Raw genomic sequence first — 67,987 nt, forward strand, 5'->3', positions numbered from 1 at the left:
TAGAAAATATTTGACCTGTAATGGTGTAACTCTTGGTGTGACTACTGATAGTACACAAAGGTGTGGTGAAGTTATTCATCAGGACACGTTCAGTGGCAGAATAATAGGTGCCACATTTTTCTTATGCAATAATATCTTGCGTAAAAAGTCCTCTTTCTTCTTAATTTTTGTTTGTGATTTTCAATGTCTCCAGATGAACTCATGCTCACTGGGTGTGTGCAGCTGTGCGTGTTTTAATATTGTCTGAAATTTATGGTAGATTTGGTCACAAATTGACCATTGCATATGGAAAAAATTAGTTCTAGTCAAAGGCATTTAAAATATGTCATGAACTGACTGAGTAACTTTTCTGTCAGTATAGCGTGCTTAAATGCCTCATCACTGAGTCTAAACTGGCTTTGACCTTGGAAGCCATTTAGCAGCAGCAGCATCAGCAGCAGATTGTGTCTTTGGTTGCCACTGCAACTGGTGTGCTAAACCCATGTGAAGGTGGAATCCATTTTCCACTTCAAAAGCAGTGTGCTTTCATCTGGAGAGTAGCTGTTGGAATTCCTCTAAGGCTCTTCATCCTGATTTTAAAAAGATCCCACAGAGACCGGTTTCAGGCCTCTCACTCCCAGACAAATCCTAAGTGTCTGTTTCAGTTGGCTGACTGCTCTGCAGTTCTTTTATAAACTCCCCGACTGTGCTAACATTTGGCACTATAGATGTATGAAATGCTGAATCAGCAACTTGAATGTTTGTTGCTGGGTTGCAGTTAAGCTACATTACGACAGAAACATATGAAGTAACTGTAATTTGTGAAAAGAGCACAGAATCACTGAATATGAGCACTTCTAGAAGTGCTTCTGCAAGCTGGAAGTAGCTCTCCTTGTGTCCAAATTTAGTATCAGATTTAAATGAGACCTTTCTGGTGGAATGTGATCTAAATCAGGAAATGGACACTCACAAGCTAATGGCTGATCATTTGTAATCCAGTGCCTATGACATTAAGAAGTATCAAAAAGACTTTGTTCACGCTCCTAAAAATAAAACAGCTAAGCACAATTCTAGCATAAGACTCAGCTATATCCTATTTTTCCAGCAACGGCTGGTCTCATCGTAGGAGGAGAGTTTACACTGAGCACAGTGATAATGAGCACTCCTCAGGCGCCAGTCCCTCTAAAGGCGGTTCCCTCAGACTAACCTCAACATCTATGTCATCTGATCTCAGTGAAAAGAATCCTCTTCATGGGGCTTAGAGCACAGAAGCCTAAGCATGGACGCTTACATACTACACTAACAAGCACATCCAAAGAACACTCATGGATATATGCACAAATATAATCACGAGGTACTCTGAACACACAGTTTGAAAGATCCTGTTTGGTGCCGTTCCATCCATCTATCCATCCAGCCATCCATCCATCTTCTTCCGCTTATCTGGGGCCAGGTCGCAAGGGGCAGCAGTCTAAGCGGAGGCGCAAGACCTCCCTCTCCCCAGCCAGCCTTGTCCAGCTTATCCAGGGGAACATCAAGGCGTTCCCAGGCCATCCGAGAGATATAATCTCTCCAGCGTGTCCTTGGTCTGCCCCAGGGCCTCCTCCCGGTGGGACATGCCCGGAACACCTCACCCTGGTGCTGTTGATAAAGAAAAACGTTCCCAAACCATCTTCATCCTCTTTCCAAGTGGATTAGGACTTGTTTTTCCCCCTTCTTGGATAAATCACTTGGGAATAATGACAGTTCCCCTCCGATCAAGGTCAACATACTGACATACAACATACAACATACTGAACATGTGGTGTAGTCTACTCCTGCCTGCCCTTGTTAAAACAATGGATTTAATTCAGAACAAGTCTTATTCAGTGGGCTTTTGTTTTACAGGTCTCACAAATAATGATCACATTCTTTAATCTCACCTTGACTGACTAACAGGGCCTCTAATGTACAATACTTATATTGTGAGATGCTGAGTATGGTTGATGTCGTACACAAAACTTTGTAAAGTCTTGATATGCAGAATGCATTTCTCAGAGCAATTGGAAAGGTTTTCTTCATTTCAAACAAAAGCCAATGCAACAAATGGACAGAAAACATTTAGTCAAATTTAAATAGACCCATTTAAACAAAAACACACATTGAATTTTTCATTATATTAACTGTTCTACAAGAGAAACAACCAAACACTAGTGTATTCATTTATTGGGACCCAATTGAACTTGATTTCTCTACTCTCTCTCCAGATGTTTGGCTGCGGTTCTGTCGCCCAGTTGGTGTTGAGCGGTGGTTCCCATGGTATGTTCCTTACTGTCAACTTTGCCTTCGGCTTTGCTGCTACGTTAGGCATCTTGGTCTGTGGCCAAATATCAGGTAAGCAAACTGATTTATTGATGTTTATGTTATGTAACATGTATTTAGAGCTTTTTTTGTTTTACTTTAGGCAAGGCTGTGATTTTGTGTGATTATGGACTGTACACACTGACATAATGTCAACATCTGCATTTGCAGGCGGCCATCTCAACCCAGCAGTAACTTTTGCCTTGTGTCTGCTTGGAAGAGAGCGCTGGAGAAAGTTTCCCATGTACTTCCTCTTTCAGACAATTGGTGCTTTTTTTGGTGCTGCTATTATTTTTGGCATGTACTATGGTAAGTGAAGACTTCTAGTGATGAGTCAGAATTATCTTATTATATAATTATTAGATAAATATACAATATATATCTTATTATTTAAGCAGCAACAACAGTAATAATTAAAAAAAAACCCACATGAACCATCTTATTATTTGGATCTTATTAGATGCCCTGTGGGACCATCCTGCAAGTTTTAATGTGACTGGACCTGACGCCACAGCCGGCATCTTTGCTACTTATCCTGGAAACCATCTCACCCTTGTCAACGGTTTCTTTGATCAGGTAGTCTTTTGAAATGCAAACTGGTTTTATACACAAATTTTAAGAACAGAATATAGATGGGATTCCCTCTTACATTTCATTTTTACCACACAGATTATTGGCACAGCAGCACTGATAGTTTGCATTCTGGCCATTGTGGATCCTCACAACAACCCCATCCCCCAAGGGCTGGAGGCCTTCACTGTGGGATTTGTGGTTCTGGTCATTGGATTGTCTATGGGCTTTAATTCTGGCTATGCAGTGAATCCTGCCAGAGACCTCGGACCACGTCTTTTCACCGCTATAGCTGGTTGGGGGAGTGAGGTTTTCACGTAAGTGGACAGAGTTTAACTACTTTTCCTTCACATTGCCTTTACAGTGATCCCTACTAACACTTACTAACTCTTATTCTGTCTCTGTCCAGGGTTAGACAAGGCTGGTTCCTGGTCCCTGTTTTTGCTCCATTCCTTGGTACCTTCATTGGTGTAATGATATACCAGCTGATGGTTGGTTTCCACATGGAAGGGGAAGTACGTGACAGGAAAGAGAGCACAGAGCAGGAGACTGTCCGACTCACCAATGTGACTTCCAAAGACAACTCCAAAGAGGCTGTGAAAGAAAGAAATGAGTGTTAGTCCGTTAGAGAAATGTCACTTAAAAAACATGCACTTGTAACTACATAGTATCCCACCCTCACTTACTTCCTGACACAACTATTGTTCTCAAACAATTGTTTCTGTTGGGACTTCTCCCCAGATAGATGTCAGATTACCTTCTGTACAGTTGCATGTTTATGTGTCATAGTTTAGAGACTGACTGTGTGAATTGAAATATGAATTCAGAAGCAAAGAATTACATTAATTCTTTTATGACATGAACTTTCAGATTAGTATCTATAACACCAGACTTAACAGTATTGTATGCTTTACACCAATTTAATTTTAGATAATCTTTTTATGGAGTTTTACATACTTTATATTCTGTATATACTTAGTTAGATTAAAATATTTTAAAAAATCCTGTTCTGTGCTTTTCTCAGCCCATTTCAGTGGGATATTAAAACAATCAAACATAAGCATGTTCAAACATTTGTCTATCTTGTCTATATAATGAAAGTAGTACATTTCACTTAATGTAGGCGCCACTCAGTGACATTATCATACCTGTGCAAACTGTTGACTCTGTTATCTTGTGTAGAGAGATTGTGGCGAGGGTTATAGGGCTATAATCTTTCTACCCTTTACAAAGACAATCTTGAAGCAACTAAATCTGCTTCTTTCTTGTATCCACACATGTTTCATTTTTGACCAAATTTTCTAAATAAATGTTATTTAAAGATATTAAATTCCATTTCCATGCTTGAAACTAGTGTGAAAAAAAGTCTTATTTCATAGAAACATATTGCCTACGTTCATCGGTGTCTATTGATGGGTGTTTTTTTTTTTATATCCTTTTGGTCCTTTACTAGGTGCCATACTGGACAGTGGCTCTTCAATTTTGTATGTAGGTTGAGGGGAAATGCTTTTGAATGATTGCAGTAAAGTTCTCCTTTTTGTTTTTGCATAACGTAAGTGTGGTTCATGTTACTCTCCTGATATTCCTTTTTCCTGTTTGTCAGAAGTGCTTCTCATTTCTGAAAGTGACTGTACTCTTACATGAGATAAAAAGTACAAAACATTGTCATAAAAATAAGCTAAAGTCTTCTTTAAATGACACATAAAGGTTCACTTCTCAGACAGACTAGCTTGCACCTATCCCCTTCTGACAAACTAAATACATATCTTACAATAATGAACAAGTGTGGGAGCAAGGTATAAAAGAGTAATTCAGTACTTTGCCAACAACGCCACCTTTGGAATTTCACCCAAAGAAATAAGTACTAACTCCAGTAAGGTACACAGGTTTGTTCCACTAACATGAGGCAGGAGATGTAATTTCACAATTAAAAGTTATAATTCGTTACTCAAAGGAAACTTTTTTTAAAACTCTACACATTCAACCATAACTGGAATGGGGGTTGGTGTTCAGGACTGAGGATGGTCAACTTGACGGGGAGACGATTTCAACAAATAAAAAAGATAAATAGATCACCCCAGACACTTGTGAGCATGCACTCAACTGCGAAGAGAATCTGGCACCAACCACACACACAGCACATAATAACAGTCAGCTGGGAAACCCTCCACCACCTTCAGCTCTCAGCTTGGATGCAAAAGGGACAAAATCAGCAGGGTTATACACAAAAAAGGATAAATTATACGTTAAACTTAATATTAACAAAATCCTTTCACAATTTACCTAACAACCGTTCCTTAACAAAAACTACAAAAGTTAAACAATACTTGATAAAATAAAAACAATTCAAAATGAACCCCACCTCAGACACACAACCCATATACCTTAAAATATTTAAGGCCCGGATTAGGGAATCAAACTCAGTCGCTGCTCAACCAGCAGAATTTGTGCTTTTTCTGCCTTTAGGATTGTATTTTCTGTCTTCACACACTAAGGTTAATTATGGAGTTCCACAGGGTTCAGTGCTAGGACCAGTTCTGTTTACATTATACATGCTTCCCTTAGGCAGTATCATTAGAAGGCATAGAATACATTTTCACTGCTATGCAGTTTACACCCAACTTTATCTTACAATGAAGCCAGATAACACACACCAATTAGTTAAACTGCAGGAATGTCTTAAAGACATAAAGACCTGGATGAACTCAGATTTTCTGCTTCTTAATTCAGATAAAACTGAGGTTATTGTACTTGGCCCTGAAAATCTTAGAAATATGGTATCTAACCAGATTCGTACTCTGGATGGCATTACCTTGTCCTCCAGTAACACTGTGAGGAATCTTGGAGTCATTTTTGACCAAGACATGTCCTTCAATGCACATATTAAACAAATATGTAGGCCTGCTGTCTTCTATTTATGCAATATCTCTAGAATTAGAAATATCCTGTCTCAGTGTGATGCTGAAAAACTGGTTTATTTATTACTTCTAGGTTGGACTACTGTAATTCATTATTATCAGGATGTCCTAAAAACTCCCTGAAAAGCCTTCAGTTAATTCAAAATGCAGCAAGAGTACTGACAGTGACTAGAAAGAGTACTGGGAATCTTGTTAAAGTTGAGGGTCGCATGGATTCCAGTTGATATCAGCAGATTCTTGAGAACAATGTTCAAGAATCAGTGACAAAGTTGAAGTTGAGCCATGGCTGGATATTTCAACAAGACAATAACCCTAAACACTGCTCAAAATCTACTAAGGCATTCATGCAGAGGAACAAGTACAATGTTCTGTAATGGCCATCTCAGTCCCCAGACCTGAATATTATTGAAAATCTATGGTGTGACTTAAAGCAGGCTATCCATGAAGCAATCAAACCTGTCAAATCGTTACACTTCTCAAATATCATTGTGTTCATCTGCTATATGATATATTTAAATGAAATTGCTGATCCAAACAACCAATGATTTATGAAGGAAAATCATGAAAATTATCAAGGGTGCTCATACTTTTGCAATAACACTGCACAAGGTCTTAAATAATCATGCCCCATCTTATCTTAATTACCTTATAGTACCACATAACCCCATTAGAGCACTTTGCTCTTTAGTTAGGGCTGGATCAGGTGACCCTGAATCCTCCTTTAGTTATGCTGCAATAGGTGTAGGCTGCTAGGGGATGCCCGTGATGCATTGAATTTTCTTTTTCAGTCACCTTTCTCACTCACTATGTCGTAGCAGACCTCTCTGCATTGAATCATACTTGTTATTAATCTCTGGCTCCCTTCCACAGCATGTCTTTATCCTGTTTTCCTTCTCTCACCCCAACCAGTCGTGGCAGATGGCCGCCCCTCCATGAGCCTGGTTCTGCCGGAAGTTTCCTGTTAAAAGGGAGTTTTTCCTTCCTGAAAATAGCCTATATTTTCAAATGGATAGGTTTATACCTTTTTCTTTTTTCTGTCTTGATGACAAATGTTAACATCTGAATTTTACTGAGTCGGCCTGTTTTTTTTTTTTGGTTTTTTTTCTGCATTAGCTGGCTTCACAGTTGGAAATAACTATTATGACATCTTGATGCATTCTCAATCATCCAGGAAAATAAATCTCCAAAAGTTGATTCTGTTCATCTGGACGTAGCGTTTTCTGGGAGAAACGTTTCGTCACTCATCCAAGTGACTTCTTCAGTCTCAGCTGACTGCAGGTTTCCCCAATCTTATAAACAGTACATTTGCATAATGACTGAAATCAGCCCACTGAAGGAACAATGGGCTGTGAGGTCAGTTCCTTAATCATAATTATGCAAATTCTCATGACCATTGATCAACAACCACTGACCAAAACCCACTGATCAAAGACCACTGATCAATGGCCATGGGTACCATTCACAGAGAGTTGGGGAATGGCTGCAATCACAGCATTGTAAGATGGCGAAAGATGTACCCTTAGGCCCCCTCCTCGATTCAGAGATGGTCTTTCCCTTTTCACGTAAATGGCCTTCTTGACTCCACGCTCAAACCAGCGTTCTTCCCTGTCCAGGATGTGTACATCCTCATCCTTGAAAGAGTGTCCACTGGCCTGTAGGTGTAAATAGACTGCAGAGTCCTGGCCTGATGAGGTAGCTCTTCTGTGTTGTGCCATCCGCTTTGCCAGAGGTTGTTTGGTTTCCCCGATGTATAAATCCTGGCAATCCTCCTGGCACTTAACAGCGTACACTATGTTACTCTGTTTGTGTCGGGGGACCCGATCCTTGGGGTGGACCAATTTTTGGCGCAGCGTGTTTTGGGGTTTAAAAGCCACAGAGACCCGGTGTTTCGAAAAAATGCGTCTCAACTGTTCTGATACTCCTGACACATATGGGATCACTACAGGTTTTCGCTTGGGCAGCGGTTGTCCTTCTCTCCTGGATCGGCTGGAGCTTTCTTTAGGTGCCTTTCCAGCTTTGACAAAAGTCCAGCTGGGATAACCACATTTACTCAGGGCCTTTTTGATGTGCTGTTCTTCTGCTTCCCTGGCCGCTGTGTCAGTGGGGATGGTGTTCGCTCTGTGTTGTAGCGTGCTGATGACACCCAGTTTGTGCTCCAGTGGATGATGAGAGTCAAACCTTAGATACTGATCTGTATGTGTAGGTTTAAGGTACACGTCAGCTTTTAGATGTCCCCCATTACTGATGGAAATCTCACAGTCTAAGAAGGCTAACCTGCCACTTTTCATATCCTCCCTGGGGAATTTGATGTGTCGTGTCTATTATGACAACAGCCGTTATCAGCTTTCTTATGTTGCTTTTTCTGTTTCAGACACTCTTTGTGCTCATAGGGTGCCTTTCATGCATCACATGACTCTTCTTCAACACAAACTAATCCCTATGAGGGCAATCTACACCAGAGACTTTGATCAAATGGAGATAAAAATGTACACTACAGGCCCCAATTTTTTCCAGGTATTTATTACAATTCAACTTGTTTAAGTCCGGTGAATAGCTTGAAATGGTACAAAGGGAAGTGGTGAACTGCCAGAGGTTAAAAAAAAGGTAACGTTTAAAGTGAAAAATTCTGTACATGTCCAAACTATACAAAAGCCCTTTTACAGGGAACACAAAATGGGTTAACAATTTAAAGCCGTTCACCAGCAATGGTTGATCGAGCCTTGAAAGCTGGCGCTACTAATTCCTACAGGTGTTCCAACTTTTCTGGATTACTTACAACCCCCTCTTGTCTGCACATAAGCAGTGTTGGAACAGACTGTGGTACCATACCCTTGTGAGCATCAGGTGAACAGTATTGTATTGCAGGAAAGAGGGAAGAGAGACACGCCATCATAACACTTAAAAATGTAGGTCTTTCCTAAAGAGAAACTGCCAAATTCAAGGTGTCAGTACAATTTCCTTCACCATCAAAGGCACTCAGAAACTGGTCCAAACTCTGACAGGAAGCCACAACTGATAATACAAAGCCACAACTGAATCAGAGGACACGTTTCTGAGAGTGAACAGCTTACGTGATAGGTGGCTCATAGGGCAACACTTTCAAGCACAGTTTATAGTGGTCATAGTAAACAAGTCTCAGTTTCAACTGTGAAGAGAAGACTTTAAGTTGCAGGTTTGACAGAACAAGTGTGATGGTTTGGGTTGTTTTGCTGGATTCAGGGTCATTGACTTGTACAGAGTCAGAGGCACCCTGAACCAAAACGGCTACTGCAGCATTCGGCATTGCCATGCAATACCCTCTGGTATGCACCTACTTGGTCAGAGGTTTATCCTAAAGCAAGATAATGACCCAAAGTCCAAGCTAAGCCAGAATTACCTCAGGAAAAGAGAACAAGATGGTAAGTTTGAAAAGATGGAGTGTCTAGCACAGTCTCCAGACTCAAACCCCATCGAGCTGGTTTAGGATGAAACGGACAGAAGAGTGAAAGAAAAGAAACATACAAGTGCTACACATTTATGGGAACTTCTGCAACTCATGTCGGAAGAACTTTCTGAAGAATATTTGATTTCTATTGTAGAACAAAAGCCACGGGTCTGTTCAGCTGTTATATCTGCCAAAGGTGGCTACTTTGATCTGTCAAAGGTTTAGAACACATTTTGGTCTATAAATTGATTCAGCAATTTCTTTTTTAACTCCAGTTGCTTATTTGTATCATGCTTTCATTAGAGACATTAATCTACAGAATTTTCAATAAATAAAAAACTGGAAAAATTGGGGTGCTCTAAAACCTTTGACTGGTAGTGTATTTACAACATAAACAAAGTAAAAGTAAAGTCTAACTGTGACAAAAAGATGAGATTAATCCAGCAGAAAATCATTAATCTAGTGATCTAGGAAACACTGGTAAAATAAACATTGCAATTTTATTATTATAACACTAAGTGCGCTCTCAATGCTGCCCTTTCTTCTTAAAATGATAGCTGGACATCATAGCTCTGAAAAAAATGAAAACATTTAAACATTAAATGTTACCGTCCCTTAGATTTGAATAGGTGCTCGTAAGTTTTTCTAGTTGCCACAATTCTTAGCAGTGGATACAAATCAAGTATAAAAACTTTTATACATCTTCAGCGTCACCAAATGAATCCAAGCAAAAGATCACGTTTATTTGTCCATGAAAAAAAAAAACTTGCTTTTACTGGCCATAAAAATGCTGCTTGTTCTAGCAGGTCCTCTACCTTACAAGAAATTCTGGAGTAATCATAGAGGTGAGACACATAAGCTTTTAGTATTACATCTACCGCCAGTGAAAGCTCAAGTTAAAGAAGGAACCCTCCTACCCAAAACAGAATGTTTTCATGCTAAAACAATATAATACTTTCAATATAACATTTCACATACCAAGTATATTCATTCATTATTACATGGTTTGGTACCGAATGTACCTATTGAATCCCCATTATATCCTTTAAGCCACACTATTTGCTCATGCCGGAGTTTTATCAAAGCATTTGCAGCTGGCTAGACTTACCAGCTAGACAACATTTTTTTTCACAGGAAAGATGAAATACAGATATCAGAGACATTGACAAATGCACAGATGTTTTAACCTAATATCATAATGTCTGTCAGTATGGATTAAAGCAAAGAAGAAGTAAACAAAGAAAGAACACTATATGAATTCCCTGGGTAAGTTCAAAGAACTTGCACTCTATGTTTGAGCAATAAAAATGTTTTCACACATGAACAGACACTTATGGTCTTTTTTGCTATGTGTACTATGGAACATGTTGGTACCATGTGCAGGCCATGTGTGATAAATACTATATAGCCTAAAGCTCCAGAGGTTAGAGTACTTCAATACTTTGGCCAAGGCTAACCTGTGATTCAGTGATTTATTTCTCCACATGATCATCAACAACAGAATATTTAAAGGCTATGGAAAATGCAATAACCCAGATACCTAAAATGCAGCACAAAGCACATTTAAAACTCAGTAGTATTTCAGTGTGTAATCTTAAAATATTTGAAGCCTTGTGTTTTGCCTGTAAATCACAATTAGTATCAAAGTGAACAATGTGTGTGTGTAGTGTGTCTATGTACTTGGAATATTCAGTTTTAAATCTGCAAAAAATGTTGGGATGATGTGTAAAATGCAAATAGAAATAAAATGCAATGATTCACAAATATCATACAACCATGAATTAGTCACAATAAAACACAGAAAGCAAATTTATGTTTAAAATGTTTACATTTATATTAAATGAGACATTTTACTATTCAATTCGAAAATATTAGCTCCTTTGTAACTTAATGGGAACAGCCTGTCTCAGAAAAGTTGGGATGGGGGTAAAAAAAAAAAAAGACTAGATAAGTAAATGGTACTAAATAGAAATATCTGGAGAGAGAATTTGCAACTAACTAGGATAACTGGCAAGAGGTCAGTAGCAAGACAAGGCGGAGGTTCTAAAAAAAATAATGTTCCAACATGGAAAAATTCTGACAAGTTTTAGTTCATTATCTACTGTAAATAATATCAAAAGTTACCAAGAATATGAGAAATCTAAATCAATACATGATCTTCCGTCCCTCAGATTGTATTGCATCAAAAACAGGCATGGTGCTGTCACGATAATCACTACATGGGTTTAGGATCAATTGCAGAAATCACACAGTTTGCCAAACATAAATTCAGGTTAAAGGTCTGTCATTCAAAGAAGAAACCACATGTGAACATTTCTTTATAGCTGTTTCTGTTCCTTCCTTCTAATCGTCTCCTATTTTTTTAATCATAGACAGGTGTGAACTGAAATGGGGAACTGCTGTGGACAGTATTGAAACACTGTCCAACACAGCTGATTCAAATTGCTAAATTACCTCCTCAACATGTTTTGGAGTTCTCCAGAGGCTTGGTAATAAACTAAGTATTTGATTCAGGTGTGTTGACCAGCCCTGGAGTTCCCCACCCCTGCTCTAATGGCTCATTAGTATTTATATAATCTGCTTTTTTTAAAATGTGCACTGGTGTCATAAATTGTTGCGTCATCTTTTTTTTACTGTCTGATGTGATATAATCAATATGGGATGAAAAGTAAATGGTTTTATGTTCCACCAATCATCTATTGTTTATCCAAAGCCAGGTACCATAAATCCTGTATTGTGTTAAATATTGCAACCGTTTTGATGGTGCTCTGTTTTTTCAACCAGCACTAACAAATACAATTATGTTACATTGCAGAAGTTTGAAGAGCTCCATTGCTTCAAAACAACCAAGTAAAAAAGGAATTATATAATAAAAACCTGTGAAAGCTGGTAATCCTCCAGGTACTGAAAGTGCTGACTAACTCTCTCACACACCTCTTTTTCATGCACATGTCACCACCAGCCACCACCTATAAGACATGACTTTGCACACAGGCGGTGATACATTTTCCATTGTTTTCTTTCAGTACTCGGGCAGACTGGATTTAAAATGACAATCACTCGGTGTCAACACTTTCACTAAAAGATGTTTGAAGGTGTGCACATGAGCCATGCTGAATTAAGGGTGTATCTATAGGTCAGTGTAGCCAGACAATGTTATTACAATCATTTCTACACTATGTCAGTAAATGACCTGAAATAAATTGTGAATCTGAAATCATTACTTCATCCTCTCACATGCTTTTATTTCAAGTCCACATATTTTGTTTTTGAATTATTTTTAATGCAAGAAACTTGTGGTTTTACTGTTGCCAGTGATTGATTACCTAGCGACAATCCCTTTTAGATAAATGCAATCATATTACAAAAACCTGGACAGATTTACCTGTGACCTGTTTTAGGGTGAGGCTCAGATACGAAAATAATTTTTTGAGTCTTTCTGGTGTAGCAATACATAGAAGTCATGCCAGCATAAACAAATTCTAAGAGTTATAAAAGAGTTTTTTCTTTGCTTATGATGAGATGATTTATTACAATATAGGAAAAAAAAAAAAACAAACGGAAAAAAAACCCCCAACAACTGAGAAGACGGTTTCTATGCCACTACAATATCAATATTTAAAAAGGAGTTGAGTTCACCTTTGGCATAGATTAGTGGTACTGTGGCTGTTATCTTTCAAAGATAAAAAAAAAAATATCTTGGGTTTGTTGAAGTTGCTTCATAATACCTCCCTGGGTTGGGTTTAAGGCCAATCCAATACAAGCATGAAAAGCTGTAAGCTGTAGAAGCAAAATTGTTGACACATTTCACCAAAAGAGAAAAAAAAAAATATATAACCTCCAATTTTTAATCTGGCATGTGGATGTGGTTTGGAACAGGGGATGGGATGTCATTTCAATATTGCTGAATTATGTTCAGTAAATTTTGTGCCCTGTCATTAGGATAAACACAACCACGGCAGGAGAGCTGCAAGACTTACTTTCTCTGATGGAAGAAAAAGGATATATTTGTACATTTAAAGCACATTGAAAACTTGTGAGTGCATTTTTGCAAAACAGAAGTTATATAGTTCAGAGTTTCTTTGTTCTCTTGTCAAATTCTTTTCCCCTGACACTGTCTGGTCTACACACAGATCTATCAAAAAGGAGGGATCAACAACAGCCAGGTCTTTTTGCACAAACACTGTTACATAGCCTTTGGTTTTGTCTTGTAGAACGACTCCTCCTGCTGGGAAGTTTCTGTGCCACAAGAAAATACAATGTCTTCTGTAACTTTTATTGTCATTATAAACTTCAAGATTCAAGAAGTTTCACCACAAATTGGCTGCAATGTTTGCATGCAACAAGACAAACCCCCTCTATAGGTGGTTTTCAGTAATTAGCCATAATTGTACAATATTTTATGTCAGCCATAACCATGCAGTATTTTTGAATCAGTTCCAAAAGTTTGTGATGCTGTTTAAAATGTAAATAAGAGCAGCAATTTAGAAATTTTGGAATACAACTAAAAAAAGACAAAGATAAATTACACTGGTGAAATACCTGTAAGCATTAGGTAAATGGATATCTATGTTAATGGAAGTAAGCAACACTAGCCACCACTGGGCAGGGATGTCTAATCGTCGTAAATCTTAGAACCTAGAAAAAAACACATATTACTTTCCCAAGTATTTATCCAATTGACTGTCATCTAACAAGCATTCCCTCAAGTATTTATACAAGAAATCACGAGAATCTTTTTTTTCTATTCTGAAAGCATCAAAAAATGTTAACGATTAATGTTCTACCCTCTTGGATTTTTCCTCTCATAACAATAAACTCCATTGAACATATCTCTATATAGATATAGTTATATACCTGTCTGCTCAAAAACTACATACACACCATTCCAGTAGCTTATAGAACCACTTTTGGCAGCAACAATGTGAAGTATTTGTTTTCTGTATGACTTTCATTCTCTCCCTCATTGTGAAGGAATTTTGGCCCATTTATTTTTGCAACGTTGCTTCAGTTCAGTTCTGAGGTTTGCTGGTGTTCATTTGTGCAAAGTTCTCCTAAGGTCCCACCACAGCATTTCAGTTGGAATGAGGTCTGGACTTTGTCTTAGCCACCATCATTTTCTGTTTTTTGTTTTTTGTTTTTAGACTTGCTGCTGTGCTTCTGATCATTATCCTGCTGCATGACCCAGTTTCAGCCAAGCTCACTCAACGACTGCAAGGTGTCCAGGTCTGACGGCTGTAAAACAAATACAAATCATCACCCAGCCATGCCTATCAGTATGACATGTTGTACTGATTTTATGTGTCCAAAGAAACTTGTTCCAGCAGTCTTGTGGTTTGATCAGCTGCAACTTGCTGCTGTGCTGCAAAACTTTTTTTTTTCCCAGAGAAGAAGCTTTAATTAAAAACTTCTTCTCTGAAAATAATTAATATTCTGTAAATTATGTGATGTAACACTTTTTTTCTTTCAGTTTCTCCAAGCATTTCAAAATCTTACACTGGGATGAATTTGCTGAAACATCCTCTTTGGCATGAATCCAAAAAACTGCCATCAGATTTTGATTCACCATCCAACAACAGCTGTAAAGCATCATATGAACAACAGCTTAACTTTTCAACATGACAAACAAACACCAAAAGACTCCTCCCCAGAGCCTGGACCTGTGGGGTCATCTTAAAGAAAGGAAAAAAGGTACCTAGCATCCAAAGAAGAGCCTTGAATGTCCTTCAAGAAGCCTGGAGAATTATTCCTGAAGACTACTTAAAGAAATTACAAGAAAGCGAATGGTTGTCTGTCTCTGTGTGTTCGCCCTGCGACAGACTGGCAACCTGTCCAGGGTGTACCCCTGCCTCTCACCCTATGACAGCTGGGATAGGCTCCCGCGACCCTGAAAAGGATAAGCGGAAGCAAATGGATGGAAACTCCTTAAAATGATACAGACTCTTTGCCTTTTATACTTTATTTCCACGCATGTTTGCAAATCCTTTAATAAGTATAGCAGACATTTCCTGTTCTTTCTCACAGTGTACTACTACTACTACGAATACTTAATAATAATAATAATAATAATACCCATTATTATTATTATTATTATTATTATTTTTTTTTATTATTATTATTTTTTTTATTATTATTATTAATAATAATAATAATAATAATAATAATAATAATAATAATAATATTGATTTGTCCAAATTTTTTACAAGGCTTTTATTCCATTTTTATTTGTATACCAAACTTGCTTTTTTTCCCCTCCCTTGTGGTTATTAGTATTAAGCAAAAAAAAAAAAGGGGGGGGGGGGGAGGGGGAAGTGCTTCAGTAGGTGTTAGTGTAACCCTTTGACGTAATCTGGCAAATACTACAACCCTTCACTACTTCTATTTGTACACACTTTCTTTCTCAGATGAGTGACAGTAAATGTGACTTGTTGCCATCTGCTTTTAGAAACTCTTGTAGGATTCTTTTTATTATTAATATTAATATTAATATTAATATTGATCATTTCAAACTATTTTTAGTATATTCATATAAGTACAGTATAGTATAGTCTAGAAAATACTGAGTGTACCTTTAAAGTATTAAGTATTTAAGAAGTAAAGAAGTACTTGTTTTATTCCAATAGTGAATCTAGATAAATAATGCATGTTTTATGTGTTTTAGCCACTTACCTGTCAGCGTGAATACCGAAGAAAAGAGTCACACTCCCCAGGAACAGAGACAATAAACTTAACACCACCATAGCCATTTTCCAGGAAATCTCTATAAACATGTGCATGTGAATACAAACCAAAAAAAGCATCATTTGTTTTATGCAATTCATATTTACCCCTTTGCTAACTAGTAACTGCTGCAAATACATAACATCGTTTTTTTTTGTCGAAACACAGTTTGAAAAAAAAACTTCTCTACGTCCACTTCAACCTTTGCTGTCTCTCTTATATTTGTCTCCATCTAGTGTTGGAAAAGTAAATATTGCTTTCTATAGTGTACAAACATCAACAATAAATCAAATATTTACATAAATAAAACTGGACATTCATTCTTTTATTATTATTATTATTTTATTATTTTTATTTGCAGATCTTACCACTGTCCACATGGAGAAAAATCATTGGATCTGCAGGGGATCTGGTGCTAAAATAAGGAGTCAAATCTATATAAAAAAAATATAGAATCATTATTATTATGTGACGTAAGTGTATATTATACTTCATTTGGATTAAAAAAATAACTGTTATAGCCAAGGGTTAAGTGTGACATGGGTAGTTTGGGTACTCTAATAGTATGACATTTATTTGTGTACAAACTGTGACCAGCTGATGTATGCTCATACTCCAGTATTCAGTGCTCTTTGAGTATTTAGCATTTCAACAGTGAGATGAATAGACCTTTGAAAATAATTTCTCATCTTTCTCTGCTCTCTTTCTTGAATCTTTTTCCAGTTCTACACTGTAAATTTACAACTTTTTTCTCTCCTTTGAAAATTTAACAACTGCATATTTGCTTTGAAAATTTAACAACTGCACATTTGCTTGCAGACACATTTTGTGAGACAAGCTTCACAAAAACAGTTTGTGTATTTGATGGTATCTCTTGAGCTGTATTTCAAGTTACTACTGCCACTTGCTGTTGTTACTCCATTTATGCACACTCCTTTGTCTGCACTATGAATACACCCCACGGATGAGGGGAAAAAGGATGTGTCAAAGGTGTAAGCGGTTATGGGATGTCATGATTTTCTAATGACTGAGCAAATATCTCAATGCCATCACTAGAAGAACAACTTTAACTAAAGGTGCCAGAATACTACTTTAACCCCGATTGTAAGCCTAAACTATGTCTTGCATAAATTTATCTTATTGCAAGTCATTGTCTAAAACAGGCCCAAATAGGAGTGGTTCAATCAAAGACTTCTAAAATGGTTATGTGTTTACATACACATACACAACACTGGGTGAATTATGGCATAAGATATTCTTACCTGTTTCGTCCTGTCTGTATACATCAGATATATGACTGGAAAGAATCTCTGGTTCCAACGATTCCCCCAGATGTAGGTGAGGATTGATATTTTTATGTTGGTTGGTTTTCCCATCGCATAGCGTCTGGCTGTCAAGTGTTCTCCACCTGCTGCCCTGCTTCTAAAGAACCAGAGGCAAACGTTTTTATCTTTCAGCTTTGTGAAAACATTCAACAATATTCTCTAGCTTTTAAATACATTTAAAATAATGTAATTAAGATGCTATTATCATACGTGGAAAATTTCTTTTCTCCATCCTTAATATTATTACCTTCTTATGTCTTGAAAGGAAGACCAAAGTGGATTCTTTTGTAGCAGTAAGGTGGAGCCCCTTCCCTACCACAGTGAGGTGGCCTTTTCTGGAGCATGTCCATACCTGTCTTCCTGGCTCTCTTCTATCACCATCCTTGCCACTTGCAGTTCTGAAGACACAGGGCTGCAGATGAACACCTTCATATTGCTCTCTTGGTGCAGTCAGACATTCTCCAGTGTGGTAGTTGCTGACAGCCTGGCTCTCTTGGTGCCAACGCCATTCCTGTATAGGTGAGCGTGGACTGCATTTGCCCAGTGACACTCTACCTCCTTTGGTTCCTTCTGTAACCTGCAGACATTTACCCAGCAGCTTGTTTTGAATCTTTAAGGCAGACAGCTCTGTGGATGACAACATACAAATAAAACATCAAATAATAAATAATTAAAGTACCCATAAATTATATGTAATAAATGTGTGTTAAAAGATGCATTTGGCATGTCTGATATGCAAAAAGCTGTATATTTTATTATTTAACACAAGGTAACATAACTGGTTAGCAGTTAGTACCAAGCCCACAGGCTTACCTGTAGAGAACCACAACCTTATCTAGGTAACCTACAACTGCTCTCTGCTGTACTCATTTTCTGTGTGTCAACCACATTAACATTACTACTTAAGTGGACAAACACATGCAAATCCAGGCAAATATGGCTCAACATGCAGTTTGTAACCACACAAGAGCACTTCATGCAACAGTAAAACAACTAAATAAACAAACATATGTTTATTTTTTTGTTGTCGTTATTGTTTTTTAAAGGTTGATAAATCCTGTAATGGAGCTTCATCTGTTTAGCTCTGCAATGCTGTGCTTTGAAACCACTGACTGAACCTATGCGTAATGCATTTGAAACCAAGACTAACTGACCAAGCAGTGAAGTTCACACTTTATTACGTATAAAAAAAATGTAAATCGAGCTGTTTAAATAAAAGCCTTTAGAGGTGTCAATCAGTTATAGTCTATAAATATGCCCTTCATTTTAAACACTGCTGTTTTTTCATAGTTCTGATGTAATACAGGAGTTATAACTGCACCTGCTTTGCTTTACAAATAGGGCAAAGATCTGGTGGTTTTTGAGAAAATGACACCTGCAGACCTGTTTATCTGTTAAACCAACTCACAGTTCATTAGGTACCATTAACAAAAGCAGTGATCCCAAAAATGCTGACATCTGCAAGGGAATGAAATCCGGCAACCTGCGGGTGCTGCTGTAAGCTATGATCTTTGTCTGAACCCACACATAACAGAACAAAGCCAGTCCCAGGGCGCATAGAAAGGAATGAAATGTATCCACATTACTTCAACAAAGTTACAGCTACAATAAAAAAGGTCTGAAAGGGCATGAATGCTGCGAACATATGATAGTTTTACAAAACTAAGTTTCAAAGAAAACATTTTAATGTAAAAATCAATGGTTCAAACCCTGTCAGCAGTTTTTATCAATATATGTACGAGCTTTTAGTGAAAACAAGAAATTTTGGGCATGACCTTAAACTTCTCACCCACAGTTTTTGTTTGTATAGACAGATTAAATTTGTTATCTCTTTTATCAGCTTCATCACTTGCAAAGTGCCTTTCAGGTACTTAAGAAATGTTTACAACAGTTCGAACAGCTAAAGTTAAAACTGTTTTTTAAAAATAACAGCTATATTAATGAGGTAAACAGCGACACATGTTACCTTTGAAAATGATGAAGAGGAAAAAACAGACGTTCAGTAGCACTTTTCCCATTTTGGTGGCAGGCGAAAGTAGCCTATCCTATGGTCATGTGCTTGTGTTGTCTGAGCAACAGCAGCAGGTGGGAGGAGCTAAGCATTCACAATATCAATAGATGAGCAATAAATACAATAAATAGTGACCATGTGACACCTTTTAATCCTCTTAAGGAGGAATGAAATGTTTAAGTATCATTTAGATTTCTTTGTTTGCAATGAAATGCTTCACAACTGTCCAGAGGAGTTTAAACTATTCAAGATCACTCTTACAAGTGCTGTCCCTATTCTCCACCCATGACTGGCAGACCTTTTTACAAATGCTAACAGTACAGTCTCTTCTTCCACTAGAAAACCATAGCAACCAATACCACCTTTACTGAGTTATTGCCTGCAACCAAGGTGCTACGACTCCATGGAATACTAATTAGGTTTAAAGGGGTGTAAATCTGTTTTAGCAAGACAACAAGTCTTAGAGGAATGGCACTGTTTGTGGGGCTGAATGGTTATGTGGTCTTTTCCTCTGTAAAGATTCACCACATACGATGCTATTGGGATAAAATTCCCTACTCCCTGCACATAAAAACATGAATTGAGATTTTTTGTCCTGTTTTCAGCAGATAAATGTCAGGCTTATGATTCAAATTTATATTATATTAAGTTTTATCAAACTTTAATGAGCTTATATTTATTTTTATCCTCAATGGGGGACTCAAACACAATACTAGCACAAAAAGTAGGTAATACATGTTTTGGCCTTTGAAAAAACAAAAAACAAAAAAGCAAACTATAAAAAGCATAACTCCTAAAAGCCCAGCTCTATGTCACATTTTCCTATACATGTTACCCTCAAAGAGTCAGAAACATTATGGTGCATCTTGAGACAGTCTGGGACCAGGAATATATTCATACGTAGGATTTACAAAATGTCTTGACACATGCTCAATCATCCAGGTTAGGAATCCCAAAAAGTAAATTCAGTTCATTTCAAGGTAACATTCTCAGTACGAAAAAATGTCTGAACAATTATCCAAGTGTCTAAAGAAATTGCTTACAGTTTATTTTTGGCTTATTCGCTTAATAAATCCATTTCAGCTTCTACAGTCATTCATTCATTCTGATGCTGGTAAATGGACAAATATAGTGGAGGTTCTTCTCCATGCAGAGCAGTAGGGCCTGGATGTTGCACAGATGGTGCTATGAAAGCTGGAACTGAAAAACCCTGTGAAACAGCACCTTGTGGCCACTGGTTATAATCACTTGTTACATTTGCATGCTGAGTGGGATCTGGGGTGGGGTATTGATAAACGCCTGACCCTGTGAGTATAGGATCCAGTCCAGTGGTGAAAGTAGAGGATGTGAATTCACTATAAGCTGGAGGCTCAACTGTCTCAGGCCCCACAGCCTCACGACTCTGAGCTGGAGCAAATTTAGAAGGAAGGATGACCAGTGGAAACACCACCTCTGGGTCAAGGGCAAAACTAACGTCCAGATACACCTGGGAAACAGTCAGAGATGTAGAAACTTGTAAAGCATTATAATCTGCAATAAAGATGTTGTGTTAAGACACATATTTACTTTTTATTATTTATCCACAAATGTTTGCAAAAAAGCAGGTTCATTTCTGAGGTAATACAAATCATGTATTGTTTCATACCTTTATGTAATATTCAACTGAGATGATTTCACAGTTATGGAGGGTAGGAATGGCATCGCTGGGAACTTTCAGCTGGCAGTAGGCAGTTTGCTCTGAGTTTGGACGGATAGTGTCTCCGACCATTTTGAACAGCATTTCCTTGCTGCTATTAGTGTTGTCCTGGCAACTGTACACCGTTACCTGCTGAAGTTTGAATTTGAGCGTTGTGTTCCTGGAAGAGGAGTTGCCGATTTTGGCGACAACAGACAAGGTTTCACCTGTCAAAAGAAAATATTAACAATAAGCTGCATTTTTTTTCTTCGTCTATCAACATTTGCTAGAGCACGTTGCAGATACTTTACCTGGAGAACAAACTCCTCTGTTAATGGTAGCACAGATCTGGACCTGTCCCTTGGAGAGACCACTCATCTTTTTACACACTGAACTGGACTGTGGACACTATAACAAACCAAATAAACATTTTTCCAGATCAACTAAATGCCTCATGTGGAGAAAATGCAGAAGAAAATACCTCAATGTTGTTTTTAGGCTACAGATCTAGTCCAGGTAATCATCATCAACGCTGAATTCTCTTGTATGTATCATTTACACTGTTGGTATGTTTGAACTGATGACTATCCCCGAGATGTATAAACAAAAAACTTTAAAGTGTAAAAGGTAATTCAGGTTTTTGAATCTGAAACATTTTTTATTGAATAGTTAGAACACATTTTCCAAAAATCTGATGTTTAACATGTGTCACTCTAGTGTTTACCATCATTTGAGGAGTGTGTGGACAGGACTTTGACACAAAGTTGATCTCTTTTACTACTTTCGAAGGCAGTCGCCAGCTCCTAGATACCTTGGCTTCAAAGGTGTAGACAATATTTCCATGTTTTCCCTTGAAGGACGAAGGCATCCTTCTGTATAACAGAACTAATCAGGAATGCATTCATTTGCAAAAGCAAGATATTTATTAATGTTGGATGCTGCAAATTCTCACTTACCCCTCTGGGATTTTGAGCCTGAACTTAAAGATGTGCACTCTTTTTGGAAGAACAGTCCCTGCAAGAGTCGTTTGATTAACGTTTGATCTCAATCTCATATTCTCAAAGTTAACTGTTTTCTTTACCTCTGCTACACTATTTAACCCATTGATACGTCCTTTTGTCTGGCTTTTGTTTTGTTTGGCATTACAGATAAAAGCGTTAATATTTTTTAACTATAGCTGCCAATAACAGATAATAACAGACAAGTTAACCAATCTTTTTTGTGGTTTGACCTGGAATCCTATCATGCACACCTCGATAACATGTCTTTATTTATACACTTATTTATTTTGATTTTTGGGATTATTATTTTGGGATATATCTTTCCTCAGACTCTTCACTTCATAAAAAGAAAAAAAAAAACTTTTATTTTTTTTAAAGTAAGGAATCTAACTGTAGCAATTTTGCTTTTTAATACAACACATTGCCAAATTTCCTGATAAATTTCATAGCTACAAACACCTTTAAGTACAACAAACTCTGTTTGACTTAGACATCCTACCTTCATCGTTTTCTGCAACCAAGTATTCCTTCACTTTGAAATATCTCCTGCGCGCACTTTGCAGTCTCTCGACAGGTACACCTACTTCTGTCCATTCTACGTTAGCGTCCCCTTTGGCTTTTACATAAACGCTCTTGACTTTGACTTCTTTTGTCAGTCTGAAACTGACTGTACCTACTATATTATCGCCTTCAGAATAACTGCTGTTGTCACGGATTGTTTCAAAAGTCACATTTAAGTTCTTTATCGGAGACATTTCAGAGCCGAGTGAAATGCACAGCGTTTTTCTAGGAACTGATCAACTGAAGCAAGCGATATGACAGGAAGCTCCGCCTAAAGAGTGAGATCGTAATTTATGATTCTACCCAATATCACAACATCTAAATATCATATAAAGAGAAACCTCATATATTTACGCAGTTTAGGGTGATGTGAGAAAAACTACCAGGTCACAAACAATGTTCACAAGAAGAAGATCGCATTCACAGCAAATTGGCAGGTTTTTTTTAAAAGTATATTCCAGTAAAACCTATTAAAATATGCTTATGATGTATTGGTGATTGTGAATTGGGCGCTCATATATGTGGTATCTGCCGCTAGTCCATCTGTAATGGACTAGCGGCTAAATAAAAAAATACTGAGCATTCTCTACAAACATCCAGTACAAACATTTGCTTTTTCTCACCCATTTGTCTCCATCTAGTGGTTGATTTCCAACAGATAAAATTGTAAGTAGATTATTAATGAATTAGTTGTGTGAGAGCTGGAATCTAGGAGTTAGCGCTACCCATAGGCGAGTGCAAGCAGTTAGGATTTCTTAATTTGAAGTGTCAGTATTTTCATGGAAATCCAAGTCAGTGTGGTGCTTAGTTTTGAGCGCTGTGTTTAGGACAGTTTTGGTAAAGTTTGGTAAAGCAGGAGGAATACCCCCTATGAGCTTTGTGATTGTTTTTATAAATATATTCCAGTTTTCTGATTTTCACACCAGACTGCTGCTTCAGACTGCCTGGCTGTTTTTAATATTTATACTGGTTAGTATCGCTCTATAGATGGGAACTAACTGTCAGTCTGTAGTGTGACCTAACCTTGTTTTTTGTTTCCCCACAGGAGATGAAATGCTGCGGTAAGTTATTGTGGTTTCCTAACTGCTCCTTGCATGCATCGCATGTAGGGCAAGTTGATGTGTGGGCATACAGTGGTTTTTTGATGGTTTTTCTTAAATACTTCCCACAGTAGGGCGTAACGTATGTTATAAAAGTAGTATGTTGCATTATTCTTGACATTATTACCTAGTGTAACTCTTGTTGGAAGTGGAGAAAAGAAAAAAAAAACAATGTCTTAACAAATCAGTGATGGTCTTTAATGGAAAAGGTAACACTCGTCCTAAATGTGTTAAAAGTGAGGCAAACAATGGAAAGTAGAACAACCTGCCCCCTAAATCTCTGACCACACTTACCACTTTTGTACGATGAAATGTACAAACACACAGAGGTGTGAGAAAACACATTGGCGTGTCTCCCAAAGAGGCAGCGGTGGAAAACTATGAGCTCAGAGCAAAAACAGAAGGACATAAATAAATGCAAGCACTCACAATGACCGACCTGCTCTAACATGTGTAGATGAGTCAAAAAGTTCTTTACAGTGTTTTTATTCTGAGTCTAAACTCTTGTGCAGTTCTCTGTTACCTATCGTAGCTACTTTTGTGCTGGTGAGATGTTTTTTCCATGCTCGCTCGCTCTCTCCCTCCCCACACCCCTGCTTGGTTAAATTGTGCATATAATGGCAGAGTGTTACTGACATGTTGTGTGCGGTAAAAATGGTCATCACCACTGTTCAAAGCTCTTAAAAGCAATATATCTCACCTTTATGCTACAATCTTCTTAAGTCCTGTGTTTATCTATGGCAACTTGCTATACTATTGCTCAGGGCAAACCAATCTCTTCTTTCATCACACACAGCCAAAATGTGTTTGTCCCCCTGGATTCATCAAAAAATCCAATTAACCATTTGCATTTTCATAATGTTTTAATATTCCAATTTTTTCCAAATAACTGTTTTACCACAGAAGGCATCCTCTGATTTTCTACAATATATTAGAGGCTTTACTCTTGATTTTTTCAGCTTTGACTAATAAGTAATCATTATATTATAACCGAAAACCTTCTATAAAGCTTCTTTGTTTCATGTACATTACGATAACACATTACATTGCAGCTGCTGTGCAGGTTGAGGAATGACCCTCTATCCCTTTGATAGCACTGTGACAAATACATCCAAGTTTAGACATTCACCTGGTGGCAGTTTATTCCTTTAACCATTCATCAAGTTATTTTATTGGATCAAGATGCTGTCATGCTATGATCACAGTGATCAGAAACATCTAATTTTAATAATGAAAGCTCTCAGTTATAAGATTTTATCAGCAATTTTTCAAAACAAAAGCTTCCCATCGGCTGCTACATCCCTTCGGCTTTTTTAGCCAGTCTCCTCTGAGCTACATAAACTTCAGCCTAACTTAAATTTAACCCAACCACCTTAAAAAAAAAAAGAAGCTCTGTCCTTGGGTTTGGAGGATGTTCTGAGGAAGGCCATCCTCAGGGCTGGCTCCCTCCCAGTGTTTAAGTAACATTTGCATTTTTCTGTTTACAATGAAGTGCCCAACGACTGTCCTGGTGGTGAGTGCTATAAAATCTTACATATACTTTCCCTATTTTCCATTCATAAGTGCAAGCCTTTTGACATGAATAAACATCTGTAACACCATGTAGCAAAGTAATCAGATGTGAAAAGTGCTTCTGAGTCTGTTTCAGCTGACAGTGAAGGCATTGCAGTATAAAACAGTAAGTGGTTTAACAGAGACCATGTTGGTCATCACGAAAACCATAAGCTGTGCCTTAAGAATTTGATATGCCACCATACATAAAACAACATAGACAATTCAATATTTTTCAAAGTAAAGTGCAACATACTCCTAAGGATAACACTGCTAAACAGACCTTTCACCTTACCTTAAATCTCTAAGCATAAACACAAACTATATGTGACATTGTTTTTTATATATATTTAAAACAACAGGAAATGCATTTCCAGTTTTCAAAACACTGAAAAAACAAGCAAAATTGTAATAACAAATATAAAAATGTGATCTATAACTAAAAACATGTCTGTTGTTAAACAAATTGTTATGTGGAGTATAGAGAGTAGAAGACTGACTAAAGGAAAATCACTTACTTCTCTTATTGTTTGTTCTGTCACTTCTTGTGTCTCTGGTACCCTACTGATATCAAGAGGTGAAAACTGCTCAGTCACATGATTTAACCCCCAGTCCTATTTTTTCAGGCCCTTTAAAAGTCACAGTTTTGGGGTACAGCTCTGATTACTTGGTGTAGTATCTGGCCAGCTACGTCTAAATAAGGTATAGGACATAGAAACTTTCTACAACTGAACACATTCATGATTTGTCCAATTAGTCTTATTTTCCCTCCAAAACATTAAATATTAAAAACACAGTTTTTGTATAACACATTTAATTCCTTTGTGGGAGAACAGCTGGAAGGGCCTCATTCTGTCCTGCCAGTTGATCATCAACAAGAAGAGGACACCTTTATGATTCAGCCTTCTGAACCCTGTTTAAGCCATACCTAACTGTGACTTTTGAGGTGTCACCTGCTATTAATATTTGGCCCATTCACTTGCACTCACAGTGTTTCATTTTGATGCTGGTAAATGGACGTATATAATGGAGGTTGTTCCCCCTGTAGAAAAGTAGTCAGAGTAGGACTTGGATGTTGCATTGAAGGTGCTTTAAAAACTGGAGCTGAAATCCCCTGTGCAGTAGCACCGTGTGACCACTGGTTAGAATTGCCACTTGTTATATTATCATGCTGAGTAGCATCTGGGGTGGGGTAGTGACCTGACACTGTGGGCTCAGAGCCAAATCCAGTGTGGAAGGCAGGGGAAGCGAAGTTGCTTTAACTTGTGACCACAGTTGTCCCAGGTGGGTGAGGCCCCACAGCCTCACCAGGCTGAATGGCTGCATATCTGGAAGGAACGATGACCAGTGGAAACACCACCTCTGGGTCAACGGCAAAGCTAATGTCCAGATACACCTGGGAAACAGTCAGAAATTGAGAAACTTGTAAAGAATTATTATTATCTGTTCTAATTAATACATAATACATACATTAATTTCCCGTGTAGCTTATTTATTCACACATGTTTAGAAACAAAGCAGTTTTATTTCTGAGGGGATGTGATGTCACCAAGAAATTGTTTAATGCCTTTATGTAATATTCAACTGAGATGATTTCACAGTTATGGATAGTGGAGATGGCATCATCAGGAATCTTCAACTGGCAGGAGACAGTTCGCTCTGAGTTTGGACTGATCGTTTCCCCAACCTCTTTGAACAGATTCATCACCTACTTCTTAGTAGACTCATTGCAGTGAAATACTGTTTTTTGTTCAAGTTTGAATTTGGGCCTCGTGTTCTTGGAAGAGGAGTTGCAGATTTTGGCAACAACAGATATAGTTTCACCTGTAAAAATCAAATCAGAACATTAAACTGCATTTTTAAATCTGTCAACATTCGCTGTGCAGCGTGAAGTTACTGTACCTGGAGTGCAAACATTCCTGTCAGTGGTAACAGACATTTGGACCCGTCCCTGGGAGAGCCCACCTATGTTTTTACTCACTGTACCAGATTGTGGATGCTATGACAGACCACATAGACAAACATGTTGACAATTTAATGCGTGTGATTTTTAATGTGAGTTTTTTCACAAAGCACTTTCCAAATATCACATTTATAGCACATGTCAGTGCAGTGTTTACCATCACTTCCCAAAACTGTTGAAACGTCTTGGAAATGAAGTTGATCTTCTTTTTAACTTTAGAAGGCCACCACCAGCTCCTGGACATCTTTGCTTCAAACATGTACACAATTTTTCCATATACCCCCTTAAAGGATGAAGGCATGCTCCAGTAAACAAAACCAGTGGGAAATGCATGCATTTGCCAAAGCATCTTATGACAGTATTAATAATTCAAATTCCCACTTACCCCTCTGGGATTTTGAGCCCGAACCTAAACGTGTGGACCCCTTTGGGAAGTACAGTGCCTGCAAGAAACGGTTAAACACTTGTCAGCAAATGTCGGCTTTGTCACAGAGCTACAGTGACATACTTACAATTTACTGCTTTTACTGCTGCATTGAAGCCAGGTTATATTCCTTAAATGTAGTGTTTTCTTTATGTCTGCTGCACAATTTAACCCTTGTATTCTTCCAAGTGTGTTAAAGCCTCTTACCTTTACCATTTTTTGCAATTAAGTACTCCTTCACTTTAAAAATATCTCCTTTTTGCAGTGTGAGTAATCTGGAAATATCGTGTTCCTTCTGTCCATTCTGCCTTGACGTCTCCTTTGGCTTTTACAAAAAGGCTCTTAACTTTAACCTCTTTTGTCAGCCTGAAACTAACTGTGCCCACTATAGTATCTCCTTCAGAATAACTACCGTCTTCGTTGATAGTTTCAAAGGTCACGTTTAAGTCCTTCATCGAGGACATTTTCGAGCTGAGTTGAAGACGATGCGTTTCTTAGCACCGATAGACCGATTTAAGGTGCATGACGGGAGGCTCCGCCTAAAGAGTGACATCGTAACTTCTGATTTCAGATAATAACAAAAGTTAAGAGATGAGATGTGTGGCAGGATGAATGTTATCCTTTGGTTCCACCCACTTTCAGCCTGGCGCATTAGGGGGCGCTAGTATAAATAGTGGCCCTGTGAGCATTCCTGGATCGCTTACCTGAGATCTCCTTTTGGTCACCTGACTTCCCCTTGGTGTGGCAGAGATTATTCTGAAGCCTCCATCGCGGCTGGTAGGTGTTTACCATCGTAGTGTGTGCATTACCTTACTTGATGGTAAACGGATATTGTTTTTAGGGCATAGCTGTGGAAGCCTCCTATGAGCCCCTGCTCATGTTTCATGACGCGGGGTTACTCGGTACGTAATTCAATTTCGTCTCGATCCTTGCCTTTTATTGTTTGTTTTATAGTAATTATTTATTATGCTTTGCAGGAAGTGTGGGCCTTGGTTTTACGCAACGCCACACTAACTGAAGTGCTGCTGCTTTGCTTTGCTTGGCTTTTACCGTCTGTTCCCGTTGTGAAGTTTCTTTTCCTGCTGCTGTCCGCTTTTTAACGTGGACGTCGGCGTGGACAGCGGCCATATGCACGCCGGTTATGGGAGTCAGCTGGCGTACATATTGATGAGTGTATGATTAATTTATAGTCGGGCAGACGGCTAGTTGGAGTAATACGGCGATCCCGTTTGCTCCAGATTTTAAAGTTTTATCCAGATTGTATGTTTTTCTGTTTTGATTTGTAGTTTGGATTTTTGTTACACCACTGGTGGGAAGCCCTTTTTATAGCTGCAGATCACCAGTGTGGTCCTGCAGTAGGGTTATCCCCCAGCGCTACATTAATTTTGTTATCTATTAAAATTTTCTTTGTTTCTTTTATTCAGATGCGGAGTGCCGACGTGGAGGAGACCAGGGTGCCTTGGTGGTGGGATCCCTTGAGTGTACACACCTGCCTTGTTTAATTTATTAGTGTGAGTGTGTGATTTTTGTGTTGCACTTGTGTCTTGGTGTGTTTTCTTTTGAGTTTGTGCGTGGCATCCCTGCCCCTCCACTGGTAAGCCTCAGCTCTGAATATATTTTAAGCATATTTGTACATGGATTTTTATGACTGTGTTTTTATACTGTGTTTTAGATAATTGTTAATAAATTGTCAATTTGTTTTAACATTGAACCTAGTCTCTGTACTGAGTATAACAAACCTAACTGCCTTCGTGGTGATTAGTGTTACTGATTATTCTCTGGGTGAAATTCCCAGAGTGGCGTTGTCTTTAAAAATTGTGAAGAGTATTTACTTTATTCTCACCTCGTGCTGCCACAGATGCTTCACGCATTGATTTAAGTATGATATACAGTATAATGAAATATTTGAAAACTTATTGTAATTTACGTCGTTTAGCAAATAGACTAGCCTACTGAATTGTGCTGAACATGAACTCGTTAAATCGAAGTCACGGTCGTACTGAAAGATTCATACATCTCGCTAAGAAGACTGTGTTTGTATATGATCGCTGACAATAAATAAATAAATAAATAACCATAACACGACTCAACAATCTGTTAATACTCCCTCCTGTAGTTTAGGGTACATGTAAATATGTCTTCAATAAAAAAAAAAAAAAGTGCTCGTTACATAAGAGCTTATTTACGTGTAGTTATAGCTGCTCATTCAAGAATTGTAAACAAGCATATAAGTGCAATTTCAATACCATGATGCACATCTAAAGTAAAACTTCACTGCAGAGTTTGGTCATCCACATTTGCAAGTCAAAAAATACGTAAATGAGGGAAAAGTAGGTTATACACTTGTGTGATTTGTGTGAGCAGCGTTACCATGTGTGCTTGCGGTTTGGTCGCTGCTCTGAACCCAGATGAACAACTTAACTGAACACCGCTGCCTTTCCGAGAAACAGCTGTCTGTGTAATGTGAAAAAGAGGGAGAGGTGTGTAAAAGGTTTTTTTTTTTTTTTTTTTTTTTAACACACCTTTTTTAATCGGTAGCAGCTAAATAAAGGAAAGGCAACCAAGGAGTACAGAGACCAGAGTAGCGATTAGGGAAAATGTATTTGCAATCAGATTAATAACAGAATAAATACACAAACCTCCTCAAAAACATTGACACCTAAATGGAGAGAGAAAGAAGCCATAATGGTCTCTCAGGAGAAGTACTTTATTTTTGAAACCGTCTCAGCAATACAGCATGAGTATTCTCAGCTTGTCCTATCTTCACCTGCCTCTCTGGTCTCCCTTGCCAACTTGTTCCTTGCTCTGCTTAGCCCTCTCTCTATCTGTGCTGCGTGTTCTTCTTCACTGGTGTTTACACTGGGGTACTGTGTGTGTATTTATATTGTATTGTTGCCTCCTAATGATTCCTTAATCAGTCACCGACCTTTCACTGTGTCAAATCTCCTTATAAGTCCAATTCTGGAGAAAAGTTTGGTTGCTTTCAAGAACCTAAATAACAGTCTCCTTCCCCCTAAAGAGTCATCACACATGAGCAAATAAACTAGCCCTAATATTTGCATACATTTACTTGGCTATCCTTTTGCTTTACAGTATTGCCTGCAAAATCAAATCAAAATGGATTCTACTGCTTGTCTTTCTTAACACTGAGTACAATAGCCATTAGCCCACACAGGATGCATCCTCATCCAATTCAAAGTCTCCTGATGACAGCGTGCTTCACTCCATTAGTACCCATGCCTCTTATTTCTCCCACCTACCTTTGTACCATAGATAAAGAAAGAAGAGTGAAAAGCAGAAGAAAGGGGGAGGTCCTTTTCCATCAAGGAGAGAGTTCCTGGTCATTTTAGAAAAAGCCCAAGGCATTTAAAAAGCAGAAAAACTGCAGATAGGAAGCAAGAACTTTTCAAAATAAAAGTATGCCAAAATACGAAAAAGAATTAATCTATAAAACCAAACTAAGTAAACAATGGGAATAAAACAGGTCCTGTCAGGCCAGCTCCACCTAAAGAGGGCAGAAGATGATGGAACTTTCTGTAATCAAACATGTAAAAAGAATTTTTACTTTAGCCCTGAAACACTCAATAAAAGGAAAAAAATATATATTTTTAAATGTAGCTTTGAGTCACTTTGTGTAACAATAGCTGAAAGGCTACTAAGTGACCTCAAACCAGACGGGAGCATGTCCAACAACAAATAATTGGTGACCAGCTTTCTTGTCTCCTTCACTAACCTGTTAAACTGTGACTTTTGAGGTTTCACTTGCTGTTTATATTTAGCTTAATTGTTTACCAGATCCAGTTCAGCTTCTATAGTAATTAATTTTAATGATGGTAAATGGAGGCTTATAATGGAGGACCCCTGCTTAAATTGAGGCAGAGCATCATCTGCATATTACACTGAAGGTGATATGAAAACTGGAGCTCAGAACCCTTGTGGAGCAGCTTGTGGCCACTGGTCACCACTTTTGTGCTTGTATGTTGAGTGCAATCTGAAGTGGGGAACTGACAAATCAGGATAAAATCCAATAGGCAAGGACAAGGGAAGTGATATCACTGTATCTATAACTTTGAGCCCCAGCTGTCCAAGGTGGGGAAGACCCCACAGGCTCACCAGGCTTAATGGCAGCAAATCTGGAAGCAACAATAGGTGGAAATACCACCTCTGGGCAAAGCTAATTTCCAAAGACACCTGAGAAACATGTAAAGATTTAATATTTTCTGTTGTACTGTAAAGATATTAAGATTTTGAGTCAAGACAAACACTTCAATGGGTCAAATAAGCTTAGTAATATCTTTTTAAAATCAAAGTTCCATGTATGAAGCTATTGAGAATCTATAATTGACATAATTGATTGATAATTTAATTCATGTTGTTGTGCATTTTTGTAGTTATTTTTGCATACCATTTTTTTTAAATTAATAAGCTAAAACATTTCCTGTGTCTATCATTTATCTGCAAATGTTTGTACACTCCGTACAAGAGCGTAGTAAGCTCTAATACTGACCAGTAAGTAACCACCACACTCACACTGCAATGGGGTACACAAGATTTCTTGTTTCCCCTCCAAGTCAGACTACTGGCTGAAGACAACTCCGGCCTGGAATCCAAGGCCCAAATCTTACACGGTCAGGATCGTTAGCCTGTTTACAAACAAGAGAAGGTGGTCACTTGGAAGAACAATCAGCCAAAAACGTATCAATCCTGCATTTCCACCCACCTTATCAGGCCTGGCGTTGTTAGAGGGTGGGTCTCTACACCAGCTCCTGGGCTTTCACTCTCGAGCTCAAACCTCTCCACATCTTGACCAATTTCCTTTCCTTGGGCACAGAGGGTCTCCAATCCAGTCTTTTTGTATCCCAGCAGATCTACATGAATCCTAATTCAAACAAGTCCTCCCTTCAGCATCATTAGATTATTTTCAAACTGCTTCCAAACTACAGACTGGGAGGTGCTATGCAGCCCACATGGGGAGGATATCGACACACTAACCACCTGCATAACAGACTATATCAACTTCTGTGTGGATAACACTGTACCAACCAGGAGTACGGTGTTACTCCAACAACAAGCCATGGCTGACTCCAGATTTTAGGACCCTGATGGAGCAGAAAAGGAGGGCTTTCAGATCTGGAAACAGACAGGAAATGAGGAGAGTCCAGAAGGAGCTAAGGAGAGGGATAAGGGGAGGAAAGGACACGTACAGACTGAAGAACATCACTGGATGGAGCACTTTGAGCGGAGGGGGTCCAGAGTCTGGAGACCAGGTTTGGGCTAACAGATTGAACCAGTTACAGGTTTGATTCAGTAGTCCTTCCCTTCCCCATCCAGCAGAGCTCTTAAGGGTCTAAGAGCTCCACCTGTGACATTTTATGTCACTGTCGTTGCCTCTGCTATTTTCTATGCTGTGGTTTGCTGGAGTGGGGGAATGGCAGAGAGGGACGGGGAAACTCAACAAACTGGTCAGGAGGGCCGGCTCTGTCCGGGACTGTCCACTGAAGTCCATCGAGCAGGTTGGGGAGGAGAGGATGTTGTCTAAGCTAACATCCATCCTGGACAACACCTCCCACCCCCTGCATGAGACTATACAAGCACTGAGCAGCTCGTTCAGCAGTAGACTTTTACACTCACAGTGTAGGAATGAGCACTACCGCAGGTCATTCTTACCAGCAGCTGTCGGACTCTATGATGCAGCTTAACATTCTTTTGGTCATCTTACTCACCAGCTTGTTTGTTTACTGTACATTTTATACAGAGCTTTGTAGATTTTATACATAACCCTCCACATTTTATACATATCGGCGTACAATTTTTTTCAATTTTTCTATACATATTCTGTACATTGTTACCTGTATATACCTGTACCTCAAATCCTTCCCAATCAGTGCCCCCTGTAATCAACTCCAAATAGCATGCAATTAGTAAAAGACAGAAGAAAAGTAATACCAACCCAAATGTTTAGTGGAGGATTCTCTGCATTCTTTTCCATCATGCTACACTCTGCAACACACACCCCAACTTTTTTTTATAGCCCGTCCTCGGGCATTCCGTTTAATATATATCGAGATTGGGGTTTCCCAAAATTCTCATGGGCAGATCTCCTAAGACCCTCCTGAGCAGTAGGGACCGATTAGTGAGAGGGGGGATAGTGAACTGATCCTGGCTGTGCTGTGCTCCATAAAAGCAACCACTGATCCGAGAATGTTGCTATATCATGTGTGGCTGTAGTCTGTTTCCGGCATGCCACCCATGATTGCGATGAACCACTCTGACAGGACCATCCTTACCTTCCAGCCAAATTCTGTAAATTGGATTTGTAGGGCTTGGCTGACTGGCAATGATTTGGATCTTTTCCTCCCAATGTGCTGCCATTTTACCTTGTCCCTTCTTGTTCTATGGACTAAAACACTCTCCTGGGAGCAATGGAGCTGATCTAGCTCGAACATCATACCTTTCCTTCATCCGGCTTGCAGCCTTCTCCACTGTTCTTCTCCACCATGCTACACTCTGCAACATATTTCCAAACAAAGGTAGTTTCATCTATGAGGTAATGTAACATCACTTTCATTCCTTGGTGTAATACTGAACTGAGATTGTGTTACAGTTATGGATAGTGGGAATGGCATCGTTAGGAATCTTTAACTTGCAGGAGGCTATTTGCTCTAAGTTTGGATGGATGATCTCTCAGATCATTTTGAACAGAGTACTCTCACTGGTTTTACTGTGGCTTTTGGTACCATGCATTATTTTTTGCTTAAGTCCCAATTTGAGTCTTGTGTCCTTGGAAGAACAGTTGCAGATTTAGGCAAAAACTGATTTCACCTGTCAAAAACAAACTAAATCAATAAATGTAACAATATTTGGTAACTCAGGCAGCTGCTACTTTACCTGGAGAACAAACTCCTCTGTTAATGGAAGAAGACATTTGAATGTTTTCCTTGGAGGGGCTTTTAGTTTACTAGATTAACATAATACCTCATGGAAATGCAGAAGAAAGGTGTATCAGGTAACTGGTTTTTATATTGTACTATTTTTATATGGTATATTATTAAATTTTATCTGAAATATATTTTAAAATGAAATGTATACATTTCATTTTAAAAGTTACAACACACTTTTAGATTTTGTTTTTTGTTTTTCTTGTATTTTAAAAGGCCATCACCAGTCCTGGAGATCTTTGCTTCAACCCTGTAGACAATTTCTCCATGTTTCCCCTGGGAAGATGAAAGCATGTTCCTGTGAAACAGAACAGAGGAGAATCTAGATATTTACAAAAAACAATCTATGACACGATATTAAAGCTGGTATGTAGAAATTCCCACTTGCTCCTAAAAGTTTGGACCCCTCTGGGAAATGAAGTAGCTGCAAGAGAATTTCTTTTATATTTCCCTGTAGAGACCTTAAAAAAGCACCTTGCCCAAACTGGACTGGTATATTTATCATTTATTGCTGATTATTTAAGTCAGTTTGTGTTCTCAAATGTACATTTGCTTTTTAACCCCTTCAGTCTCCCTTTTATTCATCTTTTCTTTTCTATTCATCATTTCAGAGCTATTGCAATAGTTCAAATGTCTTTTAATTATAATGTATGTAACTGCAACATTAGTCAACATTCAAAACACACTTATTAGTTCTACACAGTCCCCAATGTCAATAAGTACTTTCCCCCTAATATTCTTTAGCGCTCGACCAAGCCGTCGCTTTGCGGGTGGAGCAGTGTGGTTCTCGTCTTCTCCACCCCCAGCCGCCGACAGATCTCCCCGAAGACCTTCGATTCGAAAAGCCCCTGGTCACTGTGGAGCTCAGCCGGGACCCCAAAACGGGTGAACATCTCCTCCACCAGCTTCTCCGCTGTCGTCGTTGCACTTTGGTACGTCACCGCGTAGGCCTCCGGCCACTTTGTGAAATAGTCCATAGCCACCAACACATACCGGTTCCCTGACTCCGTAACGGGTAAATGCCCCACTCCCACTCGCTCCATCGGGGCCCCCACCAGGTACTGCTGAAGGGGGGCAGTGGGGCATTGAGTTGGGCCCTTCTGTGCCGTGCAGGTGTCACAGCAGTGCACATGAAGTTCCACATTCCGTCGACAGCCAGGCCAGTAGAGCCCTCTTACACGGCGGAGAGTTTTAGCATTACCATAGTGGCCGGCCTCCACCGAGCCGTGGACAAGCTCGAGCACCTGCGACCGCAGTGACCGAGGCACCAACAGCTGCAGGAGATCTCTGTCCTGATTGGGAGCCCGCTATCTCCGGTACAGGAGGCCGTCGTGGGTCTCCAAGTTGTTGTACTGGGAGTAGTAGGCCTTCACTTCGGGCCCCTGTCCTGACAACCCCGTCCAGTCTGGGCGTTGCTCCGCCTCCAGCCAGGCCCCCACCTGAACCAACGTCACGTCGGCCTCCTGCTCCCGCTTCAGCTGCTGCGTGGTCAATGGGAGCCATCCCCCTCCGCTGGCTGTGGCCTGAGCAGTAGCCACTCCCAGTGCCTCCTGGGCCCGCTCCTCCTGTCGCAGACAGTAGCAGCACTCAATGGCCATGCATGGCCGTCTGGAGAGGGCATCAGCGTTGCCATGCTGTCGACCTGGCCGATGCTGGATCTCAAAGTTGTAGCCCTGAAGGACCTCCAGCCAGTAGGCCACCTGACCTTCCGGGTGTTTGAAGTTCAGGAGCCAAGGCAGAGATGCATGGTCAGTGTGCAGGAGAAACCGGCAGCCGTGCAGGTATGGCCGGAAGTGCCGCACCGCCAGCACTATGGCCAGCAGCTCCCGCCGTGTCACACAGTAGTTCCTCTTGGCTCGCCCCAGAGCATGGCTGAAGTATGCCACCACTCGTTCTCCGGCCTCGTCCTGCTGGGAAAGGACCGCCCCGACTCCTACATTGCTAGCGTCAGTGTCCACAATGAAAGGTTGCCGGGCGTCGGGGTAGGCCAGGACTGGAGCTCTGGTGAGGGCCTCCTTCAGCTGTGCAAAAGCTGCAGCGTAGGCATCACCCCAGCCAAACGGCTGGCCCTTGTCAGTCAGGCGGTGGAGGGGGCTGGATATCGTCGCGAACCCCTTGATGAACCGACGGTAGGACCGCAGCCGCCTTTGCGGGGTCGGTGGCGATACCTTGGGCGCTGATCACATGGCCCAAGAACGTGGTCTCTCTCGTCAACAGCCAGCACTTCACAGGGTTGAGCCGCAGCCCAGCTTGTCGGATGGCACTGAAGACCTCGCTCAGGTGAGACAGTGCACTGTCGAAGTCACCACCGTGCACCAACAGGTCATCCAGGTACACAACACAGCGGCTACGAGGGATGTTCAGGAGCACCCTCTCCATTAGCCTCTCAAATGTCGCTGGCGCATTGCAGAGCCCAAATGGCATGACCCTGAACTGCCACAGCCCCTGTCCAATGGTGAATGCAGTCTTAGAGAAATGTCCGAATGTCCGAATGTCCGAATGTCTCTCACCATTACAGCGAGGGTGAGTGATCCCACTTCTGACACCAATGTGGCGAGCTCAGACAAGGTCTTGTTTGGTCTTGCTTTCCGTCAGTTAGCCAGGGAGCACAGCCATTTATTATCATTCGGCAGACGAGCACACACACTAACACCACCGCTCTGCGTAGCTCTAGCGCAACAACAATAAAAAAAAAAGCACTCTCCCACCCGGAAACACACAGTCGCAGAGAGAGCGCATCACCTGTAACCATGGCAACATAACTGTAAAAACAAAACCCCGAAGAGCCCTGACCTGCTACAATACTAAATAATGCTGGGCTTACACTGCGATTTTTGGCCCATTTTGAGCCGATTTTTGAGTCGTGCGACCGTTTTGGTGATCGGCCCGAGTTTGGCCTTCATCGTGCATCATGTAGTATACGTGGGGTAACGAGAAGCGATTAACACCTCACGACCAGCTCCCAATCATCAATCGCTTGGTCAGACCTGTTTGAAATCCTCACGACCGTCATGAGGGTGTCGCCGCAGCCGCTCACACTGCGCACGCGCAAAAACATAAACGTCGGTGAAAAAAACGGAGTAGCACAGCAGTGCAGCGTGTGATCTGGACACAAGCGATGGAGGCATAACCTGTAGAACTTTGGAAAGCTCATCCGAGCCTTTTCAATGTGGCCTCACAAAATTATCACGACCACAACAACCTTGAAAATAGTTGGATTTATATTGCTGCTCAATCACTGTTCAATGTTTTTCATTAGCAATTTAGCAAAGTTGATGGTGGTGGTGTGCGTGTCTGCGTGAGTGAAAGACAGAGAGGGAGAGCGAGCGACAGATTTTCTGTTATAACCTTCATTTTATGGACGCACAGTGTGAGCACTCAGGTCGCATCAGAGCATTGGGCTGTATAGTGTGAGACCCTCCATCGTGACCTACGAACTTCTAACCCCTGCGAGTCAATCATACAGTTTGAGCAGGAGCTGAATCGCGCGACTGAAAAAAATCGCACAGTGTATGCTCAGCTTAAGCCATACATATGTGGGTTTTTTTTTTAACTAAAATAATAAGTATTGCAAGCACAATAACTGTGCTTGTGATACTAACATGGCTCCACCTTGCCAAGAACCCAGACAGATCTTGTATTTCCTTGTTTTGTTTTTTAATGAAAAACGCTAACTCAAAAGGTTCTGACATCTGAGTTCAGAGGCCTCTGGACACATATTTATTGGTCATTACTACTGTTATATTAATTTGACAACCTTTAACCAATGCAGCTTTCATAGTTCTGACATAATGCAAGAACTGCAGCTGCTTTGTGGTTTATTGACACCTGCAGACCTATTTGATCTGAAAACAAGGCAAAAGTCACAACCACTTAATCACATCATGGTTAAGTGAACCGTGCTACATGTAAGAGAGAATTTGAAATGACACATATTTGCACCGTTGTCTGACATTTATGTATGAAAACAGGTCATATAACTCTAGTGTTAAAAAACTTACCAAGTATTAATGCCCTACAATGACAATATGTACCATGAAGTACATAAAGCATCGTTTTGAGTGCTTTATTTGAGGATTTGCTTTCGGAAATGGTATGCAATACAAACAAAATGTTTTGTATATATAAGTGGTGAAAAGTAACTTGCTGTCTTATTTTCATCACATTATAATTCAGCTCTAATAAATGGTAAATGGCCTGTATTTGTATAGCGCTTTACTTAGTCCCTAAGGACCCCAAAGCACTTTACACTACATTCAGTCATCTACCCATTCACACACTGGTGATAGCAAGCTACATTGTAGCCACAGCTGCCCTGGGGCTCACTGACAGAGTCGAGGCTGCCGGACACTGGCACCACTGGGCCCTGTCGGAGCCAGGGCTCGAACCGGGAGCAAAATGAACTGCCAACTCTTGAGCCACGATCACCCCACTGACATAATAAATGTCAGTGGGAATTATACTTTATGCTTCTGTAAATTTAAATGAAAGCTTTGCTATTTTATAAAAATGTAAAAAAATATGAATGATTTTTTAGTTTTCTTAAACTGTCCCATGCTTTATACTAGAAGATAAAAAAAGTGTCACTTTTCATGTACTTCACTCTACTTTACATGATAACTAATTTTCATGATACTGCCTAAGGAAAGTATGTGTAAGATAAATAGAATTGGTCCACGCACAGATTCCTGTGGAACTAACCAATTATGTCTTCAACAGTTTGCTGTTAAGAAGTAGAGTTAAAATTTAACAGTATTTCAGCAAAGTTTAAGATTCATTTTCATGATTCCGATGGATTAAGGATTATTTATGTTTTTGTTTGTTTAAAACTTCAGGCTGTCTCTTGGGACCTAGTACAGAATATGTTTTCACTGTCCAAAATATGTCAGTAATGGTTTGACTTTACATAATGATCTTAACCAAGAGAGAGCAACACATCATCAAAAAGCAGCTGCAGCAGGTAGTGTGGTTGAACTTTTATTCATTTATTTATTTCAAAATAACAGATGGTATAGGTATATGTATTTGGCTGGTTCTGAAATCATACCACCATGTCTTTGTATGTCTTACAAAAATCAAGTTTCAAAATAATAGATAAATAACATGATTAAAAAATAAGCAAAGATTACAATGATGATTAAAAATATGACTAAAAAAGTTAAGAAACATAAAGGTCATGACCATAGGTGAGAGTGGAGATATAAATCGGCCAGTAAATCTAGAGCCTCGCTTTTACGCTCTGCTTTTTCTAAGGATCATGGCCTCAGACTCAGACGTTCTCATTCTCACACTGGAATGGCTGCGAACCACCGTGTGAGCTGGGGGCCACCACTTGATAAACAGAACCACATCATCTGTGAAATACAGAGACGAGATTCTGAGACTACCCAAGTTGCTGTCAAGTGGCCTTTTGCCACTTGCCGACTATATCTAGTCTAGGCTTAATTATTCTTTCAAAATGTATGATCACCTCCTGCTGTTCTGATACTACTTCACTTGTCTCTGTATAGAATTGAACATTTTAAGATAAAATCACGTTTACAAAAATCGAGTTTCAAAATAAAAAATAGATAAATAACATGATTAAAAAATAAGCAAAGATTACAATGATGATTAAAAATATGACTAAAAAACTTATTTAAAAAAGAAAGAAAGAAAAGAAAGTATAAAACCCTTGGATAAATTTGTGAAAGAAGAAAATATAATAATAAAATTATAATACTTATACATATGCTTTATTAGAGGTGACTGACGACTGCAACTTAGCTATACAGTGTTCCCTTGTTTATCGTGAGAGTTACATTCTAAAAATAACTAAATAATAAGTGAAATCCGAAAAGTAGCAAACTTTATTTTATAGATGTTTTAAGGCTGTAAAATCCTCACCACACACTTTATACACTTTCTCAGACAGGCATGAACATCTTCACACTTTTCTCCCCTGTTTAAACACCCCTCAAAGTTCAAATCTTCGTAGAAAAATAAGCCTGGTATTATAGAATGAAACCAAAGAGTTGCTTTGTGCTCTTGTTTCAACACCCACCTAAGCCACACACATGCTTTTGTATCTCACTTCTGATTTTCAGAACTTTCACTACCCTGTTTAACAGGTACCTGGCCCTTATTGTTAATCTTTAGCCTATTCACTTAATCCAGTTCAACTTCCACAATCACTCAATCTAATGCTGGTAAATGGAAGTAAATAATGGAGACGGTTCTCCCTGCAGAATAGCTGGTTGCTGCATTGAATCCACTGAGAAAGCTGGAGCTGAGAACCCCAGTGAAGTAGCACCTTGAGGCAACTGGTTATAATTGCCTTCTTTTATGTCATCATCCTGAGGGCGATCGGGGATGGGGTATTGGCAAGCACCTGAGGCTGTAGGTACAGCATGTACCTTGTAACTGGTGCCCTTGGCTGCCCCACCCTCCCCCACAGATTGTCCTAAAGCCTCATCGGGCCATATGGGAGCAAGTCTGGAAGGAAGGACGACCAGTGGAAACGTCACTTCTGGGTCAAAGGCAAAACTAATGTCCAGATACACCTGGGAAACAGTCAGAAATGGAAAAAAAATGTTTAAATAAAGATTGTTATCCGTTATATAGTTATAAAGATACTGAGTTAAGACACATATTTCCTGTTGCTTATTTACCCATGATAGTTTACAAATGAAGGAGTTTCATTGCTAAGATATCATGATATCACTATGAAATTGTTTCATACCTTGACATAATATTCAACTGAGATAATATCACAGTTATGGAGAGTGGGGGCAATGTCACCAGGAATCTTAATTTTGCAGGACACAGTTTGCTCTGAGTTTGGACTGATAGTGTCCCCAACCATTTTGCACAGAGTCTTGAAGGTGGGATTAGTATGTTTCTTGCAGCTGTACACTATTTTCTGTTGAAGTTTGAATTTGGGTCTCATTTCCTTGGAAGAGGAGTTGCATATTTTGGCAACAACAGATAAAGTTTCTCCTGTCAAAAACAAATCATAGCAATAAACTGCATTTTTTTTTTAAAAACTATCAGCATTTGTCTTTTCATGTTGCAGATATTTTACCTGGAGAACAAACACCTCTGTTAATAGTGGCAGACATCTGGACCTGTCCCCTGGACCGACCACCCATGTTTTTACTCACTGAACCAGATTGCGGATGCTGTAATTGAACATGCAGATAAAGATTTCCCCAGGGCAACTTAATTCCTCAAATGACCAAATTGCAGAAGAATCTACTTCCTTTTTTTTTGTAAACTTAAGACCAGATCCTGGTAAACATCATAAACACAGAACTCTCTGTGTTACAACTGGCGACTCCTAATGAAACATGTGAAACTGTAACAGGACATTCAGGTTTTTAAATCATATAAGATTTTGTCTTATATATTTTTCATTTAGCATTTACAACACATGCTCTAAATATTTATAACATATATCAAGGCAGTGTTTACCATCATTTGGACAGTGTGTGGGCTGGACCTGGACATAAACTTGATCTCTTTTTGTGCATCAGAGGACCAATGCCAGCTTCTAGCTATCTTTGCTTCCATGATGTAGGAAATTCTTCCATTTTTCCCCTGGAAGGATGAAGGCATGTCACTGTAGCAAAAAAATAAAAAAAATAAAAATAAAAACAGTGGAGATTGTATTAAAATAATGTCATAACTATGCAAAAGGAAACTGTTATGACACAGTATTAATCTTTGAGGCTAGACATCTCCACTTACCAGTCTGGAAGTTTAAATCCAAAGAATAAACTGTTGACCCCTTGGGGAAGTACAGTGCCTGTAAGACAAGGTTGCTTAACTTTTCCTACACAGAGCAAGAGTGATATATTTATGATTTACTACTTTTCATTTAATTCAGACCATCAAAATGTGCTGTTATTCCTTCATGTCTGGTACACTGTTGAATCGGTTACTTCTTTCTTATTGTCCATCACTTTGTGATCATGATCACATCCATGACTTTTGTCATTGCTTAATAGATATAGATAATAGTTTTTGTTTTGTTTTTTAATCTGTCAATAACTACAAAAGACAAGTTAACTGAAATTTAAAAAAAAATCGCACACCTTTTCAAAAACTATCAACTTCACAAACAACTCTTTTTTTTAAAGTAGATTTCTTTAAAAAAAAATCTTATAGTCCCACATTGCGTTTATTTATGTTACTTTACACATTATCCCCTGCTTCACTCTAAGCAGGGGTGTCAAACTCAAATACACAGTGGGCCAAAATTCAAAACTGGAACAAAGTCGTGGGCTAACATTAATATTTATTGAAAAAAAATCTTCCTCTAGATATAAGAATGAATCTTTTCTTATGGACTCAAACAAGTTTTGCTGAAAAAGTGAATATGGAACAAGCAAAGCTTAATACTAAACAATATATATATTAGCTATATAATACCAGTAGGCCAGCTCTAATAGTAATTCGGTATGGCTTCGCGGGCCAAATGTAATTAGGCTGCCGGCCAAATTTGGCCTGCGGGCCAGAGTTTGACACCTATGCTCTAAAGCTTCAAAATGCCCATCCGACACATTTAATTTCAAAATAACTCTGAGTTTAAAATACTTAAACCACTTACCTTTAGGATTTTTTTCAACTACATAGCTCTTCACTTTGAAATATCTCCTCTGCGCAAAGTATTTTGTGTCGCCGTCTGACCACTGCGCGAAAGCGTCTCCTTTGATTTTCAGAGAAACGCAGTCTGAAAATCACTGCGCCTACAATAATATCTCCTGGAGAGACAGTATCGTCTTCGTTGGTCGCTGTGTAAATCACATTAAAGTCCTTTATCGGAGACATTTTAGATCTGAGTGAAATGAGTTGCGTTTCCCATCACTGATAAACGGATCTGAATGGTGTGATTGGAGGCTCCTCCCTGTGAGTGACACCGTAATTTCGGACTGTAGCCGACACTAAAAGGTTTGGGACATTTATTACGTTTATATATGATGATCGGCATAATGAATAACCACAGTTAAGGTGACTGAATGGTGATGAATATCACAATAACTCACAATCTTGTAATTCATATAATTCTTATTTAAATTGTTTATCGGTAACATTTAAAGAGTGAACCAGTTAGTGGGGTTTCTGCAAAAATTATAATATAATTATATAATATTTATACAATAAAAAATATATAATATTTTTATACATTAATATTGTTGCAGTTAAACCAGGTGGAAAGTAATCAAAGAGTACGTTTAATAGTCAGTAAAACCTTATAATTTTATCATCCTTCCATAGGCAAATTGGTTGTTTCTGTTGTTGGGCTGCTTATTCAACAAAGTTGATGAGAACATTATAGAGCTGACAATAGTTTATATCAGGTTCTGTTGCTTATAAGTCAGAAAATATGCAAATGGGAGGAAATGTTGCACTTTTGTTACACCCATAAAATCAGCAGTTTATGTATTTGTGTGTGGTTTCATTTATTCATCTATTTTCTTTCTTCCTCTTCTTCTTCTTTTTTAATTTTTACAATTGTAGGATGAGGCGTGCGTGTGTTGGTTGGTTGTTGAAGTCATACCTCTTTTTGTAACTCTGACCAAGTGTGTGGTTGGAAACTCCTAACTCTTTTTGTACCTCTGTGTGGTGGGAAACTTGTAGACTGCTCATGCGATGAGATTTTAGAAACTGTTCTTGTTTTGTTTCCTGTGTTAGTTATTTCTTTTTTTTTCAAGTGGCTCAACAAAGGCTTTCATGAAGTGTAATACCACCAAAACCAGTTCACAAGTCAGTGATGTCCTATCAGTCACACCCCGTTAAGTTAAAGTAAAAATGTTTTTTATTATTTAAAAAAAACAACAACTTTGCTGTCAAAAACTGTACTTCCACCAAATTCAGTTCTCTCGCCCACAGTTTCCTGATCACAAAACAGCTCTTTGAAATAAAAATTTTGTTGTCAGGGTTTTTTGTAAACATTACAATCTTGTTAATGCCATTGTTCTTCTATTTCAATATTTGAATTAAAACTGCTTTATTTCTCTGAAATCAAAGAAGATACCAATCCTCATTTTTTTCAAATTTTTGTAGTTATTTTATCAAATCAATTCATCTAATACTACACTGTAGTATAAGACACAAATTAGCAGAGACCATTGTTCTATCTCATTTTCACTCCAGATGGATAATTCTCTTGTTTGGATTTTAGCCACTTTGCTTGTTGATGCCCGCAGGTAGTCCAGCTCCCCCGGGATCATATATGTGCTAGGTCATTGTATGAGGACATCTGCACAGGTCCACCAACGTAGCAGCAGCCCTCATATCTGTGCCTTTGGGTGAGGAGAAACAGAAGGACCACTGCTTCATGGCTTCTACAACATAGTGATTACAACATTAGTGACTATGAAGGAGGAGACAAAGAAAAAGAGCACAGTAGGTTGCATTTGTGGGTTACCTGTGTAGGTTGTGGTTTTTGACACCTTCTGCAGACTTTGTACTGCTGTTCGATTGTTAAATTTAATGTTCATCACTGAAAATGTGATTTAATTTTAAACACTGTGCCTACATCACATAGTACATCAGGTAGTACATTTGCCTACCGGATGTACTACCTGATGTTTTACACGTAATTTTTATTTTTACAGTTGACCTCTTTCTGTGTTTGTGGCTTCATGCAGTTTCCAACCACTCTGTGCAAGAGTTACTCTCTGTTTAGTGTTCCTATTGCATCACTAAACAGAGAGTAACCGTTGTAACCTAACCCACCAGTAACTTTTGTTTTATGTTACAGTGAAGGTTTTAGTTTTATTTTATTGTTGCACATTAAAAATAGATTAAAAAGAATGCATACCCATAAACATGTCAAAGTTAGTCAGATGATGTGCAAAGCATAAAAGCACAAATTTCAAATAGATTTTATTCACATGGTACAACTTTGAGTGCTCCAAAATATTTCTCTGTAAGGCTTTTTTAAAATTATGTCTATCAGTCACACACATGGTGTCAGGTTTCATGAAGTTGAGTGTGAGAACCTAAACACAGACATGCAGGTAAACTGAAAGTGAGCCTTTATGTGGCTGGAGACTAGGAGGTGGAAATAAAACAAAAACATAATACAAAAGAAAAATTACAAACACAAACTCACTGGAACCACAAAATGAGAATAACAATAAGACCAGGAAACACAAAGGAAGAACGGACAATCGAGACCGGACTCTAGACACCGCCTGATGCTGTTAGGATGCTGGGTCGTTGACCAGGGTTTTTGAGTTTATTATATTATTTATAATTTCTAGTCTTTGGGTTTTCGTTAGAGTCATGTCTATGGTTTTGTCTCTGTGTAATCCTTAGTTGCTGTCTCCCCTGTCTGCTATATCCCCGTGTCCAGTCAGTGTCTGTGTCTGCCCTGGTCCCACATCTCTGTTCCCTCTGTTGTAGTACCTGCATGTGAGTCTGTGTCTTTGTTCAGTCTGTGTTATGTGTTTCCTGTTTTACTTTGAAGGTCTCTGTCTTATCTCAGTGTGTTCAGTTTACGCTTCCCTTGTCTCGTCAGTTCTGATTTGCCCCAGCTGTGTTTCCCTCCTGTTGTCCATTCCCTGATTGCTCCCTCTATGTATTTAAGCCCTGTGTTTCAGTTTGTCATTGTCGCGATCTACCGTTTATTTAGCTGTGTGTTTTTCCAGTCCTTCCAGTTTATTTTGATTTTTCCAGTTATGTTATATTTGAGTTGAAGATTAAAGCAGTTTTGAGTTTAAGTTTTGTCTCCGGAGTCTGCACTTTGGGTCCTTCTCCTGCCTGCACGCAGCCATCACATAACAGATGCAGGAAGAGAAAAACCAACACATGGCAGACAGGGCCAAGAGACAGACACAGAGAGAGAAACACAAGATGGGCTGAGGAGAGTGAAGGTAAACAAGAATGGAGACATAATATGGCAGACTTATCATTGGAGATGTCACATTCTGACGCTGCAGACTGTGTGGATTTAGAGGCATGGAGCGTAAAAACAGAAACATGGAACAAAATTTAATTTTAACGGAAGGTGAGCCATTTAATAAGCCTGGTGAAAAAATACAAAACGAAGGGCAAAGGCGGTCCAAGGCAAAGCAATCACCTAAACTGGGTAAACTAAAACTAGAAATGAAAACCTGTACCTGAGAGCCACGAATACCTGGAACATGATACAAGGTAAACAGGCAACCCAACATGAATAATAGAAAACTCACACACTAAACACATAGAGGGGTGACGAGGGGAGTGGAAACACATGGAAACACAGCTGGAACGAACAGACACAAGGACATAGGGGAAGCAAAACGGGAACACGAGGGAAGAGACTGTCAAAATAAAACTGGAAACACCACGACTCAAACTAAAATACGCTGTTAGACACATGGCAAGGAAGGAAGGAGGAAAGCACATGAGAACAGGATTGACTAGGAAAACAAAGGAAGGAGACAAAATAAGGGAAAGATGGAAATAGTCACAGAAGAAAGAGGAAAAGGGGGAGAGAGAAACAGACAGGGACAAGTAAGAAGAGTGACGTTACGGTCAGGGAAAACATAGATGAATACACATGACAAACAGGACGAACAAGGAGGGAAGCAGAAAGGCATGACTGGGGTCCGAGAACGAGGAAGCAAGAGACGTAAACACAGATGACACGGCAGACATATTCTGACAGCACAGAGGAGACACCAAGATACAAGGGGACAGACAAGAAACTAAACAGTGGATATAAGGAACTCAGAACACAGAATAAACTCAACTAATGAACCTTAAATAATAATACATAACAATCAACAAAAACAGAAGAAAACTCAGAATGCTGGTTCAAATGTCCCAAAACCATGACAGAAGATACTAATGGAAGAAGTACAGAGACAAGACTAAGGGAACAAGAACTTTGGTCAACCTGTTATTTTTTTTTTACTGGAAATCTCAAATAACATAGTAGGGGATTAAGAGGAAATGAAAAAATGTAATAACACAAAGAAAGCAAAGATAATTAATAGCATCTACAAACAAGTCAATTGCTCAAAGTCGAAACAATTCATTAATAAGATCACAAATGTCCAAAAACACAAAACACTGGGTCAAAGTTAAACCACACACTTATCACTTTGTGTCAGACATTTTAAAAGTGCTTTCTAAACACACTGAAAATTAATAAGGCATTTTGATGTTTTCACAGGACCAGATACATAAAGCTTAGTAAAAGCCTCCAAACCTTCAGCCAATTAGTACATGCATGGAATGCATCATTTATTCCACACCACATATATATTGAATCCCATGAGATTTCTCTCAAAAACACTCAGTCACTTTAAATTAAAACATTGCTGAACTTTCTCTACAACACAAAAAAAAACCTTTGCTTGTTTTCTATACACCTGTTGCCATCTACTGGTGGAAAAGTAAATGTATTTATACTGAAAGAGGTAAAGACGTTACACTAATTGTTCATTCAAGTCCCTTACATAGACAAACATCAACATACATTAACTGGTATGTATATTAAATAAAGGACTCTATCACTCCCTTTTGCTAACAGCTTTGTGATATACCCTGGGGCAAATTGTTTTTAGAACCTTAACACAACATTGTACCAAAGCAAACACTCTGTGTGTGAGTGAGTGTGTGTCTGTGTGTGTTTGTGTGTGTGTGTAGGAGGAGCACACACACACACACACACACACAATAAGAAATGTCAGTAACACCATTTCAGCTTTTGATCAGCACCATGGACAGCAACTGCACACATTTATTTTAACTTAGGCTACGTCCACACGTACCCGGGTATTTTTGAAAACGCAGATTTTTCTATGCGTTTGCACCTTTCGTCCACACGTAAACGGCGTTTTCGGTCACTGAAAACGGAGATTTTTTTTTGAAAACTCCATTTTTGCATTTACGTGTGGACGAGAAAAACGGAGAAAACGCAGAAAACGCAGCATCAAAGGTGTGCGCCTTTTTTGACGTCACACTGTGCGCCACGTTATTATTTCAGTGAAATGAATTTCTACAATACCGTTACTGTTAATTGTACTCTCTGCAGTGTTTAAATGCTTACATATACACACACAGTTACTGTCCCTCCACACATACGACTCGGTTCTGCTTCTATGCCCCATCTTTGTTTACTATTTCCCACCGAGGCTTCTAGACTTCTGATTGGCCAACATTTCTACACGGTTAGGAATATATCGCCACCTGTTGCTTTGGCATGTTCCTAGCAGCGTTTTCCTTCATTTCTGCGTTTACGTGTGGACGGGATTATTTTTTAAAACGAAAACGGAAAATCTCCGTTTTCAAAAATACCCGTGTACATGTGGACGTAGCCTTAAGATATAATCTCATATTAGCTGAGAACTGTTTGAGTTCGTATGTCTATAAGCATGGAAAAAGAGAGAAAGAACCCCAATAACCACAGGTCCTCACAAACTGAGAAGACAGGGCCACTGTACAAACAAGAACATTCATTTATAGAATTAATTATTTATCAATCATTTCCAGTGGTCCAGCTTTTTCATACACTCATATTACATATGATTACACATTTTAAACATAACTGATAATAAGGTTTAAGTCTTTTTAAAAGCACAAACTCCTCACCATCAGAACTTCGTCTTTCAGGCCTTTAGCTAATATCAAAAGTCCTGATGTTATTCTCTGCTCTCTTTCCCCATTTGCAGTGCTATAATTTTACTTTGCAAAACATCATTTAAATGCCCCTATTGAAATACTCAATATATTTTTCAACAAGACACTTGTTGAAAAATATATTGTTCTGTAGTTGACATCAAATAGGGTTTTCATGGATTTTCCATCTTCCCAGCATGTCTTCCCATTAAAACTTTTTAGTAAAGGCAGTGGAGTCTGAAATAACTGAGAAATATTTACAGCTAAATCTCAGTTCATTAAAACATGTATACTGCATGAATAAAGTTGAGCTGTGAATCACAGCATAATAAAGATTATTATTTAATAATCTTTCTGCCCTCAGCAACATACCGTATGTAAGCTGCACAGTTGGGGAGGGTGTGTTTGACAACTGGGCTATTCCTACTTTCTATCAGTTGTGCACCACCCCGAGTACATTGTTGAAGCTTGCATTAATGATGGATTAAGCACCAGATCAAGCTTTTAGGAATCTGTGTAAAGGAATGGGCTCAGCCCACCCAAAAAAATGCAGAAAGTAAATGGGTTTTTTTGTTTCTGTTCCACCAGTTAACAAGCAGAAGACGCACATGCTTTGTTTATATAACCGATGCTGCAATGTAGCGACAGACTCTCAGGAGTGTGCTCTCTCATAATAAAAACAAAAGAAACTTTCAGTCGGGCATGTTTAAAGTTTCATATTTATATCACCATGTCCCCAGGTATTAAACACCAATTATACAGAAGTGGAAAAAATATAATAGCAGCATGGTCTATACAGCAACACTAACCTGTATGTGTGCATGCCTATGAAATATGAACCAAATGATTTCCCATGCAGTTTCATAACAAATACAGTTTATGCATATAACGGTTTTACTGAATCCACCTGAACGCAAACTATAACTAGCGAGCCACTTTATGATGGAAAGCATTTGTGCACAGTCACAATGTTGGTAAGTGCTGTTTGTATCACAGTTTTAAAGGACCATATGTTTTTTTCAAGTCACGTATATCCTTCTGCCACTAAACTTAAACAGTTTAAAAAGTTTAAAAAGTGCTGTATGTACTAGAATAGATAAGACTAATTGCACTTGTATTAGTTGTTATTCATTCTAATACACTGTTTTTCAGTTTAGTACCTTTGCTGAAATTTGAATCATTTATTTCATGTTCTTCAATTATTAGTTTAGCATCCTGTCTGGAATCAGGTTGGGATCTACCTCATCCTAGGTACTAATATCATTCAAGTTGGTAAATACTTGAATATGTTGGCCAACTAACTGTAACCTTTCCATGTTCCCATTTAGTGCTAAACAGGGAGTGAAGTGTGTTTAAACCTGTTTCTCCAATTGCTTCATATAATGGGAATTGACACTGAAAGGGAAGTGCAGATAGACACATTTCCATTTGTTTATTGTAATGTAATCCATTGTTAATATAAATATTTTTATCTTAAAGATGTCGTGCTAACCTCCAAGTGTCCTCAGGTTGTTAATAATGAATATAAACAAGAATCAACCAATATAATCATTAAATAAACAACAGGTATTGTAAGAAGTGGGGGGTCTGTGGGCTTGCTGATAATTCCTTTGAAACAATCATTACATTTACAAATACATTATAAGGGCAACATTTCTGTGGTAACACAAAGGTTTAAATGTTCACGCAGTGCACTTTGGATATAAACAACCTCATTAAAGAGGAAATAAATGACATGGTACGAACAGTTTTGTTGGACAGAAAACTGTATTCGTGTTTAAGAGGGACTTTCCAGGGTAATCTCGTCCAAACATGCAGGGTGACCTGCAGGTTGACCGTGACCTGCAGGGTGACCTGCAGGATGGCTGTCAGTGTGATCCAGTGGGTTCGTCCATTTACTTTCAACAAGCCTTAGCATGCTAAGCATGCAGGGTGACCTGCAGGTCCGCATGCTAAGCATGCTAAGCATGCTAAGCATGCGGACCTGCAGGTCACCCTGCATGCAGGTCACCGTCACCCTGCATGCAGGGTGACCTGCAGGTCCGCATGCTTAGCATGCTTAGCATGGGTGCACGCAAGGGTGACCTGCATGCAGGATGACGGTGACCTGCATGCTAAGCATGAAGCATTAAAGAGGAAAAAAATGACATGGTACGAACAGCTTTGTTGGACAGAAAACTGTATTCGTGTTTAAGAGGGACTTTCCAGGGTAATCTTGTCCAAACATGCAGGGTGACTGCAGGTTGACCGTGACCTGCAGGGTGACCTGCAGGGTGGCTGTCAGTGTGATCCAGTGGGTTCATCCATTTACTTTCAACAGGCCTTAACATGCTAAGCATGCAGGGTGACCTGCAGGCGAGAAAATGAGGGCAAATCTGTTCTTGCAGTATTCTGGCTGTCAGTGTGATCCAGTGGGTTCGTCCATTTACTTCAACAGGCCTTAGCATGCTAAGCATGCAGGTCACCCTGCATGCTTAGCATGCTAAGGCTTGTTGAAAGTAGCATGTCACCCTGCATGCTTAGCATGCTAAGGCCTGTTGAAAGTAAATGGACGAACCCACTGGATCACACTGACAGCCAGAATACTTTCTCTGCAAGAACAGATTTGCCCTCATTTTCTCTCCTTTACACTTGGATAAAAACTGGTATCCACATATCTTGTTGATAAAAATGGCAAAGAATAAGAAAAACAAAGAGGGCAAATAACTGAGTATTCATGCTATTACAAGCATTTGATTTATTTTCTGACTTGTTTTGTACAAATGTTGTAATTAAAATAAGACTGAAAAGAAATCTTCGAGACTCTCTTGTGCTCACTTGTCACCCACATTTTTGACTAAAAATAGATCTGCAGTGCAAACGTATCTAGGAGCACTTGTGTGAATAACAAGTATGACATCACTGGGTCCAGGCAGCCCCCAGTCCCAGTTGCAACAGCAGCAGTGAAGATGATGTCATTGTTTAACGATGAGCTCGTGCACACACACACAGCTAGAGGCAAAGAGGTGGAGCCGTTGCCGAGACGGTGAGCTCGGGTGAGTGGAAACAAAACGGCCAAAACAGCACCTCTTGTTTGAGTAATCACTCTTAAAATCTTTACTGGCAAAAAGCTTGCGGAAGTCTTTCATCAAGCCACCGGTTCAACAAGCTCCAACATGAAGAAAAACGAACGTTGTAAAATCTCACATCCACCGTTTTTTGTTTTACACCGCAAAAATATGCAGTAAAGCTACAGCAGGTACATTAAACATATGCAGATAAGCTTCATCTGATGCGATGTTCAAATTAAGCAGCTTGGTGTCGGCAGCCGTCCTAATTTCAGTAGGGGCGAGTCCAAAGGGATCCAAAGGGTGTATTACTAGGTCATATTACATTTCAAAGCTTTAGTAACATTATTTTCCAGATTTTGATTAAAAACTGTCACCCTGTAATCGCAGTTGTACCAGTCAAAGGAGCTTGCAAAGAAAAGCGTCTGGACTTCTTTAAGTTGCTTGAAGACGTTTCACCTCTCATCCGAGAAGCTTCTTCAGTTCTAAGGTCAAATGGTGGAGAGTCCCAGATATAAACCTAGTGGGAGTTTCCCCCCACAGAGGGACAAAAGGACCCCCTGATGATCCTCTAATCGCCTGAGCCAAGGTGTGAAACTGGGTGTGGGTTCCAATCAGCCAGGGTTTCGGGTGAGCTCATTGTGAAACCTGGCCCCACCTTATCGTGCGAATTCTTGAGGTCGGATGGCCCAGGATGTGAGTGGGCGTTAAGACATCTGGGGAGGGAACTCAAAACTGGATTATAGATGGCAGACAGTTGGTGTCGTAAACTACCGCCTCTGTTCAAAGATGGTCGCTCACAGTGGACATAGATGGCTTCTTTCACTCCTCTTTCAAACCATCTGTCCTCTCTGTCCAAAATGTGAACATTGCCATCCTCGAAAGAGTGACCTTTATCCTTAAGATGCAGATGGACTGCTGAGTCTTGTCCCGTGGAGGTGGCTCTTCTATGTTGTGCCATGCGCTTGTGAAGTGGCTGTTTGGTCTCTCCAATGTAGAGGTCTGGGCATTCCTCGCTGCACTGTACAGCATACACCACATTGTTAAGTCTGTGTTTTGGAGTTTCGTCTTTCGGGTGAACCAGTTTTTGTCTGAGCGTGTTGCTGGGTCTGAAATGCACTGGGATGTCATGCTTGGAGAAAACTCTCCTGAGTTTTTCTGATACACCGGCTACATAGGGGATGACAATGTTGTTGCGTCTGTCCTTCTTATCCTCCCTCGCTGGTGTCTGATTGCAAGCTCCTTTGACTACGATGACCTGGATGACTGAGAACCTTCACACACGCAGTTGTACCAGTTCTCTTATGTCTGTTCTCATCAATGGATGCTTAATGATGATTATTTTTTTAAATAACAAGAATAAATTTTATATATATCTGAAGTTGAAACATTTTGTCTCATGTAAAGACGAATGTGTAGTTCAGAGTAAAGTCATTGCCAGAAATAAGAAACATTTGTGACAAACATGAGAAAGCAGTGTCAAGCTGCACAACCAACAGTAAACAGCACTAAAAAAAACAAACCAGAACTTTATTTTATAAATGCAAAAATATTTCCCCTTATGCTACTTACAAAATATTCACTCTCCAATCTGGTACACCTCAGTGAATACACCCACATATAAGATATTAAAGACCATACGGAATATGTTTCTGCACATAGAATATAAATGGTGTTTCAAGCATGAAATTAAAAGTACTTGATAGTGTTGAATGACTTTCAAATCATTTTTTCAGGGAAAAAAGTTCAGTTTTAAAATCATAGCAGCTCTAGCTGGTTTCAGAGAAAAGGTGGCGGTGGTAGATTATAATCTCACCACAATCTGTCAACACCTGAGAACACAGCTAACACAGTCTGCACTAATATATTGCTGACTGTTATGAACTTTAAACGAAATGTACTTTATTCTTTTCAAGCAGATTAACATTGAAATAGTTTTTAAAAAAGCACAAAAAAGCAGAGAAACTAATAGACAAAGGTCTGTCTGAATATATATATATATATATATATATATATATATATATATATATATATATATATATATATATGCATACACTACCTATCTTAAAACTTAAAAAAAAAAACATTAAACATAAAGTAGTGTAAAAACTGAAGTTTTATAGAGAATGAAATACAAAATAATCTCATAAAAGAATTAATGTAATTCTGTGTTTCTGAATTTGCTTTTCTACTCACACAGTCATTTTTCAAAACTCTGATACAGTAACATGACCTGATAACTATCTGGGTAAAAATCCAAACAGACAGAGATAGTTTGAGAAAAATGGCAGGAAATAAACATGCTGCTGTTATACTGTGCATTCCCAAATGCAATGACTAGCTGCATTGCTGCAAGACCGTCAGTAAATTTCTTTGGTAGCCTCTTTAGAGTTGTTTGAGGAAGCAACATTGGCGAGTTGGAGGTTCTCCTGGAATGTCCCCTGTTTCTTGTCACGTGCTTCTCCCTCTGTGTGGAAACCAACCATCAACTGGTAAATCACTACGCCAAGAATGGAACCAAGGAATGGGACAAAAATAGGGACCAGGAACCAGCAGTCTCTAGCCCTGCGGGGAGACAGAATCACACTTATTGCCAGATAAAAAGGGTTAACAAACAGAGAGCAGTGGAAGGGCAATGTGAAGGAAAAAATGCATAAAATCTGTCTACTTACGTGAAAACAGCACCCCCCCACCCAGACATAGAGGTGAAAAGACGTGGTCCAAAGTCTCTGGCAGGATTGACTGCATAGCCAGAATTAAAGCCCATGGACAATCCAATGACAAGAACCACAAATCCCACAGTGAAGGCCTCCAGCCCTTGGGGGATGGGGTTGTTGTGAGGATCCACAATGGCCAGAACACAAACTATGAGCGCGGTTGTGCCAATAATCTGTGTTGAGGAGGGGTACAAGTAAGAAGGAATAATGGGATATATCATTTATTATTTCAGAATTGAAATTATGTGTATGATACATGTTTGAGTTTCATAAGAGCACCTGATCAAAGAAACCATTGACAAGTGTGAGATGCCTCGCAGGGTAAGTTGAAAATATGCCAGCCGTGTTGTTAATGCTAGTAAAATTAAAACTTCCAGGACGGAGCAACAGAGCATCTAGAGGGATACAAACAATGAAATGTACCATGGATTTTTTTCTCTTTAAAAAAAGCAAGATAATTCTGACTCACCATTGAAAGTCTTCACTTACCATAGTACATGCCATAAATAATAGCAGCACCAAAAAAAGCACCAATTGTCTGAAAGAGGAAGTACATGGGAAACTTTCTCCAGCGCTCTCTTCCAAGCAGACACAAGGCAAAAGTTACTGCTGGGTTGAGATGGCCGCCTGCAAATGCAGATGTTGACATTATGTCAGTGTGTGCAGTCCATAATTACACAAAATTACAGCCTTGCCTAAAGTAAAGGCACACACACAAACACACACACGCACACCCATAGATGATTATATCATACACTTCCATAAATCTGATTGATTACCTGACACTTGGCCACAGACCAAGATGCCTAACATGGCAGCAAAGCCAAAGGCAAAGTTGACAGTAAGGAACAAGCCATGGGAACCACCGCTCAACACCCGCTGGGCCACAGCGCCACAGCCAAACATCTGAAGAAAGAGTAGAAAAGCAAGTTCAGCTGGATCCTAGTAAGTTACACAACAAAGTACACAACATTATAGTTGTTTCTGTTGTTGAAACAGTTGATATACTGATATATTGACAGTTATACAATCATAGGTTTGACAAGATCCCAGGAACCAAAGGCTTGCAGCTCCAAACCATGACAGAGCCTGGACAGTATTTTACAGATGGCTGTAGACATTCACATCGATGCCTACCTACGCTTCCACCCTTACACTTAGACCCTTTCTCATGTGCCGGCTACGGATTTTTAGGCCTGTCATTTATTTTGTCCTCTATTTGACATACACTGCTAGGGCTGTGCGATATGACCAAAATCTCATATCCCGATATAAGAATTCTATCGTCCCGATTAGGGATGGGTACCGGTGTCCGGTGCCATGATGGCACCGGTTCTGACATAAACGGTAGTAACCAGACCGAAAAGCAGCGCACATTTCGGTGCTTTATTTCGGTGCTTTTTTTTTCCTGAGATGTCATACACTTTGAATTCTAGCCAATCATTTTACGTTTCCGAGGATAGTAGGCGGGCCCAGGTACGTACGTACTTTTAGAGCAGAGCTACAGATTAAAAATGCCCAAGGCAAAGCGGTCAAAAGTCTGGCTGTACTTCACAGCAAAATATGCAAACTCAGCAGCCTGCAACAAGTGCTTTAAGCTGATACTGTGATACTGTCAAAGGAGGTAACACCTCAAATCCGATGAAACACCTGGCGACGCATAGCGGGGTTTTTTTTAAAGCAGAAAAATGCGCTGTATTTGATAGCTTGCTGCGAGACCTCACACCGAGCGCATCTACTGCGAGTGTGCTGGTGACGGATGATGATGGCAGCGGCAGCCGTTCTTCTCTGCGTGAGTAGCTTCATGATGTTCGTGTGTAATTTACGTTGAGTAGGCTAACCACGTTATTACATTAATGCATGTAAGGTGAACTAGCAAACACCGTCATAGCTACATGCAGCTGTCTTCTTGTTTGATGGCAAATACTCCCTTCACCCTGGCCAAAAAGGCTAAAATGACCAAAGAAAAAGTGGAAAACAGTTAAACATGAGAGGTTTTTGGACAACGTTTGTTTTTGTTTAAGCACTGCTTCCAGCCAAGAGTGATATCATATTTGCCCCATAGCTGCAGAAAAGGCTAACATTGTTATCTTTTTACAAAAAAACAGCTGAACATGAGAGGTTTTTGGACCAATTTTGTGTTCTCCATTCTTTAAGCACCGGTTTGAGCACCGTTTAAGCACCGGCACCGTTTCAAAAGTACCAGTTTGACACCGGTATCGGATAAAACCTAAACGATACCCATCCCTAGTCCCGATAGATATATAAATCTCAAAAATGTAACATTTTCTGTAAATTCTGTGAATCTCGGGCAGCTCGTCTTGCGGGAAGTGTTTCAGGCTGCACGTCCTGTAGCTGGAGTCGAGTGTTTTAACCGATGCATGAAACTATACATTTTTAGACATAAGTTGTAAAGACCGCCATTTTCTTTATGAGTATTTATTACACGGCGTGCTGCGGGGAAAAGCCTGTTCTAACGTTTGAGTCTAAGGTTTATTTTTTAGACTGGCGGCTCTTTTTTAATTCTCATCCGTAAATAATCTGCTCTTTCACGTGATTCGGTTTATTTTGAAAAGTCTCAACAGGATCTTGAGCTTTATTGTGAAAGGTTTATGTGGAACATAAACAAGTGGATGCTAAACAACGATGCTGTCACCGTTGTTGTTGCTAACCACAACGCATAAAAACAGGCGCTTGTCCTTGCATAGTGTGGTTATATAAAATATAAGAAAAAGAGAGAACTTTAAGAAATTTATATAGACACTACAGTGACCATCAAAACAATGAAAAAATATTGCCGTAAACAGTTTATTTTGCAACACCATGAAACAAACGATAGCGTAAAATGAAACGATAGACGTTTTTATATCGTCATCTGATATATATCGTTATATCGAACAGCCCTATACACTGCCCACATGCTCAGATATGACAAGATTTCAGCTTTTAGGGAATCACTTTATCTGTGCAAAAATATTATTTATGCCTGTAAAATTGTGTTCGCAAATGTATTTCTGTGATATGATTCATTTTCATGATTGATTGATTGACTTTTGCACAATACCATTTTCAGCTACCCAATAATGTTATTACTGACGTGTATCCCCTGATGAATAACTGCACCACACCTTCTCCTGTGCCATCAGTAGTCACACCATGTACTTCTCAAACCCAGGCGCATTGAGATTTGGACTTCCATATTACTCCTGTTTATTAAATAATGTGTGACGCTCTAAATGGCTTTTACTTTGAAATGACGTAAAAATAAATATTTTATTTCATAAATACCCAATCAGTAATACAAACACCATTCACTAAAGTTTGCATTATGTGAGTTATTGCAAATTGTGCCAAATTTAACACTGAAATATGCCACGTCTAATGCCTGATATCTGAGGAGAATTTTTATAAACCTACAACTTCACCGACTCAAGCAGCCGAGGCCACTTTAAGTACTTGTCCAGGTGCATTATATGTAAACTGCCTTGAACTCGTGTCAAGATGTTTTTATGCCATGCCAGCCGACAGAAACAAATAAAATGTTGGGACTTTCACTCCAGGCCTGATGTGGCTATGCGAATGACTGTTAAGAATTCACATAGCCACATCAGGCCATTCATCTGGTTCTCATCCTGAATGAATAGAGAGAAGAGACCCACCTATTCCTGATTGTAAAAAACATTTATTTTGTTTTATCATTTAGTAATGTTGATGTGTTGTTTACAATTTGACTTTGTTTATTGTATTTTTAAAAAAAAGAAACTTAAATGAACTTAACCAAGAGCCAGAAAGAGCAGACAACCAGTCAGTTTCCTTTTTACAGTGAGTTGATGAGATTGCAGTGTTTCATGGTTTCAGTCATATTTCTAATCAGAGATCGGATTATCATGGAAAAACTAAGAAATCCTGTAGCATCGTCATGCGGGAAAAAAACTGTAGCCCGAACTTGGCACAGTAATTTATAAGAATATGGTAAGGATCTGACCGTTAAAGACCATTTACATTCTCCTGTCCAGCTAATCAGAAATCCAGTTGATACACACAGATGTCAGCCTTTAAAAAACAAAACAAAAAAAACCCGTCCCTCTCTGGATAAATACCGTGTCACACCTGCCTCTAACCAAGTCTAACCAGGTCCTATCAGTCCTATCCTATCTCAATTCTCTGTTAGTTACCTTTGAAACATGAGTAAAAACAGTGCTTCCATGTATTAATTTATTAATTACTAAGTGAATTGTTAGAGCATGTACTCTCTCATGCAGAACTACACACACACACACACACACACTTACTACAAGGATGAGCGTGCCAAGACACTCTGCTAAGGCTTGACGAAGCAGCAGGTTGCGGATCTGGAAGAAGCGGGACAGTTTATCCAGATACTCCTTTTGTCTGCCCATGTCTTCTTGTCACAGGTTGATGACTTTGAGAAATGACACAGAAACACACACACAGCTTGTAGGGTCTTCTGAGTGCCTGTGAAGCTGAGGAGAGCTCTTAATACATACATAACCCTGGGCTGGGACAGAGGCAATCTTTAACTTGTACCCACCCTCTGTACCACGCCCCACTGTGTGTCGTGATTCACAGTCCTTCACCTTTTTTCTTACAGAGCCACTTTCTCTTCAACCTTCATGCATATACACCAATGGACATGAACACAGTTATTTGCTATAATTTGCCTCTTTTGTAGATGGTGCCAAATTAGAGCAGGATCCTTTATATCATGAGGTAATGACTGTCTTTCCTACTTTACAAATGATATCCAAGAAAGTTGATTCCATTCATCTGCACATGGTGTTTTCTCTGGGAGAAACATTTCCTCACTCTCTGAAATGACTTCTTCAATTTCAGTGGAATGCAGGTTTCTCCTGAAGTCAGTTAAGACTGACCTCATGGCCAGTTGTTAGTCAATAGTGCTAGTTTCGGTCCTTGTGCAATTGTGCTGTTTACAAGGCTGGGGAAACATGCAGTCAGCTGAGACTGAAGAATTCAGTTCAATGAATGATGAAACGTTTCTCCCATGGAAAACGCCACGTGCAGATGAACGGAATCAACTTTCTGGGATTTTTCTTACCCAGTGATTAAGCACAGGTCAAGACATTTCGAATAATATTTCATCTTCAACATATTTCCCACATCAATAAAAAAATGTTTAGCAAAACATAACTTAGTTGTATCTTCTAACTTAAACATAGTTTAGCTGCCAGCTCAACAGCTAAGAACTTACAAATGATGCTTCTTCTCTGACCCTCTAAGTGTCATAGGTTTTTCAGCGGATTATAAACAACTGTTGGTCAGCTTCCCTGCGCAAGCACTCATCAGTCACTTTACAAGGGATGCCTGTGCAACTGTTCTTTAATGCAAATAATCACACGATCGCAACTCAGTGTATTTAGACATGTAGATATGTTGAAGATGATCTGCCGAAGTTCAAACAGAGCATCAAAATAAGGAAGAAACACATTATTTAAGTGACTTTTAATCTGGTATGGTAATTCATGGCATGTCGGCTGGTCTTGGGATTTCCAACACAACGATAACCAGGGTTTACACAGAATGGTCTGGAAAAGGAAAGTTGGCCAGCAAGTGTCAGTTCACTGGGTGAAAATGTCCCATTGATCCCAGAAGTTAGAGGAGACTAACAATCTGTTTTGAACTAATAGGAAAGAAAAATAACTCAAATTTTCACCCATCACAACCAGAATATGCAAAACAGCATCTGTGAATGCACAAGAAACTTTAAAGTAGATGAGCTACAGCTGCAGAGGACCACACCTGCCAGCTAAAAACAGGAAACTGAAGCTATAATTCATATGAGCTCATTAAAACTGGGCAAGAGAGGATTAGATAGTCTTACAAGAAAATTCAGATCTATCTCACTTGTCTCAATATTCGCAAGCAACATAGATCCTAAGACAAGTTGCCTCTCCATCTATTTTCTGTGTATTCATCTTAACAAACCAATCTCCATTTTTTTAAACGAACATAGCCTAAACTGTATAGACTTCAAATACTGGATCTTAAAATATCCATTTAGATAAATGATCATGTTTTAATATTTTGGATTTGTAAGAGCATGCACACATATCTGTAATTCACACCTATTTACAACCAGTACCGGATCATTCTCTTTCTGTCTGTCACCTCATTTGTCTGGCTTAAGTGGAGGTGTGAGATTATTTCCACTTAAGACCACAACTATACCGGTATTAGCATGGATCCGTGTATAGTACTTAACTTGAATTCAACTGAGGACTGCTAGGCAAATGTGCATAGGTATACAGGTACTTACTGCACAGAAAAGTTACACATTTAAAATCTCACAATCATGTCAACATTCTAAAAACATTTTGAAAAAGCACTTTTTGGCATGAGTCTGAGTCATTCCAGTTAGGCATCAAATCATAGATGCTGCACAATAATATTGCCTAACATTTAATAATGAACTGTCATGCCACAACCTTTGTGGTGCAATCAAGAGCAGCTTTTAGTTTTACAGGTTTGTTGGGTCTTCCACGAAAGTGTAACGGCATTTTGGTTTAGTGGAAATGGCGCGCAACTGGATGAAGGTAATAACAGTTTAGTGACAAAATGTAATTAGTCACTAGTGCAGATAAGATTTCTGGTTCCTCTGAAATTGACACAAATTGTGCTATCAAGTGCTAGCGCACGGATTTCGATAAAAGGATGGGGAACGGGGTTGTCTGGCACCGCTGTCTACTATAACCATTTTCTAGTGTTTAGTGGATGGTTGGTTAGATGTCAGTGGCCACTGACAGTCATAAGCAGGCACAGGCATTATTGTTCAAGACCTTTATAAAAGCTCCTTTTCTGTAAATTTAGAAAAAGGCACAAGATAAACTATTCGCAGAAAGAATTACACGTACAGATTATATCTTGTATAAAGTTAGATGTAGGCTTAATCTGACATCAACTGGTTATGTATAGCTAATAGTTTTTTACAATGCTAAGTGTATTTGATTACCATGTGTTCGACAATTATGTTATGCTAAAATAAAGTGTGTTTACTTACTCAACCCAGAGCTGTAGTGGTTTGATAAATAAATCATCATTTTTTAACTTTAATCTCACTATATGCGCCCTACATGAGCCAGCAGTCTAGAATGTATCTCTTGCAGAATGTCAGAACAAAATGCCCTTTAAAATTTTGATGGGACTTGAATACAAACAGTGGGATCAAACATCTTGTAACATCTCATATGTACGTTTTGGCAAGAGGGAAATGCAAAAAAAAAAATTACAGCATGTATGCCTTGAGCAAAAATAAAGTCTGGCTAACCCACTATTTAAAGTGTTAATCTGTACCATACAATTATGCATATAATAAAAGAAACACAGAGAGAGAGAGAGAGAGAGAGACATGAGCAAAGAAGACAAACACAGGTAAGTATTCCTACATGTCACAACATGCAAGAATTGAAAAGGCTTTTCCTGGAAACAACACTGTCTTCCAGCTGCAGTTCTTGGAATAACTCTTAAAGAATAGCTCAAATGGGTTGCAGGGTAGGCCCAAAGACTACATTAGTCTAAATCACATAGCTGTTTAAAGTTTAGAGTTCAGTATTCCAACACCAATCCTTGGGAATTTGATTGGCATCTCAGGGTTTGAGAAGACATGTTCTCAGGTCATTAATCCTAGCATAAGAGTGTCATTTGCAGCTTTGAGGACATATATTCAACCTCTGAAAAAGTGTGTTTCCCAGAAGAAGAGCCATTGTTGCTTTTGATGATATAGAACATTAACAGTAACGAGGGGCCCAAAGTTGAAAAGCCAGACTTGTTCTTACCTTTACAATATTATAATGTATAAATGAGACACCACAGTGACAAACAAAGTATCATAAAATCACCCCAAAAACACAACAGGGTGGGGATCGATTCAAACATGGCCAGTAACAAAAAAGCAACGTTTTACTCTCTACTGTCCACAGACATTTACAGGTGTTGCTGTGTAAAAGGAAAACAAAACAAGTGCACTTAAAAGGCTCAAAAAAGGGAGTATCTCGCGAACACATGTTATAACTTGACAACTGCTCAGTCTGAGAGTCTGCTTCTAGGAATTCTCTTCTTATGCGTTTCTAAGAACCAAGTCTCTTTCTTTGACAGGGTGTTGGCTCCAGCGCCGTGACAGTTTTCGGAATGGGTTGGTTAAATCAAAAGTGTACTTAAATACAAACAGCACAGCAGCTGATGGTGCAAAGTAATCCAAATGTTGCAACTGTCCAGCCTTGAATGCTAATGTCTTCATGGCTATGAATAGCATCTTTGGTTTTGATAACACACATTCTCACAGTTTCTATAACAGATGCTTGACTAAAGATTGTCTGTGCCCAAATGAGATTCAGCAGAACACTTGCAATGCTCATAGAGCATTCCACCAAATGTTAGTTTAGTTTTTTAATAATGTAGATCTCCTGAGAAATAAAAACTTCTATTTATGAAGCAGGAATTAAGACAAACCACCACCCTGCCATATACCTTTTCCCCCACAGAAAAATCTACAAAAACCATAAAAATATAAAAGTAAAATGCAACGCTGATGGGAAAAGACCAAAAAATAAATGGTGCAGAAAAATGTTAATCTGGTGATAAAGCGCACAGACCCATAAAATAAACATCTATGTTCCAGTAGATTTAATCAGTGGTGGCCACATGTTAAAGCTCTGAATTCTTTGAACTGAATCAACATTAAAACATATTGTCCCACAGGAGACAAGGGAATAACTTTAGTTTCTCAGTAAATCAAAGTTTAAAAAATGTAATTGATTCAACAGGTATTCTTGGTGTTCTAGTATCTATCCATTCTCTTCCCCATGCAGAGCCTATTTCAACTACCATAGGGCAATAGGTGGGGTGCACCCTGGACAGATTCCAGAAAAAAGAAAAAACATAGACCGTTCTCCTCCTCAGAGGATGAATATTGTACACAGCTGTACAAAAAGAATATTGTATTTAAGCAACAGTTGATGTAAATTTAATTTTATATAAATTTCATATTAAATGTATAATTTTATAACAGTATTTGTATTTACATTGCATGTATATGACATGCAATGTACAGGTGTGTACAAACAGGTACTCACAAACACACGCTATCTTGGTTGGCTGCTTCTTCTAAACATATCATGCATTATCAGTCTTGTATGTTGCTCAGTAACATCCATCCATCCATCCATCCATCCATCCATCCATCCATCCATTTTCTTCCACTTATCCGGGGCCCGGTCGCAGGGGCAGCATCCCAAGCAGAGAAGCCCAGACCTCCCTCTCCCCAGCCAGAGATATAATCTCTCTAGCGTGTCCTGGGTCTGCCCCGGGGCCTCCTATCGATGGGACACGCCCGGAAAATCTCGCCCAGGAGGCGCCCAAGGGGCATCCTTGTCAGATGCCCGAACCACCTAAACTGGGTCCTTTCAATGTGGAGGAGCAGCGGCTCTACTCTGAGCCCCTCCCGGATGGCTGAACTTCTCACCCTATCTCTAAGGGAGAGGCCAGCCACCTTTCGGAGGAAACCCATTTCCGCCGCTTGTATTCACGTTCTCATTCTTTCGGTCACTACCTGCAGCTCGTGACCACAGGTGAGGGTAGGGGCATAGACCGACCGGTAAATTGAGAGCTTCGCTTTTACACTCAGCTCTCTCTTCACCACAACAGACCGGTACAGCGTCCGCATCACTGCAGCCGCTGCAACATTCAATATTTATAATGTACTGTTACTTGTGCTTATGTTGGCTGTTGCTGTGGTTTGCCTCTTGTGTTGTTTTCTTTTTTCTTGTTTTTTTTCAGCAGGCGATTAAACAGATTTTCAGTGTCCTTTCTCTCTGTCTCTCTTCTCTAGTTTTCTTTCTCTCTCCGTCGTTAATTCAGTTCCCAATTTCTCTTTTTCTCATCTTTCTCTTTCCTGTCCCCCAGCCCAGTCCATTCTGACTGTAAAAATGTAAAAGTTAAATAAATAAATAAATAAATAATGAAGATTGATTAAACTATGACAACAAAATCCACCAGTATACCAAAAGCTGTAATGATCCACTCAAGAAAATAAATCTGTTGGGGATTTGTCTTTGCCTTCAGACAGTAATTCTGATTGCTACAGTGCTGGACAGGACAGGCAAAAAAAAAAAAGAAAAGAAAAGAAAAGAAAGAAAGAAATTAACCTTGATTAGACCTCTAGTCTGTGTGTGTTGGTCAGTAACAAGAAAAATAATACAGTTTGTCATATATATGAAATGTATATCCAAATATCCATCCATCCATTCGCTTCCGCTTATCCTTTTCAGGGTCGCTGGAGCCTATCCCAGCTGTCGCACATTCACACCTAGTGACAATTTGGATTATCCAATTAACCTATCCCCACAAGCTGCATGTCTTTGGACGGTGGGAGGAAGCCGGAGTGCCCGGAGGGAACCCACGCAAACATGGGGAGAACATGCAAACTCCACACAGAAAGACCCCAGCCTGATGGTGGAATTGAACTCAGGACCTTCTTGCTGTGCGGCAACAGTGCTAACCACCGTGCCAACCACCGTGCCACCGTGCTGCCCCAAGAAAATAAATCTGTTGGGGATTTGTCTTTGCCTTCAGACAGTAATTCTGATTGCTACAGTGCTGGACAGGACAGGCAAAAGAAAGAAAAGAAAAGAAAAGAAAAGAAAAGAAAAGAAAAGAAAGAAATTAACCTTGATTAGACCTCTAGTCTGTGTGTGTTGGTCAGTAACAAGAAAAATAATACAGTTTGTCATATACATGAAATGTAAATACAAATACTGTTATAAAATTATACATTTAATATGAAATTTATATGAAATTAAATTTACGTCAACTGTTGCTTAAATACAATATTCACCACAATAATATAACTAAATCAGAACTTCCTGCTTAAGCTGAACAAAATAAACCAACTCCAATCAATAAGGTGCCACTTAACTTTATTTATTTATTTATTTATTTATTTATTAAGGAACTCCATTAGCTTCCACAACAGTGGTTGCTAATCTTTCTGGGACCCAAGCCATCAAATATAATCCAATAAAGCATTATGGTAGCTAAACACCATTGGCAGAGATGCCAACAGGATCAACAAACTAATTCACAAGGCTTTAACCATTATTGGCCGGAGTCAAAGAGGAATAGGAAGTCACTGCAAAAACTGCTCTCAATCATAGAAAATACATCCCATCTGTCAAGAGTTTGTATTTTAATAATGAAAAGGTACAATAAAGATCACTCAAACACCAGTAACAGTTTCACGTGCACGGGTGAGAGCTCGGCTGAGACTCACACCCTGCAGCAGTCTTCTGCATTTATTTATACATAGCATGAAACATACAACTGAGGAAGTAACATTCTTATCTAGTCAAGCAAGCTGCGCTGACTTCTTAGAATGCTCTGTTCTCAGAATAACGGTGCGCAGGCGACATCTATTCTTAAACGGCAATTTCCTGTTTCTGTCAGATAGTCTAACAGTAAGCAATTTCCTATAAGTGCAAAATGCAGACAGTTAGTTGTGCAGCTGGTTGAGTGCAAACACAAATATGAACACTTTTAGCTTTAGTATATCAGCAATAATGAATAATAAAATGTCTTAATAATAAAAATCTCCTGACACCATCCACTCCACTTCACACTGCTGTGATAACAGAGTTCATTCTCCCTCGGGCTTATTTAACCTGGCTGTAATAAGGAATGCTTCAGGAACTCATTCCTGCTGTTTTCTGGGAAACTGTACAATGATTCTTCTGTCTGTACCATACCTTATTGCAGCTGTTTTAGATTTATCTGCACATATTATCTATTTGTGCAATTTGCTCTTCTCTCTGGCACAATCTCAGCACCTTACTATACATCACTGAAATGGTATTACCAAGCTGGTGCTATTCAGTTTAAGACTGTTCCACACCAAGTGAGCCTGTGGCACTTTCACTTTCACTTTAGCTATGTTGTTTATGTGCTATGGACTGCACTATTTTTTTTTCTTTATTCTGCTGCTATAAAACTACCATTGTCCTGGTAACATTTAAACTGATATGTTCTGTATTTATTCAACCAGAAATTAAACATGCAGCACATGTTCCTGCATGCCATAATATCCAAGAATGTGTGTTTTTCTCAGAAAAAGAAATGCCTTCTAGCTGCAGGTATTTGAATACCTGTAATGTGAACTTTGGTTCAAGAGGGCAGGGCTCAAAGGTACATAAAAAAAAAAAACAGCACAGCTGTCTCCTTTGCAGAGCAGTTCAATATTCCAAAAACTGACATGTGGTATGTGACTGGCATTGCAGGGTTTGAAAAGACATGTTCCCCTGCTACATGTTTTTTTTTCCTTCTTATCCTGGTGTAAAGTATCATTTGCAGCCAGGAGAACATATAGGTATGGATAACAGTTTCTCAAAAGAGCCATTGTATGGTTGTTGATAGTATGTAAAAGTGCAAACTTAATGCTCATTAACATTAACAGTGGGCCAAAATTGGAAAGACGTGTTATTACCATTACAATATTATAATGTACGAATGTAATGCCATAAAATGACAAAAGAATTTGCAAAATAATACCACACAACTATGAAAGGATAGGGGTCACATCAACTATAGCATCAATCAATAGCCAGTAACATTAATTTAGCTGTGAAGAGGGAAAAACGTTTCACACTAATGTAGAAGTCCAGTTCAAAGTTACGTTGAAACCAAGCACACCATTGTTTTTTCTTGTGACATTACCAATAAGTTTGATTTGTCACATGGCCCTCTTCCTACTGAAAAAACAAAAGTTGTATCCAAGATGGCCGACTTCTAAATGGCCACCATGGTCACCACCCATCTTGAGGAGTTTGCCCCCTCACATATACTAATGTGCCACAAACAGGACTTTAATATCATCAACCATTCCCATGTTATTACGATGTATCCATATAAATGGCCCACCCTGTAGATTCACTAATTGTGGTATGTAAAATAAAAACATTTATTTCTCAAAGGGGAGTACCTCGTTTCTACATGCCGTAGATTGACAGCAGCTCCTTCTGAGTGTGTCTTTCTAAGAACTTTTGTTGATGTATTTTATAGCTTTAGGGAACACCCCAAAGGTGTACTTTAATGGATCAGGTT

General features: G+C 39.2%; 5 protein-coding genes, 1 long non-coding RNA gene and 1 pseudogene across 7 annotated transcripts in view; 2 read left to right on the forward strand and 5 right to left on the reverse strand.

The window, feature by feature from the left end:
* Positions 1-7,215, forward strand: part of LOC146506946 (aquaporin-3-like) — an 8,425-nt gene extending 1,210 nt beyond the window's left edge. The window contains exons 2-6 of the mRNA XM_085178986.1: positions 2,226-2,352; positions 2,491-2,628; positions 2,780-2,895; positions 2,989-3,206; positions 3,299-7,215. Of these exons, the coding sequence (XP_085035112.1) occupies positions 2,226-2,352; positions 2,491-2,628; positions 2,780-2,895; positions 2,989-3,206; positions 3,299-3,509 (810 nt within the window). The 3' untranslated portion in view covers positions 3,510-7,215. The remainder of the gene's footprint in view (positions 1-2,225; positions 2,353-2,490; positions 2,629-2,779; positions 2,896-2,988; positions 3,207-3,298) is intronic.
* Positions 7,216-15,779: 8,564 nt separating this feature from the next.
* LOC146506947 (uncharacterized) lies at positions 15,780-19,294 on the reverse strand. The gene is made up of 4 exons (XM_085180870.1): positions 19,243-19,294; positions 17,524-17,903; positions 17,177-17,373; positions 15,780-16,146 (listed from the first exon to the last, which is right to left on the reverse strand). Exons 1-4 carry the CDS (start codon positions 19,292-19,294, stop codon positions 15,897-15,899), a joined length of 879 nt encoding a protein of 292 aa, XP_085036996.1. The 3' UTR covers positions 15,780-15,896.
* Positions 19,295-20,379: 1,085 nt separating this feature from the next.
* On the reverse strand, positions 20,380-22,860 carry LOC146506948 (arrestin domain-containing protein 3-like). The gene is made up of 6 exons (XM_085178990.1): positions 22,463-22,860; positions 21,919-21,976; positions 21,687-21,834; positions 21,274-21,370; positions 20,933-21,189; positions 20,380-20,773 (listed from the first exon to the last, which is right to left on the reverse strand). The coding sequence occupies exons 1-6, from the start codon at positions 22,716-22,718 to the stop codon at positions 20,384-20,386; spliced, it is 1,206 nt and encodes a 401-aa protein (XP_085035116.1). The 5' UTR covers positions 22,719-22,860; the 3' UTR covers positions 20,380-20,383.
* Positions 22,861-23,104: 244 nt separating this feature from the next.
* On the reverse strand, positions 23,105-28,155 carry LOC146506949 (arrestin domain-containing protein 3-like; annotated as a pseudogene). Its single transcript, XR_014877082.1, has 6 exons — positions 27,770-28,155; positions 27,524-27,581; positions 27,296-27,440; positions 27,078-27,174; positions 26,743-26,999; positions 23,105-26,571 (listed from the first exon to the last, which is right to left on the reverse strand). The product of XR_014877082.1 is annotated as an arrestin domain-containing protein 3-like (transcript).
* Positions 28,156-28,188: 33 nt separating this feature from the next.
* LOC146506950 (uncharacterized) lies at positions 28,189-28,674 on the forward strand. Its single transcript, XR_014877083.1, has 2 exons — positions 28,189-28,339; positions 28,404-28,674. It is a non-coding gene; the product is annotated as an uncharacterized LOC146506950 (long non-coding RNA).
* An 11,569-nt stretch (positions 28,675-40,243) lies between these two features.
* LOC146506951 (arrestin domain-containing protein 3-like) lies at positions 40,244-43,387 on the reverse strand. Its single transcript, XM_085178991.1, has 6 exons — positions 43,091-43,387; positions 42,229-42,286; positions 41,953-42,100; positions 41,564-41,660; positions 41,222-41,478; positions 40,244-41,042 (listed from the first exon to the last, which is right to left on the reverse strand). The coding sequence occupies exons 3-6, from the start codon at positions 42,094-42,096 to the stop codon at positions 40,680-40,682; spliced, it is 861 nt and encodes a 286-aa protein (XP_085035117.1). The 5' UTR covers positions 42,097-42,100; positions 42,229-42,286; positions 43,091-43,387; the 3' UTR covers positions 40,244-40,679.
* Positions 43,388-53,654: 10,267 nt separating this feature from the next.
* On the reverse strand, positions 53,655-59,374 carry LOC146506952 (aquaporin-3-like). The gene is made up of 6 exons (XM_085180973.1): positions 59,155-59,374; positions 55,642-55,768; positions 55,352-55,489; positions 55,142-55,257; positions 54,818-55,035; positions 53,655-54,710 (listed from the first exon to the last, which is right to left on the reverse strand). The coding sequence occupies exons 1-6, from the start codon at positions 59,260-59,262 to the stop codon at positions 54,506-54,508; spliced, it is 912 nt and encodes a 303-aa protein (XP_085037099.1). The 5' UTR covers positions 59,263-59,374; the 3' UTR covers positions 53,655-54,505.
* Positions 59,375-67,987: the final 8,613 nt, after the last annotated feature.

The sequence above is a fragment of the Neolamprologus multifasciatus genome, chromosome 12 (genome assembly GCF_963576455.1).
Source record: "Neolamprologus multifasciatus chromosome 12, fNeoMul1.2, whole genome shotgun sequence".
Taxonomy (NCBI): domain Eukaryota; kingdom Metazoa; phylum Chordata; class Actinopteri; order Cichliformes; family Cichlidae; genus Neolamprologus; species Neolamprologus multifasciatus.

What these genes read in the sequence shown, in the direction of transcription:
- LOC146506948 (XM_085178990.1), bottom strand. Translation starts at nt 22,718, where the DNA reads ATGTCTCCGATAAAGAACTTAAATGTGACTTTTGAAACAATCCGTGAC. An exon ending in AGGCTCAAAATCCCAGAGGG is followed by an intron (nt 21,835 to 21,918) that starts GTAAGTGAGAAT and finishes TCTGTTATACAG; the next exon opens with AAGGATGCCTTCGTCCTTCA. An exon ending in CACACACTCCTCAAATGATG is followed by an intron (nt 21,371 to 21,686) that starts GTAAACACTAGA and finishes GGTTTGTTATAG; the next exon opens with TGTCCACAGTCCAGTTCAGT.
- LOC146506952 (XM_085180973.1), bottom strand. Translation starts at nt 59,262, where the DNA reads ATGGGCAGACAAAAGGAGTATCTGGATAAACTGTCCCGCTTCTTCCAG. An exon ending in TCAATGGTTTCTTTGATCAG is followed by an intron (nt 55,036 to 55,141) that starts GTGCTCTTATGA and finishes TCCTCAACACAG; the next exon opens with ATTATTGGCACAACCGCGCT. An exon ending in TGGGGGGGTGCTGTTTTCAC is followed by an intron (nt 54,711 to 54,817) that starts GTAAGTAGACAG and finishes GTCTCCCCGCAG; the next exon opens with GGCTAGAGACTGCTGGTTCC.
- LOC146506947 (XM_085180870.1), bottom strand. Translation starts at nt 19,294, where the DNA reads ATGGGAAAAGTGCTACTGAACGTCTGTTTTTTCCTCTTCATCATTTTC. An exon ending in CCTCTTCATCATTTTCAAAG is followed by an intron (nt 17,904 to 19,242) that starts GTAACATGTGTC and finishes TGTCATCCACAG; the next exon opens with AGCTGTCTGCCTTAAAGATT. An exon ending in CATAATTCACCCAGTGTTGT is followed by an intron (nt 16,147 to 17,176) that starts GTATGTGTATGT and finishes CAAAGGTTGAAG; the next exon opens with TGGACGTAGAGAAGTTTTTT.
- LOC146506951 (XM_085178991.1), bottom strand. Translation starts at nt 42,096, where the DNA reads ATGCCTTCATCCTTCCAGGGGAAAAATGGAAGAATTTCCTACATCATG. An exon ending in CACACACTGTCCAAATGATG is followed by an intron (nt 41,661 to 41,952) that starts GTAAACACTGCC and finishes GTTCAATTACAG; the next exon opens with CATCCGCAATCTGGTTCAGT. An exon ending in CAGAGGTGTTTGTTCTCCAG is followed by an intron (nt 41,479 to 41,563) that starts GTAAAATATCTG and finishes TGTTTTTGACAG; the next exon opens with GAGAAACTTTATCTGTTGTT.